At 38.0% G+C, this 69,603-nt stretch overlaps 1 protein-coding gene across 2 annotated transcripts; it reads right to left on the reverse strand.

Annotated features, from left to right (window-relative positions):
* Positions 1 to 23,420: 23,420 nt before the first annotated feature.
* Positions 23,421 to 59,717, reverse strand: ALKAL1 (ALK and LTK ligand 1). Of its 2 annotated transcripts, XM_053989709.1 has the most exons (6): positions 59,655 to 59,717; positions 58,440 to 58,750; positions 33,345 to 33,398; positions 29,212 to 29,292; positions 26,905 to 26,981; positions 23,421 to 24,071 (listed from the first exon to the last, which is right to left on the reverse strand). In XM_053989709.1, exons 2-5 carry the CDS (start codon positions 58,738 to 58,740, stop codon positions 26,917 to 26,919), a joined length of 501 nt encoding a protein of 166 aa, XP_053845684.1. In that variant the 5' UTR covers positions 58,741 to 58,750; positions 59,655 to 59,717; the 3' UTR covers positions 23,421 to 24,071; positions 26,905 to 26,916. The 2 variants fall into 2 exon arrangements, with proteins under 2 accessions (XP_053845684.1, XP_053845690.1); XM_053989715.1 differs by lacking the exon at positions 26,905 to 26,981.
* Between the last annotated feature and the right edge of the window lie 9,886 nt (positions 59,718 to 69,603).

Here is a 69,603-nt window from a genome sequence, read left to right on the forward strand (position 1 = left end):
GAATGGCCACTGGTATCTCTACCACAGCTGGCCTCAGAAGTTTGACTAAAGCTGTGTTGGTGTGCACCACTTTCATAATGAGCCTGGTGTGGAGGAAAGATCAGACTTGTGCAATTGCTTTGCACACTGAGATGTGCTTTCAGTTTGCTCTGGAATTTACCATATTGCATTGGTCTGTAGGAATACAGGCAAATGCCTTAAAATAGGTTGATTTATGAATTTCAGCTTCAACTTTCTGTATTATGTTACAATCTGGAGATTATCACATAGCTGTGTTTCAAAGAAATTATGAAAAAGAGTGATAAAGTGATTTTGTGAATACTTGGTAGAAACTGGAGAACAGGAGAGGAAGATAAAGCGTGCCGCTAAGAATTAGTGATACTGGAAAGCAGTCCACTACTTTGAAGTGCAAATCAAAGGACTGTCATTTGAATACATCACCATGTGGTGATTTCCAAAGGCAATTGACACAATCAAGGGTTGTGTGACCCCACCACTCAGAGATATTCTCTCCATGCTGGTCTTTTTTCAGCCATCTTCCAACCACAGGACTTCTAAAGCTGCTGGTTGAATGTAAGAGCAGGATCTTGCTCTCCTGTTCCCAGTCCATGACAAACCATCATCCATATCTGTAGTATTAATAATATACAGAAAATTGATTAAAGGTACTATAATTTCTGGTTTATAAGGCTTAAATGTCAAACATTAAATATAAAAAATCCTGTACAATAATCAGAATGTTGCTGGAATAAATTAAAACATGGCATTTATAATATGGAGAACAATTGAAGCCAAAGGTGACAGTAATCTCTGCCGAGGAAACTGTTACTTCAGAGATATGTTCTGCTGAATTTGCAGTGTTCTTGGCAAGAATATTTACAGTTTGAAAATAAAAATCTGCTTATTCTTAATTCTAATCTTTTCTCATTCTCGCTAGCCTTATCACTGCTGTTCACTGATCCAAAGTTTTTTATTCTATCAACTTTAACGCAAATGTAAATCCATTTATCCATAGTATTTTCACCTATGTGAGCTGTACTGATTCCACCTTGCAATTACTTACAGAAATGCTGTAGGCCATCAAGTACCAAATACGACTTTCACATCAGGTTTTACTGGGAAGTGCCAAACACCTTCAGAATTTTTCAAAAATTTCTCAGTACTACAGAACTTCTTCTAAGGCCTACAGGTGCTAGAATGCATGCACAAGTTTGATACTGTTCTTTTGGTTTATTCATATACAAATATCTCAAAAAACTTAGAATTGGCATCAACAAATAAACCTTCCTGTAATTAATTCTTTCTCATTTCAGTGATTACTTTGTCTGGAGAATGAGTCATTATTGGTCTTTACTGATGGCCGTAGAGAGTCTGACTTTTGATTTCCTCCACTTTCCATTAGTGATTAAGATCTAATTCTCTTTTAAGGAGACCAGCTGTGGCTGGAAATTCCATTTCATGAAGCATGAAGGGGATGTGATGAAAACAGGCCCACCAAGTGAACATTATGGTACCCCTTGTGATACATAGCTTATTTTTCAGACAGAACATAAACTGAACATGCAAAAATTTCTCATTGGCAGATACATAGAGTTTCACCAGGCACTGGATTTTGCAGCTTGAATTAAAGTACTTTTCTTGCTTCACAGACTAAATTAGGAACAACCTGCTTTTATTTTAAAAAGGGGAAGAGTCATGGAATGGTCTTCAGAATTTAACTGCAGCCCCTATAACATCTGCAAAAACATGGAAGCAAATCCACTACTCTTTTATGTGTTCCACGTAAAACAGCTGCTGGCCATGAGGGTTTGGGGTGGTCCATTTAGGCTGTCTTTATCTGCCTAATCTTTCCATTGTACAAGCAAGCTAACAAAAACATATCTGGTCAGCAAGCAGTCTGCATGGAGAGGCAGCAAGTGGCACTCAACCGTGGCTTAGTTCTGACTCCCTCCAAGAATGTATCAAAATTCTCTAAAGAAAATTCTAGAAAAATATTGTGCATTTGAAGGGTCAATAGTTGGTGGATTAGCACTTAATTCCCTGGAATAGGGATATAGGAATGAGCTCATTAACAACAATATTTATTCCTGGAACAGGGTATAGAGACAGCTACTCTCCTGCTGCTTAGTTTTGCTTCCCTCCTGCAGTAATTGCTCAAGCCCATACATTCAATTTCCTTTGGCCATGGTGTCATCTGGCAGTAGCTGCACCTTTAGCAGCTGTTGCTGGATGTGCCACACACGGCTCCAGCCAGCACACTGGAGCCTTGTGCCCTCTCTGAGGTCCAGTTGTGCTGCTGGGATAATTCATATTCCCCAGATGTTTGTTGCTCCTCTCCTCTTCATCCATCTCCCAACCCTCCTCTGCTGCATGCAGTGTACCGCAGGAAGGAATTTTGTGAGCTCTTTGTAATCTCTTCACGTAAAATCTTCCAGATTAATCTTACTTTCCTCATCAAATTGAGCTGACTGTAGTGATTTTCTCAGCATTACTCCTTAGAAGTTCTTTAAAAAATGGGAGCACAATGTATTCCACCTAGCAAATAGATTGGAAAAATGAACACTTTTAAGATTAAAATTTATTAAAACTTCTAGTATTAGCATTTCTTATATTGGATCTTCAGAATTTCATCTTTATTTCATTGTAAGATCAATTATGAGACAATTTGTTTTCTAACAATAAAAAATATAATTCCCCAGTTTTTAATTTAAGAACCCCTAGCATTCAGTTTTTTTCAAATGAAAACTGTATTTCAGCAGTTGATGTAAAATTAAAACCTTTTATTCTTTGAGCAGCTACATTTTTTTCTGTAAATTGTTCTAAAGATTTGGCAAATACAGGCTAGGAGGGGCATTGCCACCAAGAGCTCATGCAATTACAAAACCTTATGACTAAGTTTCTTTAGGTGTCATTTGAAGTCTCAATATAACATCTTCTTACACACAAGCACCATTTATAAACCAAATTCCTGCATCCTCTACCTTGAAAAATCAATATTTTTTTTTTGGTAATAACTTCATAAATGTGAGAGAAATGCTGACACAGACCAGTTATACAATGAAGAAAAAGGTCCCAAGCTTAAATTTCCTTGGTTCTGTGTATAGATGAGGAAAATGACCTGTTGAGAAAAGTAGTTTTGATCCCTCAGAAGTCACATGGAGGCAGTTGATTGCAACACATTTCAGATATGTACGTTAAAGACCTTGTTTTGTGATATAACTTGATATTCTACTACCAGGTGGAAAGGTTGAATAAATGAGTAAGGTTTGAACTCTGGGAAACATTGAATTCAACTCAATGGAGATCAAAATGTAGATAAAAGGTAGCTCTGGTTTTAAACAATCAGTGACCCTAAAATCAGATAAGTATATGGCCTATATAAAAAAAGAATTGTGACTCCAATGAAAAATTAGGTTAGAGAGAAGAAATCTTTCCCATTTGGGAATTACATATATTTAAATAGTAAAAAATGGTATGTGTTTAGAAAATACATCAAGACACAAAATTCAAGAGCTATTAAAACCTTAAAAAGAACATAAGACCCAATTGAGGAGGCAATTTCAGTGGAATTAACAGTATTGGGTACAGAGTTAGATATGACTGAGAAACAAAAATGCTTGTCAAGTAGATCTGATGAGCCTAAACATCTATTATATCTACCAGGGATATATAAATAAGTACAGGAAAGTTTATACCCTAACAGTCAAATTGAAAGAAGGCATATTTGTAATACAATTAAAATATAGAAAATCTCTAAACTACACAATATATCATAGTACATCAGAAAACTCTTCAAATACCAGCAACAATTTCCCAGTTTCAAGCAAATGTGACAGAAAATGATTCTTTTGGAGGTGCTCCTCACAGGAACAGGAAAAAGATTTCTCCTCCCATCCTAAACTTCAAAAAATCACTGTGCTTTCCTCTAAATTAACAGTCCATTTGATTAAGGGAGATTCTTCCCTATATAACACTGGCACAGTCAATTCAAGAGCTGAAAGGCAGATTTTAACAACTTGGTGGAGAATGGGATTGTGGGTTGTTTGGTCTCCCAGATCTGAGTTGCCTGTCATTCAGGAGTAATCAAAGCCCCCTACCTATGTTTGGACTGCTGCTGTGGGAATGGAACTCTGTGTTGTCAGGTTACCAAAATGACTTTAGTATTCAGTGATATGTAGGATAAGAGAGCTGAGATCTGCTGAATATTGGACTGTAATGTGTTCCTTGTAATGGAAATAATTACAAAAGAAAAAAACAAGATAAGAAAACAAAATTGCAGACTAAACTTATCAGTTCTTAGCCATTTTAAGATCATCATCATTTTGGCTAAAAGTGAGGCTGGCCATCTAACCTTTCCTCTCTTCTCTCATTACACAAAAAGCTCTGAGAGTTGCCTGTTTCCTCTGCCTGATATTAAGAGATGGATTTTCCTATCCTTAGTGTGCAACCCATATAAGGGACAGACCATTGTGCTTTTCTGGCCTTCAAACTCTGCTTCCAGTCCCCACTGTGCCTAATATTCCTACCGTGCTTGCTGAACATAGATTATTTCTTCCTGCTTGCCTTCTGCCTCCATAACCAGTTAATGGAGAACCACAAGTTGGACTATGTGACCCCCCCAAAGGTCCCTTACAACTTCAGGTACTCTAAAGACATTATTAAATTTCACATTTTGGAAAAAAAAAGTGCTTATAGTCATTTTATTAAATTCTAAAAGATGGAAAAATGACATAGTTCATGAGTCATTATATTCTGTAACACAGAAGTAGTTGAAGCTAAAATTCTGAATATAAAAAGTCTGGTAACATTTTGTTTGAATGGTAGAATACCCACCAAGGGCTGGCTTATTTCATTCATGCATTCATAGATTGTCCAAAATTTCACCTATATCTTCTCTCCAGATAATTTGCCCAAGGAAACAGAAATTCAAAGGTTGATCATAACTGAGTCAAACCAATTTACTCTTCCATCCTGTCATGGTTGGACACTGGCGCAATGCCAGCATCCCCATGAAAATGCACCTTCCCTAAATAAATGTAACTACACATTTCTTTTTCAGATGGAATTTGCAACCAAACTACATTTGACCCTCTGACAAAGATTTTTCACAGTATGAAGCATGGTACTCTTTTCCTCCTAGAGCATAGTACTCCCATCTTTTCTGTGTAACAATTATGCAGCCAAATTGTAGGCTCATAATGAGAGGTTGGCCAAAATTACATGTAGCTTCATGCTTTGAGAAAATAATAGAAAAGAAAAGTTTTCATCTCTCTAAATATTCTGAACATTTTCCTGTCATTAAAAATACATTTATTAACTATCTATTCTTTCTAAATCTGAGTATCCATCTAAATTTTTATTTCATAATATGATTGTACTATCTGGGACTACTGAGCCAATTTCACCTGTATGCACATCCATTTTCCCTGGACCATATCCTGAACTTTTTACAAGAGCCAGCTATAAGCTGCAGCACTGAAACATGGGATGCTCATATCCCAGGTCAAGGATACACAGCTCAAGACTATATAAATAAACATGAAGTCTCTATTTCTATGGGTGACTTAGTACCAGTTGTGTTACTGAGGGCTGCAAACATCAAGCTTGAACCAGATAGTTTTCATTTTTCCTCTGCCATCAACTTGCTAGACGAGAGTTCATTACAGCTCTTCCCTTACAAGAAGTTTAAAATGTTTTGGGGCTTCCAGGAACTAAAAAGTTTAAAAAAAAACCCATGTCATTGGAATGCGTTGGCTGGATCTATGATCCTTCAAGAGCAGACAGCCACCAGGCACTATAAAAGAAAATAAAAACTCACTTTCTTCTAAGCAGGACTCTTCAAGTTCTTACTTGAGCAGATATCCTGCTTAAACAGATGCTTAACTCCCAATACATTACATAAACTTTGTAGGGTGGTTTTGCAGAGTCATTTCTGTTTAGCATAAATAGATGACTGTCTCATGTCTAAAAAGTTGTAAATGCAGGTCACAGGAGAAAAGGACTGCATGGATTTATGACAGTGACAAAAGAATTTTGAGTCAAGCAGCATAACAGGAAACTATATATTTTTTTGTTTTAATAACATTTCCCCTTCCTTCAGATGCTAAGTGTGTAGCTAGAGAGAGATAAATCATTTTGCCTGAGATACTACATCACTTTGCAATAGTACCTTACGTCTGTGATCAAACAGAACTTGAGAGCATTTCTGCATGTAAAACTATTGTTCATTTTTTTTCTTTTTTAACGCTAAAACAAATGGATATATTTCTTTTCCTCCCTTCAATGTTCACTGTTCTATTTAGGTCCGATCTGCTGTGTGTTTCAAAGCTGCTATTGAAACTTGTGAATTAGCCACACTACCATGTGAAGGACAGTTTCCTGATGGTGGGAAAGAGTTTAAAAGAATGGCAGCTCCCAAGATTTAAGTGGTGCTGCAGGGTGTTAAGCTCCATAGGAGATTTTGAACATGTCAGAAGTGTCAGGTACTTTATATTCATGGACAATTTCACAAAGGAGTTGATGGTGCTGTCTTTACATTATTAAAAGCAAAAGGAATGACGAGGTTACCAAGTTTAATGACTTCAAAGAACTGGGCCTGTCACATGGGCTGCTACAGAGCTACTTGTATTGAACTACTTTAAGGCAAACATTCTTGTCAGTATTTGCTATTAAATTGTTTAAGAAAGGCCACATTGAGCTTTTAGTCAAACCCTGTAATGTTCTCAAAACACTGAAAATTTGCATGAAAGCCTTGGGGCAATGTGCTAAGTTGATATAAGTTAAAACATCTGTTGCAGGATTTATCCCTGGGTAATTAGACTTGGCACAATGGAAAGGAACAGATTTACCACTCAGCTATAGAAACCTATTTCAGGGAAATAACTGCTAAACTTCTCTTCTTCCTAATTCTTTTCCTAATATCATAGACTATTCTTTTGTTTCATTAAAATGAAAAGAATGCTGGGTATCCTGTATATGAACAAAGAAAATTACAGGTGTGTTTCTAGCACTCTTTCATTTTTTTTTAATTTCCTGTTTGCAGCTCTGCCATATCATATGAAGAAACGTACAGTCTATTAAAACCACAAGGTGTTCCAGGTTGGGGCTTATTCATAATCTCTAAGTGAAGCTCTCCCACTTGATGAAACACCTAACACCCCCCACCAGCAACCCTCGGTGTTACATCACTGAATGAGCTTGGTTTTTCTCTGTGCAATCAGCCCACCTCCAAATGGACCTGGTTCAAACAAAAGAGCTGGGAAACTCTGTACACATTACAACTTTGCCCTCTAATTTGGCAACAAGGAGTATGAATTTGGCAATGACTATGAAACATCCCAAGAAATTGAAGGATTTCAGACTGGACATTAGAGTAACCAAGACTGACTTAAGAGGCTGGCTTTTTCACCCCTGCTGTGCTTTATTGGGGGATAGCATTATATGCTTATGTAACAGAATGCCTCTCTTCTCCATGGGGTCCAGAGAAACATAAATCTATCCAATACATTTCCCAAAGACATCTGAGAGTTCCTCTGCCAGCATTCTGAGCTCACAGACACAGGCCAGCTGTGGCCTGGAAGCTATAGATCCAATTCAGCATGGCTTTGTGCCCAAACTAAACTAAAACATCTTGCCTCAGCAGAACTGTGTTAATGCCTAGACGACTTCTGGACTGCAAGGGGCAAGCATGGCCTGTTGCAGGATGGTCAGGACAAGAGCACTTGCCTGTGTGAGACAAATGTCTGCTTGCAAGTTCCCTGGCTATTCAGGCTAATGGAGTCACCAGCTCTGTCAAGAGCGCTGTACATGCCAAGAAAAGGCAGCCCTAGGAATTTTCTGCTGCAAACTCTAACACATTGAGAAATTTAGTCTTTCCCAGGCAAAGGAAAGGATTTGGGTGCCAGGTAAGTGTTTAGGAACAAGAGGATATTTGTCCGTCTCATCCATAGTCTTGTGAAGCAGCTGAATAACCTTATATTAAAGGCATATTAATTCATTATAACCTTGAATAGGATTTAGACTGAATGTTCTATTTCTGCAGTGTATAAGCTAGCTTGTTCTGCTTAGCCTAATTAGGATATTAATGATGCAAATTGAGAGAACATGTCAAATCTTTAGACAAAACATAATCTATTTTATTTCCACCCAGTATGTACAGTTGCTGCGTATACTTCCAAGACTGTGTATGGTAGAAATTATTTCGGTTTTCAGAATCTTCCCAGAAAAGACAAACTGATATTACCTGCACTCTCTAAATGATTCTGAGTGCAAAGTCAGTTGTAGAAGTGTGAAGGGTGAGTTTTATTTGCCTTTAATTAAAAAAAAAAATAAAATCATTAAGCCAAACACTCACATGACCTACAAGAATTTTGGTATTTTTCTTTTTTTTATTTATATATATTTTTTTTTTTCTGGGACTGTTTGGGATTTTAATTTAACAAATTTCAGGTTCAAATTTGTCAGTGAACAGATCAAGCTGCTGCTTCAGGTCACAATTTAGGTGGATGAACGAAAATGAAGAACAAGGACTACAGAAATTTGAATGAAGGTTTAATTGCGTAGTACCGTAGAAACATAGAATATGCTGAGTCAGAAGGGATCCATCAGGACCATTAAGTCCAACTTCTGGCCCTGCACAGGACACCTCAAGAATCACACCACAAGTATTTCATACAGGATTTAGATTACTGTCAGAATTTTGTTTGCCTGTATGGAGGTGCTCCATCCTTGACATATATTCTATGAATGATCAAAGACCCTCGCTTGTTAAATTATATTAAATAGATAGGAATGAAATAAATTACAGAAGTTTATTATTTCATTAGGGGCAACACAGTAGTTTGATTAAAATTTAGAGGGGTATAATGAAACGTCACGTCTGAGTAGACAGAATTAGTTTTCTAAACTGTGCACATGCCCTTCTAAACGGCGTACTTGAGAAAAAAAAAGATCAGTTGGTAATACACAATGATTGATATATTAGCTGTTGCTGTCATTATCAACTTGCTATTTTGAATAATCTTTAAGGATGCAAAGAACTGCAAAGAATTCACACATTTGATAATTCATATGAATGCATTCTACTTTCTGATGCTCCAGTCAGGTTTGTAAGAAGAATCATGCTTACATGCAACTATAGAAATCACTATATCTCAATATTTAAGAGACTGCTCCAAATGCATGAATAAAAAAAGCTAGTTAGAACTTGCCAGTTTCTTTTAAGTTGCAACTGTAAGTTTGGTAAAATATCATTTTAAAAACAGGATCCATAGGAATTCTTCTATGTGTCAGTGGAAACAAAAAAAGTCACATAATCCATATGAAAGATCTTTTTAAACATTGCTGCTTTCTTTTTACCTCATACATGGAAGTACATGAACACTTTGCTACTCCAATCATAGGCTTGAAAACACACTACAGTCAGGAAACTTCAGATGAGTGTGTAATCGCTTTAACTAAAACTTTATCAATGCTTTTTTGAGTCTCTGTCTCAAAAAAATCTCAGTTGAGGTATTAATACTTATTTAATTTTAATAGTCCTTAGCTATAGGTGTGCTGAAATGATACAAACACATTATTCTGTGACTTTAACTGCTACCAGCCTTCTAACCAACTGGTGGCCTTACAGCAGTATATACCCAAACACAGTATAATAGCTTAATTTCCACTGGTATTTTGCCATGGCTACACTACTGTCATATTTCTCTCAACCCAGTGGTTAAATGCTTGCAGCACAGGTTGTTTTATTTTAGCCAGTAAGCTTAATAAAATATAAATATTTATGGATGCAAATACAATTCCAACATCTTATCAAGTTGGCCAAAATCTACTCACATATCTGGTTCCAGGGATTTGACTACTGAACTTGACAACAGGAAAATGATTGAGTTGATCAGCATTCTAAGGTAAATATGATGGTGAGTTTGCAGGAGATCAGTAGTAGTGACCTGCAAGTGAAAATGCACTGCTGCTCTGATTCAGTAACATAACACTACACAAGGTGACTTGGAGAATAAAACAGATTACAGAACACTTTCCTACCAAACCACAGAAAGCATGGCTTTCTTACTGTTCCATATAGTTTCACACTATCATGAGCTTAAATAGATATATATTGCAAGATACAAATACAGAGATATTTTAAGTGTTTCTTCTATTACTGACCATCTTAGAGATGAGGGTTGCTAGCTTAAAACAAAAGTAGTGATTACAACTCTGGGCGAAGAGTGGGCTGTATTACAGAATAAATACTAAACAAATTATTCCAAGGAGTGAAGCAAAATTGCGGAGCACCAACAGCAGTTTTTTCTTCAGGCCATTGTTCCCTGAATGCCCTCATGGGTTTACATTCCAGGCAGGGAAGAAAGCATGGCCAGGAAATCTTAGGAAAGCCCTGTGATCCCATCATCTTGCCCTTAGGCAAGGGAATTCAAGTGCAATCACTCTTTAGCTCCAGTTTCTGATGTAGATTGGGAAAAGGAACTGGGGGACTGGATTAGGACAAGAACTTGAGCCAGGGAAGAGAGCAGGGCATCTATCTCCAGGCATCTATCTCCAGGCTTCTGTGGAGAAGCTGAGGAATCAGTCCAGTAGGTGGAAAAGCTTAACCTTCTCAGTCTTCTACATTTCTTATGTAATCAAAGAGACCTCTGCCATAGCATGTGCAGTCTTAAAATGTCTTATTAACCAAAATAAAGTGAGACATTGCTTGCCAACTGTGTTTTCCCAATGTCCCTTGGCTCAGCTGTGCACCATCTGTCTTTAAATCATAAATATACTAATAGCATTTACCCTTTAAGATCCTAATCACCTAGGCTTGAATAACCCTCAGATCACAGGCTCATATTCAGCTCAAGTCCACTACCCACACCAGGTGCAGCAAACAGAGATAAGCTCTGTAAGATTTTGTTGATGAAAACAGATTCTTCTGAGAGCAGAATCTAATTCAGATGGACTGGCTTTTAAGACATGGTATACATTTTTTGATAGCAGGAGTGTTCCCTACAATATATTTTCCCTAAATATTTGTTCCATTAGCATTTAAATATTCAAGCAGTAAAGCTTCCACTGTATTAATTGGGAAATAATTCTACAGAAATCACTACAAAATGAAAACAAAGCTGGATCACGATATTCCTTTAGTTTTATGTTTTACCTCATTTGTTATTTTGAAAAAAAAAAAAAAAAAAAGATGCTCATAGAAATGTTAAAAATTTAGGAGACAGCTGAATAACTTAATGGTTTTAATAATATTTTCTTTTTACAGAACTTCACCATCTACTGCAGCTCCAAGACATCTTCTGAAGAAAGCAATAAAGAAAGAAAAATATGAGGTTGAAAAATGTCAAACAGAGAAAACCTCCTTGGTCTTTTATACCTCCCTGTCAACAATTCTAGGACCTGTTTTAGCACAGCTCAACTTCTGACATGATAACACTTCCTGTGCAATACACTCGTAGGGATATATACATCTGCATAAGAGAGGAGAAACAAAGTAAATATCCTAAGAAAGGATACAGAACAAGCAGAAAAGCAGGAAAGCTGAAAAAAAACTGAAATAAAAGGCCAGAAGAAAGATTTGCCCTAGCAGAATGTACTCAAATATTTATATTCACTCCCTTTGGAAAAGCTCATTGCATCCTCTTTATTGACAGCAAAGCAAGTCTTTTTCAGCATATGTGCCCACATATCCTCTCCATGATAGTGTAAGCAAAAAGACACAAAAACAGAAAAAGAGAAGCAAACTCAGGTCAATTATCTCCCAACTTTTCAAGCAATACTTCTTTTACCTGGTACAGTTGCAATTTCAACTGTCTTTCACAGTCCCTAACTTTGTTTTTAGTACAAACAGAGCATATTCTGCAAAGAGCACTACCATAGCTGTTGGACTGTATTATTTTAGTGTTCTTAATAGTTGGTATGGTATTTCAAAGACAACAAATGAAGAAAATTACTGATTGATAAACATTCATAGAAGAGATGCAAAATTAAAGATTGTCTTGTACCTGTGATGGTTTGTTCAGATTTACTGTATTCATTTTGAATGCTATTTTCTGCCCTTAGGGTGAGAATTTCTGTTTATTGTACAAATTTCCTAAAATTCCTTACAATTTTAAAACTAGACTCTAATCTTTCCACCTCTACAAAGATACAGCAGAAAAGTACTCTGAACTCTCCAGATACATCCAAACTACTTTGAAAGACAAGTGGTGCCTGACAACAGAATTTCATTTGGGAACAGCAATTAGAATATTTAGCATTGCCTAGTCACACCAAAAGGAAGAAAATAAGGGATAATAAATGAGCAAACCCAAAACTTAAATTAAGATATTACATATTCTTTCTAGAGGCTCACTAGCATTTCATTGATCTATTCTGAGGAAGTTAAGAATTTGCATCACATGAACCGTGGGTAGCAAAAAGCCAGTTGTGATTCTTACATGAGATTGTCACTCTGGTGTGCTCAGAGAGTTCTGCTTAAGAGTAGCACACAACAGGACATGAGTACAGCAGAGAAACAGAAGTTCCAAACACATTACCAAAAGAGATGTGTGGAACTATTCATATATTGCCCATGAGGCTGCTAAATGATGTGCTAAGAACCACTCTATGCTATTGTTTTTGACTGTTTACCTGTTCTTGCAGTGTTCTGACATGGTCTTCATACGACAATGAAGTCAACCCTGATGATCCAGACCACTGGAATAATTTGTGTAATGAAAGTAAATGGTTTTCAAATCACATCTGTGCTGCAGAGTAAAACATTTTCCTAAGTGAGGATCTATGTAATCATCCATAAGGTCAAAGGGTCACAATACATGTGTTACTACCTCAGAGCAGGTCTGTCTGAACACTGTGGACAAGTGCTGCTGAGTGCCAGATGGCACAGACATAATGCTGATGTGATGTTCTTCTCCGGCACACAACCGGAGCTGAGCTCTTTGAAGACACACACCACTGATGTGAGTTAGTGCAAATCTGCCCCCTGCAGTCACCAGCCTCTTGCAAACACGGCCTTCATGTCTTTCCTCATGTTTTATATCAGCTGATCCTTGTCATCATTCAGATATACAAAGGACATATGGTGTGGATCTCTGGCATGCAGGGACTCAGATTTGGCCAAATGGGAAGCAAGCCATGAAGGACACAGAGAGAGAATGTTACTTTCATCACAAGCCAAGACTGTGGGAACTGTTCTAGACATTAGCAGACCTTTATGTAGAGGTTTTTCAGCATGGAAGAAGATGCATAGCCTATTTCATGACAGCCAAAGTAAATAGTGCTAGCAGGACTCCCTTATTTCTCTATTTTTGCACTGACATCAGAAACATTTGCCAATGTGATGGTGACTGATATAAACTCGGTGCATGAAATACCATCTTCATTGCTATTCATTGGCAATATTTTAATTCTGCTGCTGACCCTCTTCTGTAGTGACCAGTCAAGCCAAAGACTGCTGTACATTTCTTTTTTTTTAGGTAAATCACATGAGGGGAAGTCAGGCCAGTAAAAAACAAATACCAGAAAACTCTTTTAACATTATTGAATAGGAATTTTTAGTCATAGCCTGGTTTTCATCCTCAGAAAATTTAATGACACAAGTGCAGCAAGAATTCCTAGGTGGTTTGCAGTTTGTATCACCCTGGAGAGACATTGTCTTTTCCATTTCTCTGTCCAGCAGTTATCCAGGACTCACATAACTACTCACAGTTAGTGAGTACAGCATTAGAGTGATGCTGGGAAAGTATGCAAGTGTCTTAAATATTTTTAAATGAAAAAGAAACATTCACTGTGTTCTGTCAATTTCAGAAAAAGTTAAGTTACAAAAAACAGTTCTCTCTGTCTGATCTCCTGTCCCATACAAAGCCACTTAGAGGGAAAGCCAAAACTATGGGATGTCTCATTAGTTATGAACTCAGCCATATAGCAGGGATAGTTGGCTTGTTCATGTCTGTCCTGTGTGTAGAAAAAAGCTGTCAAGAAAGAAACTTAATTTTAATAGTTTAGGGAATGAGGGAGGAGAACTGTCATTCAAAATAGTTTTTATAATTTACCCTGGAAGTACAAAAAAGTTTCTGACAGACAAAACTTCACATCTGAAATTTCAGATACATCAAGGTTATCTCTATTCTATCAGTACAGCATAAAAAAAAAATCTTCATTTTCTTGCAGGAAAAAGTAGGCCCAAAATGTTTTACAGGACTTCCTAATTATAGAGTACAGCCATTGCCAGTCTCCTGAAGTCTTATTTAGAAAGAAACAAGCAGTGTAAAAGCACAGGCTTTAAGGCCAGAAAGGATCATTAAATTATCCAAATTTTTATGCGTTTCAGGCCAACACATCTTAATATGTTTAGCTACTTACTCAGCCTAATAATTTATGAATTATCCTAGCACATTTATTTTAAAACCTTCCATTTTGAATTCTTTCCTAATGCTCCCAGAGAATTGAACATACCTTAATAGGTTAACTTTTTTTTCAAATATCATTAGTGATTTAGGGCCATTCTATACTTAAATCTGCATAACACCAGCTTCCAGCTTTCAGTCTTTATTGTACCTCTCCATACAAATTTATGAAGTCCCTTTGTGCCTTACTCTTGGGAAAGTAATTAAACATGGAAATCTACTCATTACTTGGTAGCCTTTAAAAATCAACTAGGCAGACTGAGCCCTTTAATTCTGTCATTCTAACGTATACTTCCCAGCTCCCAGACATTTGTATTCTGTCCCTGTTCTCCCCACTTATGCAACAAATCTTGAAGCTGTACAGATAAACTACAGATATGGAGGTAAAAATATAAGTTAAACACTTTGATGCAACATATCACAAAGGTAGCACCACTTTTTTTCTCTCAGGAAAAAACTTCTTAGCACACCTAATATGAACCTAGAATTCTTCCCAGGGTTTTCAGGAAGTAATTCTTCATCCTGTATTTATGGTCTGTATTCCATATTTCTACATGTATAGCCTTAGTTTTGCTAATATTAATGCAATATTAAAGCAGACCTGTCTTATAAATCAGTCTGGGAATCAAATAATCCATATGATTATATTTTTTTGTGATTACTTAATATGACTGTTACCAGCAATAACTTCATGGTTCCAAATCATAAATCAAAAATATTTAATTAGCTTTAAAAGCATTAGTTGATGTGGATCCCCTTTTCAACAGCTCTCCCAATTAATAATGAGTTGTCATTGGCAGTCCATTTCAGATCAGCCTGTCAGCTGTTTGCAATCTGTCTACAAAGACAAAATGCAGATTATATAGAGCCTAGAAAACAAAAGAAAAGTGAGATAGAGGAAATTATAAAGTTTATTAATATAAGAAAAGAGCTCATACTGCCTTCTTAAAAATGAGCTGAATTGAATTCACCCAATAAAGCACATAAAACTCAGATGGATAAATGAGTCTACAGTTTGGGGGAACAAATCTGAACAGTCTTGATTTAATGTTGGGCTCCTAATATAGTCATTGTCAGTTAGTATCTCATAGACTGCAAGGCAGTGAAGTGAATAGACATGCTCTCCTCCCACTTCTAATCTGTTTCTCCAGACTCTCAGCCTGTTAAAACAAACTGCACTTCTCTGATTATTTACATACTCAAGTTTGCTCTGGGAGGTGGTAAAAAGGTAGAGACTATATAATTCTTAGCAAAGGCTACAGCCATGGAAGCACTGTGATGCTTAAAACCAGAACACACTTTCCAAGACACGTGGGATCAGAATATCTTAGTTAAAACCTGGGCTGTCACTGGTTTTGCTATGCCCATGCAAGTCTCAACATTTTCTTCCTATTCTCCAGTTCCCCTCTTCCATATGACTAGATGTCAAAACATAAACCAAATTAATCTCACTCTTATCAGTGGAGTGCTAAATCTTATAGAGTGTGAGTCAAGTCTCAAGGTCAACTCCAGGACTTTTTCTTACCATTGCATTACTTTAGTTAACAAGTGACAGAAATTCTATTTAGGAATGACAGATTTACTATACAGACAGCTTCTTCTAGTGGAAGTTTTCACCAGATTTCATCTTCTTTGAGAAATTTTGCAAATATCATGTTGCCAGTTATTATTAGACCTTATGTTAATTTAGAAATAAAAATTCCATTTGACAAAAATATTATAGTACTTGTGCCTCCTTTGGCTCAAAGGTATCAGTCATCATGATGAAGCAGACATAAGTTATGAGATTTCCATGGAGGAAAGAGTACTGGACCAGTGAGAGAATGTTATAACCCAGCTGTAGCAATAATTCCAAGCAGCTTTTAGGCAGTGAAGTCTTAATAAACTTAAACACTTGTTTAAGCCAGATTTATTGAAGCAGCTTCACATAATGTGGTTCTGGTTTAGGGTTTTCTATTCTGGGCAGAGCACCAACTGGAAAGAAGCCTTGGAATATGCACTTCCTAGTCCACTAGAGAGTCCTCTGAAAATATCATATACCTTTTTCTCTGCTCTTCCCTGTCCTCCCATCACATGTATTGCTAATATTAAATAATAAGATAGTTCACTATTCTAGGATGAAAAGGTAAAATTAAAGTAAACCAAAAGGATTGTGTTTTATTCACCAAAACAGGATGCATGTTACTAAGCCCACACCTGAGACATCAGGTTTTTGACAGTTCCCATGTGAGAATTTGCTATTGCCTTGGATATCTCTGAAAGCTCTTTGTGTTGTTTATTTCACTTTTTTTTTTTTTAATAAGAAAAAAGATAAGTACACTCTAAATTTTCTATTTGCATACTTCATGATACATTGTGTCACTCTTTCATGTTATCTTAAACTCTGTCTTTTCTGAAGCATAATTTGCCCAACATTTCTCCCTCCAGAATGGCTTCTATTTAGATTTTGTAGTTTAGTCGTTTCCAGGAGTTATTTTCATTTGCATGACCACTTTTTCATAGGTTTCTTTCCTCCTCTCTGACTTACTCAGAGGAGTTTTTCCATTGGTATCTATTTCATTTCTGTTTACAAATTTAAAAGCATATAATAATAATTTTTGGCATTCTAACAATCATTCCTTCCTTTCAAACATGTGCCAGTCTGGAATTCATCTCTATTCTTTCCAATAATATTTTATGCACATGAAAACAAAGATTACTCCTCTTGCAAAGCACATTAGTCTTCACCATGCTGTGGGGTCTTCAGGATCTCTTTGAGTCTAACAAGATTCTAGTTCAGTTCTAGTCTAATAAACTAAAAACAATGCTTGAAATATCCTGCTTTGTATTGTGCTACTAAGACTCCAAGTTTTTTAGTTGCTTCTCCAAAAATTAGTATTGTGATGAAAAGACACAGTGTGAGCTGATCAGTGTTTCTTGTTAGTATATGATGTGGGTGAAAACTAAAACTGGAAAGAGAATTCTCTCAAACTGTCTCTATTATTGATGCCATCAAGTCTTAATGAAAAATGACTGAAAAAACGTCTTAGTCCAAAGCCTTCTCTAAGCAAAGCAGTGACAATGACTTTAACACTCTCCATTTGATTTGCATTGGGCTTGAGGAACAGTTATCCATCCTGGCCTGAGGATATCAGACAGTGGAGAATGAGGCAGTTTTCTCAGAACTCTGATACTCAGTTTGGTGTCAGCCTTCAGCCATGAGACTGTACGGAATAACTGCAAGAATTCAAACAGTATCAAGGATACACTTATTTCATTTGGGAAAATGAAATATAACTCCATAAACTGACAACATCCAGTCTCACCAAGAGCAATTCAGCCCCAGAACAACTTAAAAACACATTCCTGTTGTTCAAGTGAGAACAAAATATAAGCTGGTGGTTTATGTGCTGCGTCAGTCTGCTGTTAACCCTGGGTCTGTGTGTGACTGGGCATGTTCAAACCTCTAGGGTTCAGAAGCAGCCTTTCTATATTTTGTCTCTGGTTATCACCTGCAAATAAACCATGAGCCTGGTTAACGTGCCCTGAAAGCTGTACAATTCATGTAACAGAGGTACAAGTTATTCTCAGGGTATGGGAAAGATGAAGGAACTCTTCAGGAGCAGGTAACATTTAAGACCCTTTTACCCCATCTTGCAAGCTTCAGTTTCTGATGTCATCAGTGTCATTTATTGCTTTTCTTTGGGGTATATGAATGGGAGAGACCTCTTAAGACGCAGAATTAACCTATTAGATGAAGGCAACTTTTAATTACCGTAATTTAATAAACATAATTCAGTCCTCTAATAAAAAAATGCTATAAATTGACATTAAAAGACTCTCTCAGAATACGACAGTGAAATTATTCAGGGTTTTATAATTTCAAAACACCATCCTGACATTTGTCCCTAGTCAGCTCCTATGGAGTACATCCTCATATAGACTTTTGAGACAGAGAATTACACCAAGGAGTTAGTCACAGACACTGTATGAGTAAGGCAGTAAGGATGTGGAGATCATATGAGGAGAAATTATTCCCATTGAAAGCCCTAAATAGCTCAAGTTCACAGAAGTTTAGAGACACAAAAACTTTAAGGGGCATTTCCGTATAGCACTACCTAAGCACTCAAAGTGGCATTCAGGAATGTGTGAGTTATACAGATCCTCATCTCTTCCATACCTCCCTCCAGAAGCAGGGAGAACATGGTAAGGCAGGGGCATATTTATTGGGAGAAGCAGGGTTCAAAATGGAAAAGAAAGGAAAGGAAAGGCTGCAGTTTGTTTGCTTTCTTAGACCTCTCTTATGACCAAATGGAAAATATTCCCTCTATTTTGTAGAATTCCTCTCTAATGAAGCACAATCAAAAATTGATCAATTTTAAGTACTTTTCTTGATGATAACAAGTCACTTTGACTTTCATCAAGATGAAAGCTTACCTGTAAAATATTCCTACCAGAACTTAACGTACTGAGTGACAGGGAAACAATGAAACAATGAAAACAATAAACTTTACCTGGATAATCATGAAGCAATGCATATGAGAAAAGGCATGTTACACTTTATGTACAGATATAATGATGGGCTTCAAGCTAACATTTTCTGAGATATGGAAGTTAAATATTTCCATGAAAACATAAATTCATTGTTCAGCTCTAACTAAAGTGAATATTACTAGAAAATAAATATCAGTTACGCAAATTGGAAATATTTAATTTATGTACTGTTTAGACAGTGAGTTCTAAGGGAGGCAAATGGCATAAATGGAGTTCATATTGCAGAGAACAGAAGACTACTGCAAAATGTGCTCCATAAGTAGAAGTGCATGACCATCAGTGAATATTTCAAAGATAGCAATTTTGTCTGTAGTAAATGAGTAATTATTCCTTGAACTTGTTGCTTCATACATAAAATGCAAAATTTACCATATTCAATGTAAAAATGGACAGCAATTCTAATGGCAGGACTATTCCTTTTTAGAAGAAATATCTTTAATAGGAGGGAACAAACGTTTTCTGATACTGCAAGTAAGCAAATGAATCAACTGCTAAAGCAAGGGGCAGAATTACTGCACTTCCATAGAATTACAGGAGTGATAAGGACAAATGAGCACCAAAGATAAATTAATTACACTCATTATATTGTGCAGTGTAATTACATTAATAATACTCTACATGGATAGTAAAGATATGCTGGTATGGTTGAAAAAAATACTCATCTTTGGGTCTAAAATCAAAAACCATGATATAAAATGGTATAAATTTATCTGTCAAAATATTTAAGAATTATCATCTTAGTGAAGCTACATGAAAGCTTCACAAATTATTTTCACTGTGTTCTTTCTTTGGTGGACTTTTAATGATAATGGTTTATATTTGATTTTTTTTTTTAACCTGTCTGTGAGCAGAGGATAAGGCTTTCATGTTTGTAGAGACAGTGAGGATGTAAGACTGGGTGGAAAGTTCAGCTATTGTATGGTTGATGGAGGAGGAAAGAAATTAAATGTAGACCAGCAGAAAATATTAGCCTGGGGAATTCAAACTCATACTCCAGAGTATTAAGTGCTGCCTACCCTCACTTTTTTTATTTGTACCTTTCCTTTGCTTCTCCATAGCTATCTTTCCCAGCTCAGGTCCAGTGCAGGTAGCCCCTGATACTGGGATGGTGAGAGCAGAGGGACGTATTTCAGGCAGATACTTTCTTTCCCAGCATGGCAGCTATCTATCCTGATCTTCTGCACTGACCAGTTGTCGCAGCTCAGAGTGTCATGCCAAACCATCTTGTGCAGGGTAACTGACAGGTCTATAAGCAGCATCTCTATTTCTGCTGACCAGTGCAAACTACTGACCCAGGTGAATTAGAGATCCCATGGTGGACAAGGAGGATCAGATGCGATGAAAAGAATATCTGTGAGGTGCTGGTTTCATTGGCCATGTTGAAATAATTAGGATTTCTACATCTCCTATGCCTAATGTATTTATCTATCTAATGTCTCAACTTTACCCATTTCCTCCTGCAGCTGAAAACCAACATAGCCATTAATAAAATCTTTTATATATGATCTGAACGTATATTAATTTTGTTGTTTTACATCTCAGTTACTGTCCCAACACTTTTGCTGGTCTTCACAATAGGTGTCCAAGGTGAATCTTGCAGTTAATCTTTCCCACATTTTTGCTTATTCTCATTTTTGGTGTCTTCCATGGTATAATTTTCTTTTTAAAACTAATATCTCATATCATGCTAAAATTTCAGTTTCTGACACAATATGTTCATGCCATCACTTATTTCCTATGTGGGAAATATTGGGTTCCTATGTGCAGTGCTGGGTTCTTCTAATTTTTTTAGAAAAGCCCCTCTACAATGAGAGACCTCATAACAGGAAGGGTTCCTTATAAAACTCTTCTTGGCTGTCTTGCTCTCTGCTGTCAAATCTCCAAGTGATGCATTTAGACAGCTGACAATGGAGTAATTTTCCACCTCACCGGTCAACAAAAGTTCATTGTTTTCATGTGCACTTCCCTCACACTGTTTTACTCTGTGGTTTTAACCTCTCTGAGACGAGAATAGGGTCTCGTGCATTTGAGTGCATTTGAATAGCACTCAAAGCAAAGACTACAAAACTTTTACACTGTTGTGATAAAAAATTAAGGTGGTCTCAGCAATAAAGACAAAAAAATTGAACTTTGGGTTGTAGTCTCCATTTACACAGACCCAGGTTAAATTGTTGTTGGTCTTATGCTGTTGGCCTTCTCTCTGCAATATGCCAGACCAAAAACAGTATTTGCTGACAGTGGTTTTCTTTAGTAATTCAGAAGTCTGGAGCAATGAAGTTTTTTGAAAAAGGTGAACAGTTTAGCAGAGTGAAAAATTGGGATGACACTATTGTAGATTCTGGCTCTGTCCCTATCCAATATTCTCCACCAGGATAGAAATTAGACAAAAATTTTGAGGATGCAAGGACAACACAGTAATGGGAAAAGCCATAATCAGAAGTATTTCTGAAGCCAAAATATATTTTGATTCAATTGCATGAGAAAAAAATGAAAGAAAATCTAGAAGAGAAAACAGTCATGTGAAAACGTGACAAAACTACAGCTTATTTGAGCGTATCATCTCCTCTCAGCTTCTGTGGCATTTGGTTCTTTACTGTGTTTCCAAAAACCATCCTCTAGACTTGATTCCTTGATTCCTAGGACCATTAACAGATCTTACAACTTATGTGTCAGGTTAACAAGAAAGTGACTGTGTTATGCTACTTCATGATTTTTCTGCTACTAACTTTAGCATCCCTGCATCTAAAAATCATGATGGAGTACAGTGACAAACACATGTGTAGAGGAGTGGTTCAAAAACGTTGGGTGTATTTCCAGCTACTTAGAGCATGGAAATCAAAAAGGGGCCAAACAGAAAGAAGGGATCCATGCCACAAATGTCTCAAAGAATAATTTGTTTCCGGAAAAAAAAAATAAAATCTAAGCCATTTGATTTCTGGGGAAGAAGAACTATGTGGTTTATCCCTTTAATAATTTCATTATTTCTTTTTTTCCCTCATAAATATTTTAACTTGTCATACTAATCTCTGTTTTGCATCTTTGTAACATCTGTGGATCTTCTCTAAGATAGGGACTGGATCACTTTTCAACTCAGTAGAAATAAGATTTCTTTATTTTTTTCAAAGGTAAAGCTATTGATTTAGCACATTAGATTTGAGCTCAAAAATTTTATTAAATATCCCAAATTAGGTCTTCTCATTGGAATTTAGATAGTGCAAAAAGTAATTTTCAGGAAAAAAAATCACAAATACTTGAATTTTTTTCAGTCCCTTGAGGAAAGAAATGAGAAATTTTTTTTAGACTGAGAAGCTAGCAAACCAGAGTGGAAAAATCAAACTGAGACTAATGACAAATGCTTTTCTTGGAGACTGATTGCCTGCTCTGAGCCTCATCCTCTCTCCTCTGCTGAATTGTTTTGGCCAATAAAACTTCTGTGAAGTATGTTACTCACAGAGATCCAAAGGTATCCTTCTCTCCATTCCAACCACTGGGATTTTCAGAATAAATATTGCTTTCAACATGGATTAGGAGGAGACTTGAAAACTTTGCGCTTACCAAAAGAACATGATTGCAGAAAGTTAGAAGACCAATCCACAAATACAAAGAGTACAGGACAACCTCCTAGCTGGGACTATAGATGGAGTAAGTACTTCTAAAAGCTGTGGGTTGGACTGCTTAGAGCATCAGAGGACACTGCACATCTTTGGTGCAGTAATACACTGAATGTATCGAAAGAAGGAAGAAAATCCCTTTAGATACCCCTTTGCTATTTGATGAGGAATCCCAGGGCAAAGTTTTCCTGCTATTCTGTAGTGGGAAAAGTGCTGGGCATAGAAGCTAAGGGGCTCATGAAGCCCACATTGAGGGAAAGGGTAGAGATAGTATTTAATCTGAAGGGATCATCTCGAATGGGCAATTATCTCAAGAATTTTGATTTGAGAATTGTAATCAATGTGTGTTGTCAATTACTCTGTATCTGACTGTAAAACCCCCACTGGATACTAGGTTCTTTTTAAAGCAATCACATGAGCTTTCAATAAAAGAGATAAGAGCAAATGTGACCAATGTAATTTGATTTTAAATAAAAAATATATAGCAGTTGTGCCCTGGAGTCTTCCAAAATATTTAAGGCTGATGTATCACCAGCCAAATTTATTCATTATACCCTTTCAATTTATGGAATTATGCTTTAAAGCATTTTTTTCTCCTGTTAGACTTTTTTATTACCCTCTTTGCATACTTGATGTTTTCTGTTGTTCACACTAGGTACATGACGCATTTTTGTTCACACCTTATTCAGCTGAAGAATAAATGGCTGAATAAAATTTACCTCATGAAAATGAAATGCTGTAAAATACTAAACCCACAAGTTTGAAATTCTCAGTGGAAGATTATTTCAAGTTCACCAGTAGATTAAATATACATATTAAATAAGTGACCTCTTAATAAACTTAAATAACTCCTCCTGTAAAATAGTTTATTTTTATGTTCTTTATTCCACCAAAACTGCATTGCAGTTTTCCAGTCTTTATATTTACATTATTTGCAACTCTTTCCATAAGTGCCGGTACAAATGTAACTGATGAAAATCCAGAATAGTCATACAAATGTTCCTGAAAGCAAGGTGCATTTCTGAGCAAATTTTTTCTGATGCACAATAATACATATGTATATATTAACAAAGCTTCATAATATAAAATATCTTCCATGGCAAGTAAAACTTCCCCACTTACAGCTTATTCAGATTTCAGTTACACAGACTTCTGCATTTCAAGTTAGTGCAAATAATGAGAGTAAGAGCCTGAGCAGAACGATGTAAATACAACGTAACAAGAGAAACAGCAAAATTTTACCAACTCCCTGCATACGGTTATAACACTTAATCAGTATATCATTAGTATTCTTCATACACAATGTATTTAAATAATTGGCTTGTCTGAACTATAGGCAACAAATTTACAAAATAAAATAATGTTTCACACAAATATGGAATGTCGGACAAATATATGAAAATAAAACGCATCTAGTAACAAAACATTATAAATCAAAAAGATAAAAGATGTCTTCTCCATTTGTGAAGATTTCAAGGCACTTTCTTGGCAAATCAGAATTCTCTCCTTGGTAGAAAGTCTGCAAGAGAAAAGGACATGCCATTTTATAACTAGTTCCAAACCAGAGAAGCAGACTGCTTGGCAAAATTCTGTTCATAAACCACAGCTTCCTGCAGATTGCATAAATCATAAGATTAACTTCAAATGCCAGTGGGTCTTGCCCTCCTGTGAACACTAATGAGTTTTGCCGCGGCAAATCCTCAGCATCAGTGCCAAGAGGTTTAACACATAGAGGTCTGCACTGCTGCACCTTGCAGGGAAGTTCCCCATGCACATAGCCACGTGCAGTTCTACATTCTGGGTTTCATCAAATCCTTTACTTCCATTTGCAGGGATCTGACTCAGGAAATGAAAATAAACCCACCCAAACCTCTAAGAGCTGTATGCATGTGCTCGGCATCCCTGCCAGGAGCCACCCCAGCGGCTGCCCGGGGTGCGGCGTCTCTCCATGGTGCTGAAACATCCCGCCACGGCTTGCGTGACCGGATCCCGCGTGCAGACGGCTGACTTTCCCCAAAAAAAGTTCATTTCGAGGAGGAAAAGACCACGTCTTCTTTGTATAGCCGGATATTTACGGATGAGGAAGGAAAATATTTGCATAATAGCACTGCAGCACTTTTTTTTAATGAGGAAAAGGCAGCCTATTTTAGTACTGGCAGAAAAAGGCTTAAAAATAGCTGTCAGTTCTTCAAGTGAGAGAGCCTCCTTCTTTAAGGTAACCAAGAATCTCCAAGACTCTGTCAGATGTTAAAATGAAGGAAAATTTTCTTACAGGCAACAGGATCTATGGCCATGTCCTCTCTACACTAGTGTGAGGGTGGTGAGGAGAACAGATCCCTTGTGCCAAAAGATGAAGTAGAAGCAATCAGAGAATCATGTTAGAAATGCAATGTTATTGAGGGATGAATGTATGTAACTCCTTTGTTGCACTCCCAACTAACAGGAAAGAGGGAGAAACTCCTGCCACTCTTCACCCTTCTCAAGAAAATGTTTCTATTCCAAGAATCAGTGGATATGAGTAAACATGAAAATGTGAGGATGTCTTATTTATGATGGAAACTGTCCGCTGTACTTAGTAGAGGAATGGAGTGAGGGAGCACAGAGACAGATGGGAAACTCTCAGATCATGGATCTACTTTTTCCTATGATGTTTTCTCTATTCTTAACAAAGTAGAGAGAAAGCCAGCCTAGATACAACTTTAAGTGAATGCAGTGCACACGAGCTGCTAGCAATGCTTACCATTTAAAACCTTTCTTCCATATTTTTCATGTCTTTGAATGTATTTTTGGCAGGCAAATTAAAATACCTGGCTTTGCAAATCATAACAACTTTTGATCCTTTTGTGTTTTAAAGATGGAAATAGGATGAGATAGATGCTTCTGTACTGTGGATATGTAGGCAGATCTTTGACTCATTCTCTTAAAAGAAAAACATTTGGAACACCAGAAATCTCTCTGAAAGCCCTGATACATGAATCCAGAGATGTAAATGGATACAGATAAAGGAAAAACAGAGACAAAAAAAGGTAAAACTGCAGAAAGTAAGAGAGTGGGATGTTTGAGAAAGCTGAGATTTAAAAGAAAATACTAAAAAACAAACAGGAATTTAAGAACCCCCGCCCCTTTTTTTTTTTTTTTTTTTTTTTTTTTTTTTTTTTTTTTTTTTTTTTTTTAAATAGGGCATTCAGAAAAGCGTTCCTGCCTTGAGTCATGAAAAGGAGATACAGGCAAAGTAATGAGATGCCTAGTCAGTCTCTGGTTTGCTGTCCTTGGTATATTCAAAACCATCTGCAACACCTGGAAATCGAGAGGCTAAAGAGACTGAAAATTGTTAAGAATAAAGGAAGAGAAAGAAATTATGTCATTTCTTCTCATAACTGAAATATTGCCATATTTAAAGCACAGCCACCAAAATGAATCCCACCTCCACTGAGAAATCAAATCAGCTAACTGACTCATATCCTACTCTTTTCTTATTCTTGATTAGTATGAATTGAAGTCTTGATGCAGGAAGAAGTGACATACACAACTCCCCCAAGCTCCAAGCTTGCAGTATTTGTCAGGAGGAGGTGGTGAAAGGAAACCATCTTTAAAGAAATTTAAATAAATAAAATTCACTGAACTTATACATTTTAGTGATTAACAATAACAATCGGTGTGTGTATTTACAATTAATCTTTGAAAGTATAACCATCTTATTGTTATCCAAATAACAGAAGAAAACAGCTCACTTGGAGATGTTACTTTCATCAGTGACAATGCTGTGTAATTAACATTTGACATGCTACTCATAAACAAGAATGGACTGGTTTCTTCCTCAGACTACTTAGTGAAACCTTTAGCTTTCCACATCTTTATGTTCAGTTTCCTTCCATCATCATGATGTGGTTATTAACTTTTCAGAAATTCTCAGAAGACAATATGGGAATGAAAAGGAGTCTCAGAAATTAATTAAGTGATAGGTGATCTATGAAGAGTGCATTGGTAGACCTGAGACCAAGACATTTTGTTTCTTCTATGGATTAACAACAAAGTCCTTGGGCATTTTTCTTTCACCAAGCAGACTCCTTCATGAAATTTTGAACAGCAAGAGGCCACCCAGTGCACAATTATGGACTGCAGTGCCACAAGTGACTTGTAGGAAATTACAGTGGGGCTTGTCAGAGGTAATTGTACTTCTGTGTATCTCCAGGAGGAGACAGTCAGTTCTGAAATGCCAAAGATGCATGTTGATACACTCTGATAATACCATCTTTTTGTATGCACACCTGATAACAAGGTACAAGTGTGTGTGAAGTAAACCACTAGATCATTCAACAAATAAGAAAATGAGTGGGGAAAATTATACTTACATAGCAAACATCCTAGGACTGTGTACACAAAGGGCTCATTGCTAATCTCGTTAGCAATCTTGCACACCTTTTGTAATCTATAAAACAGAATTATCCACAGCAATAATGAATTTCAGTTGCCAGATATCCTTTAAAAAACTGCATAAAATTAAATGCAAAGTTTGTACTTGAATTTCAGGCACTCTACACAGTGAAACTGTTATCTGATGGAAATTCGCAAAATTATGTGTGCAAGATGCAATATTAGATTGTACCTTAGGATAATCAGTGCTCTAGAGGAAAAGTGCCAGTGATGGAAGGAACTAAATTTCTACCAGGAGGTTTCCTACTGGGATGTGGAAGACCAGGAATTTAACTCATTAACTGGGAGGCTATTCTAACTATCACTATAACATAATCAGAAGTCAGGCTGTTTCAAACATTTTATTGTTCCATTTAGTATTAATATTGATTTAATTTCATAATTTTCACATTTAAGTACATCTCCTAATCATCAGACCAAAGATATTAACCTCCCACTTCCAATCCCCCTGTTGTGTGCCCTTGGTTCACATGACCACTTGGTTCAAGTGGACACCTGAATCATTGCTATCCTTTCTGATATTTGCTAACAAGAAATTCATAGGTGCTAATTTCTTCTCTTGCTTGATAAGTATGTTAATAAAACTTAATATAAATTGTGCCAAACAGTAAGAAAGTGATTGCTATCTGGGTTTCAGTTCCTCAGAAAATATTTGTACAGTGTATAACCATGTCAGAAGGAGAGGAAATAACTCATCTCATGATGACTAAGGTGTCCCTGACAGAAAATATCAAGCCCTGCTAAAGACACAGGGAAAGATCTTGGCTATGATCAGCCTGAGTGATAGATAAGGTGGAGACAAACCTGAAGATTTAGCTCTCCCTTTTAGAACAGAACATTCAGGTGAATGCAACTCATTGTCTGCTTTGGGTTTGCTTAATTCAAGGGGGAACAAAACTCTGCTGTGGTTTAAATCACCCTCTTTATTTTACAATTTGCTTTGATAGTTGAACTAAAAAATAAGTTCTTCACACCATTCAAATTCACAGTCTTCTTTTTAACTTTAAGAAAAGCTATTTAATTAGAAGGAAAATAATATTACCGTGTCTCTTCAGAAATAAAGTGAAACATTCGGCCAATACATAAAGTCAAATAATATTCACATGCTCTGGATCCATGTGTCAAGGCACACAACATGCCACATGGTATTTTTGTTGCACAGCATGTAATAGAAATATGTCTTGCCTGCTCCTGTGTCTACTTAGAAAGCTGTATGTATATCTTTTGAGGATCAGCTATTGATTCCTACATTCCAGCTTCTGATAAGTGTAAAGCCAAATGGAGATGAGGGCTGTTCCATCCCCTTTCAAACACTAAATCCTCTGAAGTGCTGAGCTATAGTGAGAGAGCATCTCAGCTGCTCACAAACAATGTTTCTAAGTGATGCAGTCAGAAAGTGCCATTGTTTTTTCACGTTAAATCCTGAAAAGCTTCCAAAGCACCAAACTTTGCCCACATTTTGTGCTTACACATCTGTAATGAGATTCATCTTCTCTAATTAAAACACACTGATTATTTTCCACTGACTTTAATTGAATTGTCCATTGCACTAGGGAATTCTGAAGTAACTTCTATTTAAAGAATTTCCATTTTGGTTTGGGGTTTTTGTTTGCTTTTTTATCCATTTTATCCAAGAAAACTTCTATTTTTCAGTGTCTCTGACAAAATTATATTTAGGCTGTGTTAAAGCAAATCTTCCTCAGTCTCAGAGAAGAAGGTTGTTTGATGAGAACTGAAAGTATCAATAACAGAATGATGAATCAAATCATTTTATGTTGCTTAACAATGGGCATATAATAGAAAATTATACTCACAAGCTGAAATATACTAAACCCCAAAGATACAACTAAGCATTAACAAAGATACAATTAAGCATTAAGAGAAGGTAAAGAATGGTTCAGATTTTATCTTGCACAAGGAAAGCTAAGGAGAGCAAGAAGGAGAATATCTGCCCTCTGCATAAGCATGCCCTACTGATTTTTTTCAGTGTAGTTTTCATTTCATTTATTTCAGCATCACTTTTAAGGAACTCCATGATGTTCAGCTGAGAGCAACTGCATTAACAGAAAATCTTTATATATTAGAAGACTTTGGGTATGTTGTTTAATGTAGTGCTAAAGAGCAACTGTTTAAAAAAGGATCAGGACACCAAACACTTAACAAAAAAAGTGTGCTGCTTTCAAGCAAGTATCACAGCTAGCGTTAGAAGGTACTTTGCTACTTACAGGTTGGCGTTGAGCAGTCCCTTGTGTTGTGATACAGTCGATGAAAGTGCTTGCTACACTCTGAGGAAAATGTGACTGGCCCTGTTTGAAAGTAAGGAGGAGTTAACAACAGTGTCACTGCTCTGCAGCTTCAATGACTGACAACAACACATAGCACTAAGATAATTTTTTTCTCAGCTAAAATTGCATTTAGTCTTTTACTATACCTTAAACAACTATGATGAAACACAAGTATAATAATGCTAGTGAAATAACAGAAAGAAATTCTGTTGCTGTGCCTTTACACTCATGATATAAAAAAAAGAAAAATGACACATTAAAATGATGGGTTGGTTTGGGCTTGAAATTCCAGTACTTCAAAATTAGCAGTAAAATTTCTTATATGGTGAAAAATAGAATGGCAATTACAATAGAATTTTGTTTGTTCAATAGTTGTCTAATGTCTGTAGTCTAATGTAGAAGGAGTAATGCATCTGGACTGAGGATACTATTTGTAAAGACAAATAAAAGCAACATTTTAAGAAAATACGAGTTTCTAACCCCTGGAAAGATCAAGTACTTCAATGTACTAATGATTTTAATTTGCACGTAGATGGCTTATAAAATTCTTAATATACAGTGTGGGTGTTGAGGGAAAAAAGAAATGACAGCTGAATAACATCTAGGAACCTGATCTCCTGATAAAATAATCCTAGTAAAAAAGCATACGATGTGCAGAACGCAGGGTGTGTTTCATCTTTGGCAAAGCAAATCCCTGCATGTCCAGGGTACAGTGTGCTGCTCTCTTTGGATATACAGTGCCATTGGTTTACACTAATATTTGATAAAAAGGTGTCCCTGCTTATGGCCAGAGGTTGGAACTAAATGATCTTTAAGGTTCCTTACAACCCAAATCATTCTATGGTCCTATTTTTCTATAAAACATGGCTCAGCTGTAAGAAGTTGCCAAAGACCCCTTCCAATATCACTGATGGCCTCAGGAAAGTATTACTGGTGACATTCAAGTTGAAAAGGAGAGCAAAAATACAGTATTTGCATCCCATAACCTGCTTAGCAAGACTGTCACTGACAGCTGGGGATGAGTATCCTGTGGTTTGGACAGAAAACATTGACATAAACTGACGTTAAGTGAATAAGACTAAATTCAAATCTAAATTTAGTACAAGTAGGAACCCTGAATAAGAATAGCTTGCTTCAAGAAATGTTACAAAATTATTCACATGAAGCAGACTTTGTTGGCCAACTTTCCTTTCAGAGGAAGCTAGGAAGCATTTCTGGGGGAAAAAAAATACTTGTTTCGTAACTTGAAAGATGGTTCATGGGCCTGGTAAAATATATCAAGCTAATTCTCTCTGGATAGTGAAGCCAACCTGCCATGAGCTCCAGAGAAGAGATTCCTCTCTATGACAGTGAACATACTTGAAGATTAGATTTATTTTACAGTAGTACATGGATTTAAGCAGATTTTTTCAAACACAAATAAGCTTTTCAACAAACTGGAAGAGCAACCTTTGCAAGTCTGAACTAGAATTGTTGTCATTTTTTTTTTCTGAGTGAGTAATTAAGCTCAAGGAAAAGTATGTAATTTGAAATTATCCAGCATATATGAAGACAACACTGGCTTTTGTCACTAAATAAATTCCATGTCCCTTCAGATAATATATGATTTTTAGCTCTCTTCCCTGTCATCAAAAATAGGCTGCTAATTTTATTGTGCCTTACAAAACACTGTGTCAGTTGGCTTTCCAAGCTAAATTGATAGATTACTTTATGACTCACAAGATTATTTATGATTTTTCCTATAGTCAAGGACTGTTACATATGGTTTTTATTTGGCTTTAAAATGTGTCTATTATTCCTGGCATATGATAAGTGTGTAATAATTTTCGTAACCCTGAAACAGTAAAGATAATGTACTATAAAGATAATGTTGATTTCAGCTTCTCTCTTTTCTTTTTTTTTTTCACAACTTCATTAGTTTAGGATGTCCTAATTCTGAACTAGTGAGAACTGTAATCAAACACTTTAATTAATGAAGGCTGCTAGAAGATTATGATTGGAACAGAATGACAAAACCCAAAGTTCCACTGTATTTTAAGAAAATGCTGATGGATTACAGGATCTAGTAAAACGATGAAAAATACAATCAAATATAAGACAACAAAAGGCAGAAAGCCCCATCACTGAAGATCTTAAGACATATATAAAAAAATAGTGAAAGAAAGAGAGAAAGAGGGAGAGAAAAGGAGAAAGGGAAGGGAAAGGAAAAGGAAGGCAGTTCGGAAGGAAGGAAGGCAGGAAGGCAGGAAGGCAGGAAGGCAGGAAGGAAGGAAGGAAGGAAGGAAGGAAGGAAGGAAGGAAGGAAGGAAGGAAGGAAGGAAGGAAGGAAGGAAGGAAGGAAGGAAGGAAGGAAGGAAGGAAGGAAGGAAGGAAGGAAGGAAGGAAGGAAGGAAGGAAGGAAGGAAGGAAGGAAGGAAGGAAGGAAGGAAGGAAGGAAGGAAGGAAGGAAGGAAGGAAGGAAGGAAGGAAGGAAGGAAGGAAGGAAGGAAGGAAGGAAGGAAGGAAGGAAGGAAGGAAGGAAGGAAGGAAGGAAAGCTTACTGTTTTGCTGTTGGCAGAAATTCTCAGCCATTAAACAGACTTTTGTATTTTGGAATGATCCTGCTTTCCTCATTCATTCCAGCTAATCTTACTCAAGTAATTTCAGCAATTTTGATGGCAACTACTCATGCAGAAAAGGACTATTAATTTAATGAATGGGTCCAGAGACAGGTCTTCAAGTATTTTTTTTCCCCTCTTTCTTTTCTATGATTTACCACTCTCACAATAACTTCTGTAAAACTCATGGTTGTTTTTTCCTGGTTTTGAGTAATGAAACTCATTCTGTATTCATTACTCAGCTTCCCCAGATTCTTATGTTGAGTTTTTTATGGTAGCTGAGATTTTCCAAAGCTAAAAATGAAAAGGAAATTGATTAAGTACTAGAATAAACAAATCTCTCTTGTCTGTCCTTCCCAGAAGAGGACTATTCAGTGTTGCACTGTCACATAGCATAGTTTGAAGCTCTATATTTTCTTTCTCATATGGACTGAAAATGATGAGGTTCACAATTACTCTTGTTTACTGCAAGGGTGAAGGGCCAGCTGGCTCTGGCACATTTCCTGTAGATTCCATTGGGCTTCAGTGAGCGATTGGCAGAAAGATCCTTAAATTGTGCTTATCCCTAGGACTGGAATACACTTCCCCCATGCAAAAGAGACAACAAATACCTTCCTTTCTTTTCAAGCACTGCCTGAAATTTCCAGCAAAGAGGAAATGCATAATTATTTCCAATTATCTTTGTCTTGCTCTGATGTCCAATCATTTTTCTAGCTTTAAGTTTCAAGACTTCAAATAACCCTGAAAATAAACCATGTTATTTGCAGTGTCATACTTTGAGACCTTCACTTTTCTGAGTTACAGAAAGCTGGAACTGGAGAGTAAAGAATCAGTGCAAACACCTCGTCATTAGCAACTCTTATTGCATATATTCAGAGGGTACAATATTTTTTCTCAGTAGTTACAATGCAGTTCCAAAGTTAAGTGCATTATACAGCTCCTCAGTTTTCAAGTACTTGCTTGTAATCATCATAAACTTTCATACTTGAAACAGCAAGTTGTTTTTATTTTTCATTTACACTAATTTAATTCTTCCTTGTTCTATCTGTTTTCACTATTAAAATAAGTATCCACACATAGACATCATGAGACAGATGCAAAAAATCTTCCCTGATTTGGTGAAAACTTGCTTGGCCACAAAGGTCTGTTTCTTAAAAATATGTGCAGTCCAATGAAAAGTTCCAAAATTAGTGAATGTGAAAATAAATATGGAAAGCACAATAGGAGGATAAAAGTTAAACAATGACTTTTAAATAATGTTTTAACTTACCACATTTTGAAAGTTATTTTAGACCAGATAGTTCAGTTGATTATTCAATGAAACTAGAATTCTTCAAAGATTTCTACTTCTAAAATATGCACATTTAACCTCAGAAATGTTAGCCTCAGAAATGTTAAGCCTCAAAATATTAGTGGTATGACATTTGCAGCTACTTAGAGTGTGCACATGTGGGAAAACACAAGCAGCTGCCTTACCTGTAAAATGTTTTATGAACTTGTCTTTTAGACTGGAATCTCTTGGAAAAATTTCTGAGGAGAGAAGAAAAAAAATTATATTTATGTAGCCTAGGAATTACAGTAAAAGCTCTGAAAGCATAATATGCCAAGATGTCTGATGTACAGAGACCAAATAGATTCCCAAATTAACTAGTATTAATTTTCATAGGTGTGGCTATGTAAACAACATTGTGAAGTATTTCAGGTAGTTCCCAGATGAATACTAACTAAATGGTCATCCTACAACGCACAATCATTTTCTGACACTAATTTCTGCACATCTTAGGTCTGAGTGGGGCTGTAAGCATAGAAAGACTGCAAATAATATTTATTATCATACTTACAAGTATATAAGTACCTGAAGAAATTATGTAAAATACTTAGATAAATACAAACTAAATATTACTTTTTGGATTTTGAAATAACAAGTACCTGAAGAGAAAATTCTCCTACAATTCACCTAAAATAGACATGGGCCATGCACATTTTCATTGCAATATTAGTAAAAAAATGGTCCTTCTCTCCTGTGAAAACTGCTGTGAATTTTAAAATATTCCCTTTCCATTTATGGCATTTTTTTCCCCAGAAAGCACAAGAGAGTAGAAGCCTCAGAACACACAAAAGAATCACAAAGAACAGAAAATGCAACTAACACAAAAAGATAAAGTTCCATTTTCTTTTTTTCATCTTTTTTTTTTTTTTTTTTCAATGGGAGGCTGCCTCTGGCTGACAGCAGAAACTTTTGATGCAAGTAAATATCCTCAGAACCAGTACACCTCCCCAGAGCCTCATGAATCTTCCACTGAAAAAACTATTTCAAAATTTTGGGGTACCTGCAGTTATTACTGGAGACAGCAATAAGCTGCCTGTTATGTCAAATTCAAAGAACCTTCTCTGGCAGTTAGGCAAGGAACATGACTAACTTGCAGCATTAGGACTTGCAGTTATATATATTTATCCACTAAAAATATTTCCTTACATCTAAAATAATTTTAAATCTTTGCATTCTCCTATGTTTCTTTCAATTCCCAATCTGAGTTAACATTCAGCTCAGGAGAGAGCTAGTTTCCTTTCATACTATAGGAAGATGTTGGTTATCTGTCAAGATAAATTCTTACCACTGGCTTTAGGCAGTTTCTCAGAGGTCACATGGGTGCATTTTTAGGCTGGGATTTTAAGATAAAATGCCCGAGTCTTACTGCAACTCATCAAGTTTAGGAAACCTACTTTACTTAAGATTCCTTAAATATATCAGTTTTAAGTGATTTATTTTCTCATTGCAGAAGAAATGCTATCCTTTCTCCAATAAACTTAGAATTGTACTGATAAGAAATGTCGGGTACTTTAAAATTATACAGTGAAGAAGATAAAAAGGCAAAATAGGGAAACAATTGTTGTGAGGTTTGAATGAGATGCCTCAAGTGGACAAGTACTGATGAATAATCACTGTCTGGTGAAGGATAGGCTAGGAGCTGACCGTTCTTGCTCAGACAAAGAACATTTAGATACAGACACTTGCGAAGTACATAGAATTTCCTGTGGGAACAGTAGCTGCTTTTTGCCCCATAAAAATCTCTATTTGCCCCATAAAATTCTTTAGGAAAAGTCAGTTTACAGCCAAAATCCCATCCCTTAATGGCCAGAAGGTGAAACAGGAGGACAGATTGATGCTCTGTCAAGGAGCTGTGCACTGCAAATATAAAATTGCAGCTGTAGCTGAGTTGGTAGGCCTGAGAAGGAACACTGCAGAGTCTGCTTTCCACGAGTAAGCAACATTGGCCCAGAGTCCACAGCAGCCCAGCCTCGCCTGCCCCAGCAGGGAAATCTAGGTCAGTTGTGTGTTGAAAAGCAGTCGAGTGACACTGCCTGCGTGCCTGCTGCTCCCCCGCTGGGGCTGCTGTCCCTCCGGGCAGCAATCAGCTTTTCAGCATGTGCCCATGCTTCAGCTTCCTTCAAGTGCTCCTTTGCTTAATAGTACAGTGCATGTGCTGGATAAAACACAATCAGTGAGCCCCCAGCTCGGCACAAAAAACGACCTAAAGCTCATTTGTATGAGAATCACAGGCAGCACAGGTTACTGGAACGCTTCTGGCTCCAATGGCAGAGGCAACTCCCCCTGAACTATGAATTGCCCAACACAAGCACAGTAATTTTCTCTCCTCTTCCAGCAGCGTAGCCAAGCCCTTCTGTCTGTACACAACTGCGAGTCTGAGGTCTCAAAAGACTTAGCATTTCAATCAAACTAATGAACATCTTCTTTGAAAAGAATATGTGTCACTGACTCCTGATCACACTGAGGCCAGAAGCAGGATATCAAGTCCATACATACTTCTGACAAGCTCTTCTATACATCAGCAAAAATCATCATGAAAAAGACCCTGAGCTAGCTTTTTCTGGCTTCTAACAAGTTCTTAGTTGCTCCAGTCATATTTTATGTGTTCTCTATCACCTATTAAGGTGTCCATTTTCACAACAAAGGCTCATATCCTCACAATGCAACTTAAATCCTTTGACATACTAATTTCACAAAATAAAAGCAGAAAAGAAAAGCAGAAGCATTAACATAATAAGATAGATTGGCAACGTATTACTAAAATCAAAACACTTCAAAGTCACACTGTGAAAAACTAAAAAAGAAACAGGAAAATGAAAAAATAAAATGTTTTAAGTGTGAAACCCACATAAATGGGAAATATTGAGTGGAGAGAGCTTACTCAATCCACTCTTGCCTCAAGACCATATTACACAAATTATTAAAATACAGCCAGTATATATCCTATGGTACATAGTAACATTGGTTTAATCAGCTGGGAGAATATTTAGACTGTGGCATTCTTGTGCCCAGGCTTACAAAGTCTGCACTGCTCACCACAGAGTACATCTGGGTTAAAAGGCACTTGAGCTATTGACTCTGTGTTCATTCTGGGCATAATCTCAGTTTATAATCATAAATAACATTAGTTCTAGGATTTATTTCTTATTTACATTAGGACTTCTATGCATATCCTTAGATATTTACTCATCCAGGGCAAAATATTGCCTGCCCTTGCCCACGGCACTGGCCATGGGCAACTATTAAATGGTGCTAAGATGGATTTGCTTTTGGCCCTTCGGTCCAAAATAGCAGAAATATTTATGGTAAACTCTAGGGACAAGACAAATTTAGAGGGTTTTCCAGCTCTGCTTCACAGACAAAATGGTTACGTTTATAATGCAAAGTTGGTTCTAAACCAATCCATACTGTTAGTTCTATCAAGCTATGACATTTCAGAGATCTCATAGCTTTAGATAAGAGGTGAATAGATCTGCCTGAGTTTTATCCCAGCTGGGATAAATGTGATGATGGGGAGAGCTAGCCAGGTCTGAGCTAGGAATCAGTAAGCAACACCTGATCCAGCTCCCCTCTCTCAAATTTTGTCATAAACTTTCCAAAGTTGATTTAACCACTGTTGTAAAGCTAATTCCCCAGAAGATTATTCTTTCAGTTGTTATTCAGCACACAGCAAGTGATAGGAATGTTTAATTTTTCACTAATTTGGGTGAAATTACAAAAAGCTAGGAGATTAAATAAACTACAGTCTGGTCTCAGGTTTGTCCTCAGCTTGCAACTTAAGAGATAGTTGCTCCACCTTCAATGGGTCTTTTCACCTTTCTGTGCCTTCAGTTTCTCTGTGTTTTGTCTGTTCAGACTGCAAAGTTGTGACAGCACATGCTGATTTTTACCCTGTGTTTGCACTGTCTCCTGTATCATGTCACCATAGTTATGCCAGGAACATTCATGTCCTAACGGAGTATAAATAAAAAGAACTGCGATCACAGCCCTGAAATAAGCCAACTCCACACAATAGTTTGTTGACTTGGAACATAAAACCTCCACATTCTCAGGCAGAAAAAAAAATCAAGATCTGTATTTGTTTATGCTCCCAACAGACAACTTTTGTACATTTTTAGTATATTCAGAGAATTAGTGTTAATTGGACAGCAAAAGTGCCCTACTGGTCAAGGCTGGGCCAATCAGAAATGGTGGTAACACCTTTGTGATAACATATTTAAGAAGAAAATAAAACTAAGTTATTGTCCAGATGCAACTACAGCCAGAGAAGAGCAGATTGAGAACACTGAGAGGAACAACTCTGCAGATGCCAAGGTCAGTGGAGAAGGAGGAGGAAGGGGAGAAAGTGCTCCATTGTGCTGAGCAATGCTGAGATTTCTCTGCAGATGGTGGTGCAGATCATGGTGAGGCAGCTGTGCCCTGCAGCCCGTGGAAGTCCAGGTGGATGCAGAGATCCACCTGCAGCTCCTGGAAGAACCCCACACCAGAGTAGGTGGATGCCTGAAAGGAAGCTGTGAACCTGTAGTAGGCCTATGACAGAGCAGAGTCCTGGCAAAGATCTTCAGACCCATGGAGAGAGAAGCCCACGCTAGAGCAAGTTTCCTGGTAGGATTTGTGACCCCATGGGAATCCACACTGGAGCAGCCTGTCCTTGAAGGACTGCACCCCATGAAAGAGTGGCCCATATAGTAGCAGTTTGTGGTTGATTGTTCCCCGTGGGATGGGCTCCAGTTGGAGAAGTTCATGAAGAATTGTCTCCCGTGGGCGGGATACTGTGCTGGAACAGCAGCAGAAACGGCATGCAATGAACTGACCCTGATCCTTTCCCTGTCCCCCTCTGCCACATCTACAACAACTGAGGGGGAGGAGCTAGAGCTGAGAAGAAATGAGGGGTGGGGGAAGGTGTTTATCAGGTCTTACATTACTTCTCATTATACTGCTCTGATTTTGTAAATAGTAAATTCAGTTAGTGCCTCTAATTCCAGCCTATTTTGCCCATAATGGTATTTGGTGACTGATCTCTCCAGGTCCTTATTTCAACTCATGAACCTTCATTATATTTTCTCTCCCCTGTCCAGTTGCAGAGGGGAGTGAGAGAGTGGCATTACTGGGTGTTTGGCATCCAGCCAGAGTTGTGCACAGTTGTGCATTTTCTTGTTTTTTATCTGTGAAATGGCAGAAGAAAACCATCAGCAGTAAGATGCAGCTGACTCCTCTATTATAAACCCAGATGCAGGCTTCCAAAACATTTTGGCATGAAAATAGCATGTGGGTTTTGGTTTTTTGTTTTGTTTTGTTTTTTAGGGAAGAACATTTCATGTCATGAAGCTGCTTACAACACAGTATATTTTAGCAGAGTTTTAAATAAAAGTGACATTTTAAAGGACAAGACTCTCCAAAGTTGGAACTTATACAAAGGCTATATTGGTTCATAGTATACAATTAAATCTTGCAATGGTTGAAATTTCATGCTCCCAAAAATATTGGAACACTGTCAGCAAAACTGTCTCAAGTACTTACACAGACAAGTCACATTTATTTGGATGGAGCTTTTCTTTTCTACAAATTCTCCACCTTGCCTAAAGATGGCAACTCTTGCCTACTGCAACAGTACAAGGTGAAATACTACTAGGAGGAGGTTTGCATACTTTCAACAATGTCAAGATGGTTTACTTAACACAGAAAATAATAATTTGGTAATTTGGTAATAATAGTTTGGTAATAAAAATTATAATAAAATCTTTCAAATGTAAATTCGTAAAGAATTTTATAAGTTCACAGAAGAATTGAAGCAACAGAGATGGAATTCAACCAGAACAAGATAATAATACCCAAGTAAAGTGATATGCTAGGAAGATGAGTGACTAGAATGACATTGCAGTGCCAAGATGAAAGTATCCTCAGTATAATTGTCCCAAATATAAGTGAAACCCTAGAAAAACAGTGCTTAAAATATATATATATATATATATTCAAAAACTTAATGTCCCAAAACATCCTTTCTCTGTATTTAATCTACACACAAAACTATTCCTACAACTTTTAGATATAGATATACTGCCTCAGTTTAATAAAAGATTAAAAAGAGTTTTGCTCAAAATAGAAAACAGTTCAAAGAGCAAAGACAAGGCATCCTAGTAGAGAAAAAATTGTTCATGTTCATTTGATAAGAATTCAGTGAGGTGTGGAGTAAAACATAGGTGTTATTCGTGAGAATCACAGATAAAATACCCTGTGAATAAATTGAGCATGAAGTGTGTGCTTAGAGCTCTCACCTGGGTATAACTGCTAGAGGTAGACAGAAACATGTGGTCACTAACTGAGGGCAGCTGTGACAGGGAGTGGATCCCAATCCCTGGCTGGGGCGCTTTCCACACTGAGGTTTCACAGTGTTCGGGAGAGCAGCTCCCAGCACAGCCCTCAGCAGCACATGATGTTAAGCATGCTTGAATCAATTAGCATATCCTTCTTTCTTCAGTAGCCCAACTAATTAAAAGGTCTTAATTCCCTCCTTTCATTATTACACTTCAACTGTGACCAGATTACACAAAACTCTTACTTCTGGGCTCAGGGCTGGACAAAGTCCCTACCTGAAAACCTGAGGACTTCCAGCAGCTTTGGCTAGGCTGAAAATGCTATATTTTCTATGCTGCTATGCCATTGTTACCAGAATGATATTACTTTTTTGTTCTGTACACAATAGACATATCAGTATAGATTGAAATGTTTTACTGGTTCCTCATGTGGTGTTGGAAACAGCAGAGAAACAGAGTATGCACTTTGTTGAAAATATGTGACGTTTTTATTCCCTACTAAAGGAACACCAATTGATTCTGAGGTCCTTAAGAGCTCTCAAAATCCTTAGGATGAATTTGTGGCTGTATTACAACTCAGTTCACAGACTAACAGATTTAATGTTTTTCCTATTACAGTCTCCCATAGAGAGGGAAAAAAACCTTTGTGCAAAAAGGAGCAACTCCTTCCATCATTATCAATCATAAGTCATTAAACACTTTATATTATTTGTGTTAGAAATAACTTCCATGTGGGAAAATATTTTCTTAAATTATGTATATTAATTCTCTTAGACTACTCATCTGCAATTTCTGCTACATAAACTGCATTTCTGTTTTTGTTTTGTTCTTTTTCTTCCAGTTTTCCGCAATTAAAAGTTTTACAATAATTTCTAATTATCTTAGTAATTTGTTTGTTTATATACCCCCACCCCAACTCATATACCCTGCTTTCCCGCACTAGATCTGCAATTCATTCCTTTAGACAAGGGAAAATATCTATTTCTGTGTGCAGTATTCCGAGAAGTCTGTGTTACTACTCCTGTTAAGTAAAACACACAGTTCCCACTTACTGAATACTTTTGTTTTGAGACTTTGATGTGTACATACTGAGCATAGATGGAAAATGAGTCAATGCTCCAGACAGACACATTCTTTTTTGGAAGTAATATTGCTGTTGAAATTCAAAACTTACCAGATTCCTCCAATGATGTGTAATGATTACAATAACTTAGCTTTTCTTTTTTTTTTTTCATTTTCTGTCACTTTCTACTCTAGCAAGTGAAGAATTATCTAGTATCTCAGTATTTTCTGGGGAAGAAAAAGCCTCAGATAAATCCCCAAATCAACACGGCTTGGATTCACAGAGGTAAGAGTGACTGCTAAAGAGAAAACCCGGAATTAATATATTACTACATATCACTGCCATCTACTGAATGTAGAATATGCTGAAAGTAGTCATGCATACCTTCCTGCTCTGCGAGCAGACTTTACCAGGCTTCCCATTACCCTGCCTAATGGGAGCCCTTTCAGTTCCCACAACACAAAGTATACTCCAGAGTGCAATTAAGAATTCATAATTAATGACTTGGTCAATTTATCCTCTCAAAGAGTAGATATAAACACTATTCCAATCTCTTTGGACTTATTTACTGTCTATAAAATTTTTGTTTGGCATTACAATTTTATTTATACAGAAAATTGGAAGGCACATTGTGATATATTATAATACCTCATTAGACAAGTCCTAAAATGTTAGTTCTGCTCCTGTGTCTAATAGATGCTTCCATGTTTAATTACTTGTCCAGGCCTGAAGAAGTGCTTCTAAGGATACTTAAACCAATGACTTAACATATACTTGCCCCAGTATACATTCCAGTAATATTTTTCTGATGTGAAAATGGCAAATAATACTCCTCTTAAATGCAGATTAATTGATATATCTTCAAATTCTCCCAACTTTAGTTACAAAACAATATCTGGCCTTGTATATATAAAATTTTAAGGTTTTATTCTGGAACATTCACCAGAAACTTGAGTAATGAAGTGGGCTGTGACATCAGGCACTTTAGAGGTACAATGGAATGACCCCAAAGAAAAAGCCTACCAGGGTCTGCTTTCATAATGGTTGATGAAGTTTACTATGTCAGCCACATTGTCAAGAGTATTACATTAAAAAAATCAGTGTTGTTATTAACTCTGCTAAAGATGGGTATAAAAGGAAGCACTAGCTTCCAAAATCACAGTCTGGCATTTAGTCATGATTTCTATTTTTGTCCTCTCTTCACTCTAGAGTCAACCATTCACTCTTATCCCAGAACGTCTACTCACATATGTCCCATCTCTCTTACTCACCCCTGTAAGTCTTATCTACATCAGCTGCTCCCTTAAAACCAGGGGGATTAATATCCACAGGGCATTCAGGAGCATAACTGCAATCAATTTTGGTTCTACCAAAACTGCAGTACTGCAAATACCGGGCATTTAAAAAAATGTGCAAATTATTGTACAACGGGATTCCTAAAACTGATGAAAAACCCCAAAACAGATAAGGACACTTACAAAGGGCAATAAAATGTGAAAATAAGCCCATTAAAAACATACAAAGAGCAAAGGCATACAGCTTTCCTAGTTCTGCATGCTTAGTTTTTTGTCTATAGGTCTATGTTTATATGTCCTCATAAAATTCATTTGATGGATTGACACCTACACACTACAGATGCAAATAGATTTGAAGTATTTCAAATTTCTCATTATTCACCTTTTGCTTGGAATGGAATATTCATTATTGCTTTTAAGATTTCTAAAAACAGGCTTGAAATTTAATTTGAAGTGCTGCCTTTTTACAGTGACCAGAGTCAAATTCTACTCTCACTGATGGTCGTATACTCCCTCTCACTCATGAACATCTCATTCATGTAATTGCAAGAGAATTATGGAAGGCATTTTTTACTCAAGTAGTTTTCAGCTTTATTGTTATTGCAGAGATTTCAGGTGGATCTCAAGAAAACACATGACAAATGTGGGACACAATTTCAGTTGGATTTATAGAATGTATTTGAGCAATGGGGCAGTAAACTTTAGGAACACTGTTAAAAATAGTATGGAAAATTCTGTACATACTATAATATAAATAGTAACACAAAAGACATGATTTGGATCTTTCTTCAAGGATAAAGGGGTACTTATTTATCTCAAATAACTGATAAACAGGAAAGAGAAGTCTTACATTAGCTAGGCACATTCTATTTATTTGAAAAAGTTTATGAACAAGATTCTTGGATGTGCTTCCCAAAATAGCTGATAGCTAGATTCAATAAATCCAATAGGCTTCAGCCAAATTATTCTAAATGCAAAATACCAATTTTAGTTTATTTAACAATTTATGTTCTGTCATCCCCATTGGATCATGACCTATGAACACCTAAGATGAATAATTTCCCCTTAAATCCCTACTACTACCTCTCTCCTGGAATCCTTCTGATTACACCCTACATCTCACCTAAAAATGATGCAAGCTTGCAAACCATGAACCAAAACATGTTCTTAAACCTTGAGAAGAAGTGCATTTTTTTGCCACAGTGTTTTATCCCTAAATCCTCCATTCTTTGTTTACTGCAAGTCACTAAATGGAGTCAGTTTCTGAATTAATTCAGTTTACTTACTACTATATGCTAAGGAGTACCTGGGATTAGAAATTAAATATCTCAAGCTCCTTGCCACATTTCTGGCAAATCTGTAAGTAACATCCTACTGATTCAGTGCTAGTTTTTATGAAAAAACTACCCATTATCCGTGCCCTTTTTGTATGTTTCAAACTGTAAAACATCGCTGTTTTTAGGAAAAGCAAATGAACCTTGGTGTACATCATGAGACAGATAACTTTTAAAGCAATTCTTTTTTTTCAAGTTTCTCTTTCTGAAGCACCAGAGCCATAATTGTGCTGCTGTCTCAGAAGGCGTTATGTGCTCATTTCTATTCTAAATTTATATTCTAAATTTGAGCTCATTTGTATTCTAAATTTTCTTCACTGCTGCAGTTTTTTCTCCATTCATCTGTGGTAGAAAATGAATGAAGCCTTTTTTGAGAAAGCAAGACCTTCAGTCCTGTAATCCTTGTACTTCTCTATTAAACACCACAGGAAATACTGAGAGCAGATTACCCTGGCCAGGGATGCTGTGCTATTGCAGCTAGGATCATGGCAGTCTTGCAAGCACAGTCCATCCCCAGCACAATGTAGGATGGACTGTGGGAAACCTGCCTTCTTTCATGTGAGTGCAGGAAGGCGAAGTGACATAAAGTCTTCTGAGACAAACTTTGTCTCCAGGTTTTCCTATGTTTCAGGTGAAGTCAATTTTTCAATAAAAGCTTTCACAAAATCAGATCAGTAAGAGTAAACAAAGCAAACACATACTGATTTTACTTGACTTTGCTTTTTCATCAGATTATGCTGCTAACTGGAAAGAATACAGAAGTCCTATCCTTTCCCAGCTTTCTGACTTGAACTCCTAGGACCATCTTTGAGATACCACAACTGTTCATGTGGTCTCAGTTTCCCACTCTCTGTGATCCACATCACCCTATCATTCAAGAGTAAAAGCACCTGTGACAGTGCAAGGGCAGAGACTGGAAAATTCATCCAGATGTAAGAGAACAAAAGTAGGAGAAACAAGCATAGGAATATTTGGTGTTCATCTTGTATCACTTGGAGCACTTTCGATGGATACAAAACACCTTCCTACCTTTACTCATACGAGGTCAATCCTTCAGAAGCTATGGTGGACAATTGTATTTAACCAAGGCTCTTCAGTGGCCTTAGAAGCAGAAAAGATTGACTTGCAATCAGGAGAGGATGATACAGATCTGTTCAAATCCATGCAAAGGACCCAGACAGATACTTCCCCCACTCTTCCCTGTCCTTGCCATTGCCCTTTGCCTTCTCCCCTCCCTTACGTTCTGCTTGGCCTCCACACCTTGTCTGGACTCTGCTAGCTGTGAGTGGGAGCAGAGAGTGACAGGAACAGTTAGCAATCGCTGCTATGAAGACAACTAATGGCATGAACAGTAAATCCAGGGAGGCCTTCCCACCTCAGCAGAGCAATGACTATTTACGGCCTGAAAGGGCTTGCCAGCCACCAGTTCAACATCCTCTTAAGGGCAACAGATTATCCCTAGACTTGGCTCCTCCAAGACTGGGCACTGAACTGTGGGAAGGACATAACCTGAAGCTGGAGGGAGCTAACCCACTCAAGCTACAAAATAAACATTGAATTGTGTCTGAAGTGTCAGGATAGGTGGACTTGGAATAGGGAGGATAGTTTCTCCTGCTGTGAACTATTCACGTTTTTCAACACTGGGAATATTATGTTCCTCCTCTTCCCCTCAAACTTAGATTTTTCTTTGATTAATTCACTATTTTTGAAGGAAACATAATTGCTCGCTAAGTGCTTAGACACCGAACTTCCATTTCTCAGAAAAAGGAATCACAGCTCAGTTCTGGTTAAAAGACTGCTGTAATGGTATTATCATCATCACGAACTTGAAGAAGCTGAGCCCTAGCTGCAGTATGAATGCAGAAACCAGCACATAAGAACTGCCCTATCTAAATCAGAATATTTCTCACAGCATCTTACAAGTATGACCAGAAATATGATACTAAATAGTTTCTCTGTGCTCTGTTCCTTTAGAATGTATCAGTTACATGCTGTACCAAGTCATTCATCATCCAGACAGAATTTGTACAAATACACATCAGTCTATAAATTGGCTGTAGAAGTTTCCAAATATTTTTTTTTCTGTCACACGTCTACCAGTATTTCACCTCGTCACTAGTATTATGTGAAGGATCTTAGCCAGATAATGGAAATGTGTTTCATTTGTTCACATGAAGCCTTCTCCCAAAACAATCCTGCTCTTCCTGAATGTAAGATTGTCAGTCAGCTCCAGGTAATTTAATTTTGGTTGTAACTAAAAATTCCTTTCAAGTTTTCATGTGCTACTGTCCTTCTTTGGATACTTTCCTCACTCCTATAAAGCCTTCATGATTAAATATGGGGTTTTTTTTTAAATTTTAATAGAGAATTTAAAAATACTAAAGGAAGCATTCATTAGGGTAAGATTAAAAGTGGTGTGATTAAAAAAAAAATTCTCCTTTCATTCATAAAAGTAACAAACATCTCTTAGATGTTCATTACAACAAAAAAAAATCTCTATGAAGTTATAAGTCTTTCAAAACTACAGTTCCTCAAGGGGATATTTCTAAGGTAATGTCCCTGAGCTGGGGCACAGGTCTAATTCCAATACTGGAAGAGTTGTAATGCAAGACTACAATAAAGGGAGGAAAATAAATGTACATTTCAATGTATCTCTTTGAGACTGGCAACTGTCAAAAAACACTGTCTAAACCAGGAGTTCTATTTGCCATGCTTAGTGACAGAATCCATTGTTTGAATGTCAAATTTTGGAATAAAAACCAAGAGCAACTAAGGAAATGGGTTCTGTTTAGAGTCTTAGCTTATGTTTACAGTAATAAACCACAAAGCAGTTGTGTAGAAGCAGCTCTCTGGATTCCCGGCTAGTACAATTAATCTAGAGCTGGTGTATTCTCAAAGAACACATTTTTGCGGACTGAAAAATGCTGGAAGGAGAGTATGCCCTGATTCTGTTCTCCTTGATTTTCACAGGAGCAAAACCAGGTCCTCAATCTGTGTGTAATTCACATGATCTACTTAGCTAAACAATTAAGTCACAGCTCTGACATCTGATATTTATTTTAAGTTCTTTGAACCAGATTCTCTTTTCTGAGCCAACACTTTTTTCTGTTCTGGTGGCACAGAGGCTATAACAACCATGGAGTTTCCCAGCTGAAGATCCTATCAACATGAATAAGTCTTTACCTGTCTGGCAAAATCAGCTTTCATGTTATTTCCTCCTCTATTTCACCCTCTGCATCTTTACCATACTCTTGTGAGAAGGAGTAAATTACTAGGCCTGGGCTACATTCCTCATTACCATGCTTCAGATATTCTTATTCTGTATACTTGCCTCTTCAAATTAAACCTACATGGTTAATTTGAAATAATCCTTAGGCTATTGTAAGTGAGGTAAAAGCATAGTCTACTCTGGTGCTTCTTCTGCAGTATTTCAGAAGATATACAACTGAGGATCCTTCCAAGGTGTGTTACCAGTGAGATACCTCAGAAACTCTAAAACCATGTACTGTGGGTCACTTCCATCTGTGCAGGCCATGCTTATTAATTTAATCATAGTGCAAGGTCATCCCTAAAGAGCCTCAGTCCAAGCATGCCAACCTCTTAACCCCCATCTCTACTCTTAGAGAGCACAGGCTGTATGAAAGGATAATCTGAAGGCAGGTTCAACTGAAAAATTCCACACAATCTGAATAGAGTCTTTGTCAACCATTGCCTGAGTGGGGAACCTTATGGCTCCTTCTACATTATTGAAGGGGATGCATGCAGTGAGAAGAACTTTAGGTGAGATGACAAAATCAGGATGCAGTTTAACCTTGTGCTTATTTGAGACTACTTTAACCAACAATGCAGTGTGGAACTGATCTGCTGGGAAATGTGAATGCTCACAGTGGGACTGCCTCCTATGTGTGCTGCAGGAAGTAATGGAGCAATGCTAAGACATTGTGAAGGGGCCACCAATTATTCAAACTTCATCCATACCTTTGAAATGGTCCAATCTCAAGAGGCACTCACAGCCTAATCCCTTATACCTGTGCTCTTTTTTGATTAACTGAAATCTGGAGCTCTCCACAAGTATATGCTGGTAGATAGTGTAGGCCATAGCTCTTCCCCAGTGCCTCACAGTGATTTCAGTGTCATAAACAGATATTTTCACATTATAGACTCTGCCTTGGGCAGCTGAAGAGTCAATTTTGGAGGGAACTGGAAACTGGTAGCAAACAGGTTACCAAACAGAAGTAAAATAAAGGAATAAGTATAGAAAGTGTGGTTTCTAAGAAGAAATTAAAGGTCTGCTTGGGCATGTCACTTATTTTGCTTTATCCCCTTTAGCTACCATATAGCTGTGCCCCACTTCTGGGGAGAATTCTATTCTAAGGTGTGAATTCCAATGAACACTTACAATGTTCACCAAACAGCTACCTACCACATTTATCTTCCAAACACAATATAATGGTCCAAAAAAGTAGGCTCAGAGCTTCATGTGAAGAGATTTTTGGCGAAGGAAACGAGTCAACTTGGGAGGTAAACAACATCAAAGAGAGCAACATTTAGAATGCAGCAGCCTCTTCTGATTCAATGCTTTTTAATCAGCCACTTTCCAATAATTCATTAAGACTTGAACAAAGAGATTGAAGCATTGGCTTCTTCTAGGGCTTCAGCCGAGCATAATGAAATTATACCAGGATATATTTACAAGGTTGGATATCTTGAACTCAGCTGTAATTATGTTTATTAGTAATTCTTCAATGGCTGCTCAGAAAGCATATTTGTATTAGTTAATCCTTGCCTGTGGAGACCCTTATATTAGCTTGGCAAAAGAACATTAAGAAGGATGGATTTCTTATTTTTCCCCTCTCAGCAAATCCCTGTTTCCATCGGAAAATGCTGTGGGATCAAGAAATAAGCCAATTGTAGTGAATATGGTTACTTTTCTGCTATTACTATTAGTAATCACTTTAGAAAACAGTTAAAACTAGACTGGTTAAAGATCTAGATTAACATATTCTGTTAAGTTTTCATTTGAAATATGAAAAGTTATTTAACAACTATACTTTGCAATATGAGATTCTGGAACAGCACCACATACACACCACATAGATACTGTACACAATACAGATAAGCACTATGTGCATACTTCATCTTTTTTCTTTTCTCCTCTGCCAGAGATGTGAACATGTAAAACATAAAATACATATTTATTTTGAAAAGTAAACAAAATCTCAAAACTATTACAGATCTGATGTATAAGTTTAAGCAAAAGATCCCTCTTTTTAAAAGAAAATCTAATAAACAGGATGGCATATCCGTCAAACAATTGAAATGAGAAAATGTAGGGTATTATGAAACCCTTGCTATTTTGAATACTAAGCTGTGAATATGTACTTCCCCCTTTCCAAGAGGAAAGATGTATTACAATGCTAATTGTTCATTATATTTACAAAAGGATAATTCACTGAAAATAACAAGGCACATAGAAAGGACTGGTCAAACTATTCAAGGCATTATTTACTGAAGCAATCTTTCCCTATTCAAAGGGGTTTTCTTCTATAACAGAAAACAAGTTTCATTAATTCGTCTATTAGAATCACTAAACTATCAAGATATTTCAGATGATATTTCAGATTAATCCAGAGACTCCAAATTATGCCTGGAAAGTTATTGGAAGGCTCCTGGCTGAAGGCAAAACCACTCTTAGAATAAGATACAGACACTACACATCTGTAAGTATTAAGAGGAAATTCACTTTGTGCAATTCTGCAGGACTCTATGCAAAGCACTCTGTTTTAGCTATCATGGCTGCTAATAAATGTAGATTCTGGAATATTTGCATAAATTAAACACAAGAACAGCTGCAATACATCAAAAGGAATATATGAACTAGTTGAATCGACTGAATGAAAACTGATGACATGTGCTTAACTGCATACAAGCCAAACTCAGCACTGACAAACATAGGCAAACTCTGTTGGTGTGAAAGGAAATAGAATTGAGTTTGCTAGAGCTTAATTAGACCCTGCTCTTTTTTCTAAATATGAATAGGCTCCAGGTTGATTGCTGTGCAAATGGTAATGTTTAAATGTACTTTACATTTCCTGTGCTTATTTTAGAAATGTTTCTATTTCTTTCTGAATTAGAACAGATACAGAACTGTCACATATGAGTTAACAATACACCATTTCTGCATTATAGATACTTCATTCTAAAATACTACTTTAAAGATGTTCCAGTGGTCATATGTCAGGTTTATGCTCAGGTTAAGGTCATTTTACCCTATCATAGTTACATAAGGAGACCACTTATAAAGCATAACTAAGATCATAATATTTTATGTGAGTGTTACATATAAATGAATCAAAGACAGCAAGTTACTTAGACATACTAATATTGGAGGTTTGATCTTCATAAACAGGTGCAATATACATTCAAACATACATTTCAGTGGGCCAAAAGGTGCTGAGCAGAAAAGAGCAAACCTGAAATAAAAAAGCAGAAAACACTTTCCATAGTTTGTGACTGAGCAACTTTAACATTTCCCTGATTTTTTAATACCAGTGTCACTGTTATAATATTCTGGCATTCTGAGATAGAGTGTAACTGAAGAGAAAGTGCTACCCTTAATACTTGAGAAGTTTTCTATTTATTCTAAGATAACACTTAACATATTTGTAATACTTAATCTCCAGATTTTCTCCTTCTCTCACTTCTTATTCTGACAGGAAAGAAACAGCTATCCCAGCCAAAAGTAAAGATGGCTTTTCTGTAGGTGCTGCTCAGGTCTGGGACAGTGGACTTCAGTATAAATGTGTAGTTTGGATTTATTTCAAGGATTTCAAATGCCCTGACTGCATCTTACATAAGTGATCCTCCATATTCCTATGCAGCTGAATCACACATCCACACATGGGGTGACACCACCATGTAGGTAATGTAGAGCCATCCTGTTCATGAGAAATAGATCTGAGTGTAAATTTGCTGTACCTTTGCCAGTCTTATCCATACAAGTTATTTATTTGGTAGTAATCCCTTTTCTGAAAGAATGAAAGTTGCCTGATAGCTAGAAAAGTGACTTGGTACTGAATAAAGGGGGAAATCTGTATACGTTATCTTCATATACCTGGCATATGATCAAACCTGGCATTTGATCATATAATAATGGGAAGCCCAAATTGTGGTACTTTGCTAATTTACTACTGACCAAGAGGTCCATTCAAACTTTAGGTGCATCGTATCAAATGCAAGCAATTAGCCTGCTCTAGATTGCCTTCTGACCCAGAAGATTTTGTGGCCCAGAAGACCACAAGAAACCCTCTTATTAGCATGTCTCAGTCATAACTCTTTGTTTACTGTGTAAAAGACAAGTTCTGAAAATCTTTTTCCTAAATTTCCTAAATTGAAATTTCCGCGACGGCAATCTCTCATGTGTTAGGCATGCTATGTCATTAACAGACTAAGAAGTAATTACTCTATCATGATTAGAGTAATAACATCACAACTATCTCCTTACTTATTTTAATCCAATGGGATTTAAGGGTTTTATTAATCCAGGGCATACATCCACTACTGCCACATATACTGACAAGCATGCAGTTTCTAACACTTCATTTCAAAGTCATCATAAACAGCACAGGTTAAGGAAGAAAAATTATCTGACTGTTTTCCAGTAGGGTTTTATTTTGCTTTTCACTTTATTTTACAGGCTTGAGTAAGAAAGGAGAAAATAATTTGAGTGGCAAAGCCTTAATTAGATTTGTGCTATGTCACTCAGGATGCTGTCTAAAATCTGCAAGGAACATGACAATAATTGCTTTTGCTGATGTAACTTTAAATGTTTTTCTTTAAGCCAAAGACACAGATTTCAAACCATGTAGTAAGATAACACGTACTAAAATGCAATTGAACCAACTCACTGTAATTGAGAAAGAAAAACTTAATAGACTTTAAAAAACAACAACAAGAAACTTACAAAATAAAAAGTTTAAATATTCTTAGCATTCAAAATTGTGCCTTTACCATGACTGTTTTTTTCTTGGCTACATACATTTTAACTGTGTCTTTAAAAACAAAGTATTAGGATCAAAAAGTCACAATTTGTGACTCCAAACAGTATTTTTCACCAGTGTTAAAGCCTATATTAAACAAACACATTTTTAAGCGCTGTTTTGGTAAAATCAGTGAAGCACTGCACATCAATGATTTTTTGCAAAAGCGGGCATAATAAAACTGAGGATAATATCAAAATGGCCACTAATAAATCAAATGCTTGGATCCTTCATGTGTTAAATCTTGTTTATGACCTAAAGAATTGTGCCCTCAGTATGTAATCAATAGTCAATTAAACCCCTCACTAGAGCAACTGTTTTCCAATTGGCTGACATTAAAAACCCACAAAACTTGAGTAAATAGCCTCTAGGACTTGCACAAAAGTAGTAACCTCTAATTCACAAGTAACAAAATGAAGCACTCATCCTTAAATTGAATAGAAAAGCCTAACCATCAACCACTAAAACCAAACATAAGCAAACAACTGAGCTTTTTTTTTTTTTCAGTACAATGTCATGTGAATGCATGCAATGAAAAAGAACATATTTACTATGACCATCAAAGTGTACTTATTTGGTATGTTTTAAAACAATCCTCAAAATCATTAATATTGGATAAAGTTCCATTTCAGTTTTGGAGTATTTTTACTTCCGTGAAATGTACTAGATAAACCTCTGAAAATTTTATTTTTCTAGAAAAAAAGTGTTAATAAGGGGGATATTTTCCTCTTCCAAAAACTACTTTTAGGTCACTCGGAGAGATCTTCTTTAAGAGTAAAATTATCTCAACACAGACAGTGGCCTTACATATACTTTAGGCATGAAACCAGTCACCCTTTTCTCTCTGCACCCTTTCAGTGGCTCTTTTGGTAGATGGTGCATCCTTCTCACATATATTATTGATTATGAAGTTTTGCTTATGGCTTTTCACAGTGACGACTACTTTGAAATTATTTTTATTCTGTGTTAAGCACTTTGGAAAACATAAGCCTTTATAATTCTCAGTGGTAACTTAAATCACATATGGGTCTAAAACATCACATCATTCTCATGCACACTGCCCTCAAACCTTATTAATTAAAAGAGGAGTCTGTGTGCCTAGATGTATGGATGTATGTATAATTATCTTTTTATATCTTTTTCCCTGTATACATACTTACTTTAAAAGCAATATCATCTCCACACTTGAAGCAGTGTACTTTCAAGACTAGAGGCTATCTATCAAACAATAAATGTATTACAAAGCCTTATACCTGTGTACTGCATTCTCCCACCTCTCAGAGGCTTTCCCTGGCAGACTAACACCTGAAATAACACAAAAACACAGAGTCCTGCCATTCTTTCTTGATAGAAAAATCAAAATGTGCATAATGTAAAGGAAAAAAACACTCAATATCTCAGCTCTTCAGTTTGTTCACAGGCTCAAGGCCAAGTTAGACTAATACAATATTCAGGCTGCTCCTCAATTACAAATGGTAATGCATGCAGATCTACTTTGAAACAAAACTTCTGTTTTCTTTGCTATTCACTTTGTTGCATATTGGAGAAGTCCTGGTGTACTTCAGAGCCAGTCCTGGCATAATACAGTGAAAATTGTGACATTCACTTTTTTGAGGCCAGAGCTGCACAAACTAGTAATTGGGTGTCTTGTCGTGCTAAATACAAGTTTTATAAAAATATTAAATAGGACTAATACAAAACCCAGAAGATCTCCTCATATTGATCAAAGCAATAGTTCAACGAAAAAGCTTTTCTATATGCTGACATCCTGTCTTGCTCCTGGGACAGCACAGTGCACTCTGAAATGTTTGCTGCTCAGGGTACTGCAGTTCAACAAGGCTTCTCCCTTTTTGTGCCAGGACAGCACAAGGTCTCAGATATCGAGTGCCCTTCATCGGGATTAATGGGAATGAGAGCAAAGCCCCTTGGAGACCACTTCATTTGAAGGACTACTCTGGTACTTCACTATTTTTTGTCTCCTATTATGCAACAACTATGTCTTATCTTTGCTCACTCCCTCATCAGCTCTCAGGGTTGTCCCATATATTCTCCAACACGATGTGGAAGACTTCTATCTCATCCTAGTTTTCAGATGACTTTTGTTCACTGGCCTGGCTCTATTGTCTGGCAGTTATGTTTGCCAAACACAGAGTATTGCTGTTAAAAGTCATATTGCACAATACACCTAAAAACCCAAGCAGGCAGGGACAGGAATGTAGCAGCGGTGTGACAGATGGCAAAGCCATTGTAACCATGACTAGTCCAAGCACTGTGCAGAACTGAAGGAATCTCTGCAGTGTTTGGGACTTCCTTTCATCAAAGGAAATGAAAATCTATCCCGCCCACTTGTATTCTTTGGGTGGAACTGACACCTAACCATGGTCAAAGCAGAGGTAATGGTTCTTCCCACTGAACCCTCTGTAATTTTTATTAACGCTCATCTTCTTCTAAGTCTCCTGAATGCCCAGCAATTCCTATCAACACAATAAAGTAAAAAAAAAAAAAAAAAAAAAAAAAAAAAGCTAGCTTTTTTTCAGGAATAATAATTGGACGAGACTTAAGGATTACAAACACTGTGTTATGTCATACCATACATTTTAATTTCTTAGAGACAAAGTTTACATTCCTCAATGGTCTCCTTTTCTTATTCCAGACCTGCAATTACATTCACTGAAGTAGTTTAGTATTAGCCACAGCAGGTCTTTCAGGATTAGGGACTTCCAGCTGTAATTATCAATACAATTACAGAAGATTTTTTTTTAAGTGAGGAAAAAGAACAGAACTTTTCTTATGCCTTACTTAGGATACATGGGTTTGATTTAACCATAAACTAAAATAAACCTCAAACATATTTTTCAAATCTAACTCATGATGAATAATGGTTAAACTAGCACTATGTCACAGCACAACTTACAGTTTTCTGCTGCTGATGTGTAAGAAATTTTGGCATAAAACTGAACTTGTAAGTGCAACCTCAAAGTTTAAATATTTTGAGGGTCAAATTCTCTTCTCTGATATGTTATTCTAAATCTGAAGTAGATATGCTCAGGAGGCTAATTTGAATGTACTCATAAACTCAGAGCAATATTTATCTTCATTCCTTCATGCTTGAAAAATGACTACTCAAAATGTTTTAAAATGTCTTGTTGGTCTCTCAGGAAAAAAGGGAAATTTCAGCCTGCTAATGCTTGTAAGTTCAGATAGCTCCTTTCTTCACTGTGGTGGGCAATATGTAGGGAAAGAATAGTCAAAGCATCTTTTTTTATTTCTCAAGATTCTTTAAATCTAATTACATGGAAGCTATTCTGGTTTTGAGGAAAGTGTTTGGATAAATGTAACAAAAAGAATCGAAGAAGAATGACAAACTATTCTAGTTCCCCTGACGTGACATCCAAAAATAACCTGACGCTGAATCTTCTCTTTGTGAAAATACAGGTTTTCTTCATAAAAAAAGCTGACCACAGTTAAGCATCAGAAGCAGGGGATAGTTATAAAAAAGATTACCCATTGAAGAACTTTCATCACTAAGATTAGAAAACTTTAAAACACTTCTTAGTGAAAAATATAAAATCACACCCAAGCATAAAAACTTCATGGAAATCAGGCAAGTAAAGGATGTTATGACAGAAATTTTAATCCCACTGGATATAATAACTCTGAGGAACAACTTGTATTTTTAGTGACATCCTACCAGGAATCCTAGAAAATATGAAGATTGCTTTTTGGTTAGTTGGAATTTCTTCTAAAGGTACTGTTCAGAGTAAGTGCTCATTCTCATTAATCAGGTCACCAAGAAAAACAGGGACAGATCTGTGTGAGATAAGACTTTTGAACATGTAGGGACAAAAGAGATAAGAAGTTAAGACAGCTAAAGTGTTGGTGAAACTGGTATTTCTATTGCATATGTAAGTGTCCTGGGTCATACAAGAACCATGATTCAAATTTTCTAATGGTTAAGAAGCACATGACATGGAATATAACTCTGGTTATTAAGGGGCAAGAAAGACCTAAAGAGTCCTTTGTAGGCAGGTCACAGCATCACACTGTCCCACACAGCTGAGCAGGTTTGAGTGTCCACTCTATTCCAGGCATGCCCCTTTGCTCTGTGACAAAATCACATGAAGTAAGATCACAAGTCTTATTCCCATGGCATAGCTCTGGCCCAGGAGCTGTCCACGAACCACCTGCAAGCCACATCCAGATAGGGTATCACAGAACAAAACCTCTCTTGCTTTCATATCCCCTTTATGCATCTGAACTGAGTGGCACATGTACAATGTCTGACAGGTAAGTGTTTCACTCTTCTTTTTCCTGCCTCATCAAAGACGCCCTGTGGGTGCTTGCGCTTTTCAACTACGGCCTGAGCTAAATGGGCAGGACCCCATCAATCTAAGGAGGAGGTCCCATCCTCTCTCAAACCCCACCCCTGGACGTGTGCTGTAGCCACTTGCCCTGTGCTGCCCCTAGAATTCACCCAGTGGTACTCCAGGTCAGCTTTCTCACTCTACAGATAGTTAACCAAGCCCCTAAATGAAATAAAAGAAAGGTGAGTGTGGGGGTACGATTCAGTGAGTGGCTAGACTAAAGCTGGAGAGAGTCCTGAGCGTGAGGGAATGAGAGAACAGGAGGGAAGTACATTTCAGTCCTCCTGCTATTCAACTTATTGATAATACAGAGTAATATCCTCAGAAAAGAAAAAAAGGCAAAGAGAAAACACACAGAAATTGTCTTGCATTCTCTGTTCTATATACAGCACTATTCCAGATGATTTTTGTTTCAAACAAAAGAAGTAATTAGCTGCTCAATTGTCTTTTAAATCAGACACTTGGGTTTGATTTTCAGCAGCTACAGACAATCAAAATACATAACTCCAGTTTCAGATGCTTGGCTTAGTACTCAACTGAATGCAATAATTTTCCTGTCTGAGGGGAAGATAAGCCGTTCTGTTCAGCTGATGATCAGGTACTACCAGCTGGAGTAAAAAGCTGCCATTAATGTGTTAATTACTTGTAAGAAAAAAAATTACTTGTAAGAAAAGCCTTGTCACAGTCCTCTATCCCAAAAAACAAGTACACACCCTCATGACAGGTACTAACTTGTATCCTTGGTATTGGTAACAAAAATGAGATGAATATAAAATGTGACTATTATTTACACTTTAGATTTGCTCTTTCTGTGCTGGAGAGACAGCTACCTTTGTGGCTGCCCCTACCTATGCCATGGATGACTGGAGAATTTCTCTAAGGATGTTCAGCTGTTCCTTTTGTGTACAACATAGTTACTAAAAGTAACAACTAACAGAAAACACAATCTTGCTGTGTATAATACTGATGGGTTTAAGAAAATTCCCTTTCAAAGTTATATAAATATTATGAAATATGTATACTTTCTATAGTTAAATAGAATTATTTAGTTAAGAGCAAACATCTCCAGTGGGAGAGACTGTTGTCCAAACCAGATTTTTTTCCTCAAGCCACCTGATAATAGTAATTCCTGCAATAATTATTGCAAAGTATAAACCTAAGACTAATTCTCAGGTTTATACTACTCTATCTTTTATTCTCTTGAAAAGAAGAATGTAAGACTTCATGTACTGTGCCTTGAAAAACCATTTTACATCTTTTCTTGAGCTGTGGTCTTGTCCACAGCACATAAAGAATTCAAGCCACAATAATTCAAGCAAATAAACAGTTATGATCAGTTATGTTGATAACCTGCAGCATCTTTTCCAGTCAACACACAAATCTGTGGCAATCTGGTTGGGGCTGGTTTTCCATAACTACCAGAGACTTTACAGTCTGTAAAAGTAATATCTGGAAGCTCACTAGGGCAATACAACCCCTTATGGATGTACAGTTCAATACCTGGAGCAGATCAGGCTGAGAAGTTTCCATGGTCAGAGCATTGTTTACTTTTTGATGGATAAATTTTAGCCCAGTTTCCTTAGAATGTGCAGCAATCTCCCTGCGCAAGTGCCACCCTACCAATCTGTTATTCACCTATTAACTTTTCAATTTGTCACCCAACTTCAAGTTTTTCGAAAATGGAGCTTAATTTCATTTAAAACAGGCTACTGAACAGAAAAGAGTAAGTCTACCAGTGAGACTTGAGGAGGGCTGCATCTCAGCTTCACCCATTACCAGCCACCAGCCACAAGGGCGCTCTCCAGGGACACAAATCCCTAAGAAACCAAACTTTCTTGGGTTTCCTCAGTTGGGTTTCTCTCCAGCAAGGTCTGTGGCAGGCAACAAGAGAAAAATATTAGTGGGCCACAGCCAGGGATAGTCACTAGATTCTCCTTTTTTGCAGGAGGTTTTTGCACCTAACCCACACAAACCTCTCAGGCAGCTCTACTCCAGGAGGAAATGCTTTTGCACGGCTCTGCATCAAGCCTAGCAGTGTCAGTCTCCAGGCCAAGGACAGTGTGACTATCACCAGGCAGCTGTGCTTGGCCCTGAACTGTGTGAACATCACCAGGCAGCTGTGCTTGGTCCTGAACTGTCCCTGCTGTCACTGCCAGGCCTGGCCCGTGCCAGTGCTGCAGTGCTCCCTGCCCCAGTCTGAGCATCCACCAAAAGGCGAAATAAGCCCCATGCCCATCTCGGTCTGGATCTTCTGCACCTGCCCTGCAAAACTAGAGAAGTGCATCACATGGGAACCAGCAAAGGTGGAGAGGAAGTTTAAAAGAGTACATCCAGAGAGCTGTCGCTCAGATTGGTCATTTATCCTCTGTGCAGATCAGAGCAGCAGTCCTAAGACTAGGGAGAAATGGGGCTCCCTCAGTTCTGCGCTGCAGTATAGGGAAGTTGGAAGGCTTGCTCTGAGGGGCTTGCTCTGAGATTGCTCTGCAATCAGTGGTGGTCGCAGCTGACCTCCCGGCCGAAGGTCCCGAAGCCTCAGTGACCCTCTCCTCCTTTCCGTCTCGGATACCCCCACAGCTCCAGCCGGGGAGCGGGGCTGGGCTCTGCTGCCCTCAGCGGGGCTCGAACTCAGCAAAGGCAAAGCCCCCGCCGTGGCAGCCCCGAGGCGACGGGAGGGCATCCCCGACCCGCTTTCCGCTCGCCCGCTCCCTCCCGCAGCGGGATGCGCCGGCAAAGGAGCCGTCGGGCTCGGCCGCCGGAGGAAGCGACAGGGACGGGATCCGGAGGGGGCTGCACCCCCGGGCTCCCTGCGCGGGGCAGCGCGGCGTCTCTTACCTCCGTGCCGGGCGGCGGCGAAGAGCCGCGGCGGCGGCGGGGCGGCGGCGGCGCGGGGCTCTGTCGGAGGGGCACTGCCGCCGCTGTACCGCCGGGAGATCACCCGGTCCCTCCGCGGCGGGCGAGGCGGCAGCGGGCGGCCGTCGTCGCCCAGGGCTTGGAGGAGGATGTCGAGGAGCGCCCCCCGCTCGGCTCCGGCGGCGGGCACGTCCCTGCCCTCGGCGCCCGGCGGCGGCGGGGCCGAGGCCAGCAGCAGGAGCACGATGGCGGGCAGCGCCTGGCGCTTCTTCGCCCCTCGCATCTCTGCGGCGCTGGGAGGAGGCAGAGAGCGAAGGCGGTCAGCGCCGGGCCCGGCCCGCACCCCACCCGCCCGCCCCCCATGCCGCGCCCGGGGGCACTCCCGCCCGCCGCTCCCGCACGCCGGGGCGGGCGCGGCCCGCGGAGCGCCGGCGGAGGGGGCGCGGAGCGGGGACCCGACGGGCCGCCACCCGCCGGCCCCGCCAGCCCCCGGGGGTGCGGTGCCGCCGCGCTCGTCCGGCTCCACGGAGGCTGCGTTTAATAGACACGGATTAGGGGAAGGTTTTTAACCGCGCCGCACATGTTCGCGGTACAGGGTTTTGCAGTGGATTTGGTCGGCTCCCTTTGCCCCTGGAGTCCCCGCGCCCGCGGGTGCCTCCGGTTTCTGCCGGTGGAACGGGGCGGCGCGGGAGCCCCCGCGATGGGTCAGCCTCGTCCAGCCCGGGCGGTGCCACACCGGGGGTTCGGGGAGTGAGCACGGACGGCAGTCGGATGGAGTTCAGTGAGGGGCAGGTTACATTGGAAGTGCCGCAAATCAGGGTAGAAAGGGCGAAAACAATTACCACAGGCTGGGGCTTCGAGAGCAGCACTTAATGCCCTAAGTAAGCTATTCTAATTATAGAGAACGGGTAGGATTAAGAGGGAGGGAGGGAGGGAGGGAGGGAAATTCTGTTATTTACAAACTGTTTTCTAGCTGGCCTGCCTTGCAAATCCTCTTGGGCGAAGGAGTTAATCGGAGCCTCAAGGGAGCCGGCTTTCCCCGACGGCTCCGGGCTCTCCCGCTGTCCCTGCCGTGCCGGGGCGCACGGCAAACCCGGGCAGTAACCGGGGAGCGACCCGCGGTTCGCTGCCTGGGCAGGGACACCTCCTCGTTGCACGCCAAGATCACCTCCGGAGAGCCGGCTGGCAGCCGCTTACCTTCAGGCAGAGGCGAGTCCGGCTGGGTTCGTGCGGGCTGGGGAGCGAGGTCCTGTGCCGCCGCCGCAGAGTCCGTGTCCCCGCGGAGGTTCCGCCGGGCGCGGAGTGGGGCGCTCGGTGCTGCGCCCGGAGATGGGGGGTGCGCCCTTCAGGGCCATGCGCTTCTCTTATATAGTCCACACCGGCGTACTCATTTGAGTACTATCGACTTTAGGTGGGTGGCAGTCGATGGAGACACCTCTGGTAATCACTCTTGGGCTCAGAGAGGGTCTTTTCTGACAAACTTCCTCCTCCCCGTTTGTCCCCCGGTGGATGGCAACTGAAAGCTGAGTTTGAAGTGACTCTGATCTATTTGTGAAATTAGATTTCCCTGAAGATTGGGGAACGCTTACTAATAAAGCTGCCGGCTCAAGAGATTAAAATGTGCTTTAACTTAGCGGGATTCCCTTGGGAGTACAAGGAAACTATTTAATTCCCCCATTTTTTTTTATTGAACCAAGAAGCCGTGAGCAAAGTCTGAAGTGCGTATAAATTTGGTTCTGTTTTGATGTCAAGGGAAAGTGGTAGTCTGTCTTTGGCAGGTGAATTCACAAACTATGAACCTCATAAAAGTTTGCTTCTTCAAAACAGCTTTTTTAATTTTTGACAATGACAGTAAATGAAAACCTCACAAAAAAGGTAGTGACCTAACAAAACCATTAAACATGCAGCTTAAAAAACTTGCCTCCTAAAGCCCTAAATAGATCAGCCAAAAATTAGCAAATAAAATCTCAGCTTTCAGAGAGCAGTTGTATGCAGGTGGTCCTGACAGAATGAAAAGCAATATGCATTTTTCAAATTATACCAGACAATATTTTATGTTGGTATTTTTGTTGCAAGTATAACTCTTTGTCATAAGTTACCACTTAGATATTTACTTAATAAGAGTGGGACAAAAAGAAAAAAAAAATTGAGATATCCTGTAAGATGTGAAAATGGGGAGTTTAGATTTGAAGGAGATTTAAACTATTCTGAATCTATCTGGCACACAACATTTCCCTACAAACTTTGTCTATTTTCCCAAACTCTTTCATTCATACCCTTCTCTGGTTGTCTCAGGCAGCACACACTTTTGGCTGTATCTCACAGGGACTGTCATTGCTGGTGATGGGAATCAGCTTCTTCCCCACATCATCCTCTGCTTGGGCCATCCTCACTCACCTTTGGGGGTGTAATCCCACAAAAATCAGAAATCAAACCAAGTTTAACTAATAAAGGTTTACAAAGGGTTTTATCACACTAAATTTTTTTAGAGGTTGGTGTACTGCACAAGATACACAGGTCTGACCTGTGGATTCCCAGGATAACTGAAGCAAGATGCCATTCTCTTTCTTGCTAGGTGATTTCCTGCTTTTGCATCTTTATTGGGTGCATATAGGAGTTTACTTTTGTCAAGCTGATGGCTAAGTTCAGTGAAGAGGGAAAGGGGAGCACTAATCAACTGAGAAATAAAGCAGCATATTAATTAACCGGCTGCAAAATAAATCCAAAATTTTCTCTCCATTTGCTCATTTGTTTCTATTATTTTATTATTCTTTTCTTTTGCCCTCAGAGACATATACTGACACCACAGAATGGGACTGAATTTTTCTATGGAACCTACCAAAGTATTGCATTGACTGGAGCTCCTCTGCCCCAACTTCATTACTAGAAGATTTACATCTTCTAGCCCTATAAGCAGGTCACAAGGGAAGGAAATCCATGCGGTGCTGTTAAGAAAGAATAATTTTGCTGCTCATAAAAACACCAAAGTCTTTATTGGATATTTGTTTGAAGCAGATGGCAGAATACTCATAAGGATTAAAAGCAGTATTGCAAAAGGCAAGCAAATTGTCCCTCTTTTCTCACCCACATCCCCAGAGAAGATCTAGGGAGTCTGCAGACTAGCATGGCTGACTATGTTATCTTGATGGACAACATCCTAGGGATGCCAGCTTGGAAATTTCTAACCCTTTCAGCAAAGACTCTCAAATATGTCACCCCCATGCAGTGGGTTCCTAAGATAAAAATGCTGCTACAAATACTAAGGCCATTAAATTTTGTTCTTTAATTTAAATGTTGATTATTTAGAGTTTTGAAGCTTTGTATTGGAACCCAGCTAGGCCCTTTACTGTTATAAGCCACCCACTTTTACCCTTGTCCTTTAGGTCTGTTGTAACTCGTTTCTCTCCTTTGGAAGAGCTGTATCCTTCTTTCTTTGGATGGATATTATACCCACCCAGAGGGCAATGAACTGTTTTATAATTAGTTTTAAGTTAGACAAAATAAGCAGGTAGGTTACTTAACTTCTTATCCTTTTTTATGTTATCTTTTGGTATTTTCAAAAGAATAATCAAGAAGTCAAGAAAACAAGAGAATGGGTGTCCCTGCTGAGCAGCTTGAGAGGCAGATTTATCAGCTCTTTAAGTTATTGCAAAGATTTTCATTCCCTTCTGTAGGAGTTGGGACAAGCCTTAAAAGAACCAGTTAGAACCATAGCACATCTTAATCACAATTTTTAAGTAGCTTTTTAAGATTCTTTCTATGTTCAAGAACCTTAAAGTCTTGTGTAAAAAACAAAATGAACAAAAAGATTTGGTTTCTATTATTGTGCAAAGCCTTGTCTCCTTTTAAGTTGTTTTGATATTTGAATTCATCAGAGAGCAGTTGAAAGAAGGAAGACCAGACTGCATCCAGAGGATGAAGTTTTACTAATCCTAGGCAATTCTGGCAGGATGAAACCCCATTCTCATTGGCCCTTTTGTTAGTAGCTCTAGTGTTTCTCCTCATCATTATATGGAGAAAGAATCTCAGCATGAGATTTACATCAAAGAGTCCCTCTTAATGCTTCACACAGCATCTTATTTAGGAACAGAAAACCTGTTAGTAGTGAGCCTAAATAAGTCTGGCTATTTGCTTCCTGTAGCTAACAGATTTAAACAGGTACATCACATTATTTTTCCTGCGACATGTTCTTTTTATTTTCTGCTGTGCCTTAGCCACAAGTATGTCTGTTTGAAGTTAAAAGCAAACTAGTTATGTTGAATATCATAGGGCTGACAGAGACTCAGAGAGATGATCTAGTGCTTTCCCTTGCTCAAGGCAGAGACAACTGTATCTATGTCATCAGGGCTCAGCAAAAACTTTTAATTTCTCCCATTAAGCTCAACACTTCATCACAAATCCATTAAATGAAAAATTGGTAAATGTGGGTTTAGAAGTGACATTTTACCTAGGGATTTACACTGAAATATAAAAATTATCTAAATGTATTCCCAAAGCACACACTCAAATAAAAGACAGGCTAAAGTGATTTAAAATTTAGTGTCTTACTGTCTCTACATAAATCTGTCAGCCAAAGATTTCCATGGCCACTCATCTAAATCAAGAAGAAAAACAGAGAAAACCTGTTTCTGTTGAAGTTCATGAGAATTTTCCTGTTGACTTTGTTGAGCAGGGATTTAATGCAGGATTGTTACTAAAGGAGAGGTAAAGAAGTGAGAAATCACCTCAAAAATATGAATGCATTAGCCAAGGCAGTAAACTATAGATGGCTGTTGTAATTTCTGATAAGTAACAGAGGATTCCAGCTGTTTTCAGATCACAGCATTTCCTCAAAGTCAGAGTTTTTACACAGCCATATACATATGGGCCTATTGAGGCTCAGTGCAGAGGACTTGATTAGATGGCCTTTTGAATACTTTTTGCAGTCCTTTGTTTCTATGAAACTTTAGGGGTTTTGTGAGTGGCTTTTAAGGCACAGGTCATGCTAATGAACTGTCTGATGGGAAGGCCATACAGCTAAAGAAGCAAAACAGCGTCACTAAAAGAAATGTGAGAATCAATGTGCTGTATTTGTATCTTAAATGAAAACTTAGTGCATCTCATAACTTGATATTATTTTTTGAACATTTTTGGTAGAAGTAGCACAGCAGAGAATTGTGGCGTGTTCTTAATTGAATTTTAGATAGCGGCTTCCAGTGGTTATTCCGTACAATGAAGATTTAATTTTTTTTTTTTTATGATGATCATATAAAGATCATCATCTTTCTCATTAAAGAATAAGTTTTATAATTACAAACATATCTAAGCATTTTTAGCTACAAAGCTGAAATGATCTTTATTGGCCTTATCGTTAGGAAATTCTACAATGAAGTCACCTTTAAGGTTTGGAGGGTATTTTGCACCTTCAATTACAATATAATGAATCAGTTTTTTCAGGCCCTTTGTCTCCCTTGTGCTCTGGAAGGCCCGGCTGGAAACATGAAGAAGTTTCTGACATACAGACTTCAAATAGTAACCTGAAAACTAATCAACAAGCTGTTTAGCAGGAAGCAAAGAGGATCTAGGGAGAATACTGAGGAGCCAAGTTTTGTAGGACTATGAAATAAGTTCTTCTATATTCTTTTATTTCTCCTGAGACAGTTTCCGTGGTGAAGGTTTTGTTCCTGCACTGACTGACTGTCTGCAGCTGGGACTGTTCAGCTGAAGGTGGCACATGGCATAAACTACAAAATCTGAGTCTATATGTGTTATTTCACAAGAATCTGACCCAAATAGTTTTTCTCTTAGCCTAACTGATATTGAGAACTTAATAGCAAGAAATGAACACGGCTTGCCTTTTAAATTGTTCCCTGGACAAAATCTTCTACAAGATTTTCAAAGAAAAATAAAAAGACTTTAAAACCTGGAAAGATTTTCCAGGACCTGAGAGTTGTGTGCTGAGGACAACTGGTCTCAAGGGCTGAGAAATAATTTGTCTGGTTAAAGGACCCTTTGAGTTGCTTGCAGTTCTTCACAAATGCTGGAACATGGAAGGTATGAAGGCAATTACTTGTATTACCATGACTCTGAAGAGTGACAGTTTAGAAAATATCCAACAGTGGCTTGGTTGGTTGTCACCTTTTGATTTTGACCATAACTACATTTAAGAAGGACAAACAGACCCTCCACCACAAGAATCCTGCTGCAGGCACCTGCTGTTATCTGACCTCAGAATACCAAAAATAGATACCAAATTGTCCCACTGGTTTATTATAGATACCAAATTGTCCCCTTTTTCTTTTGAACCGAGATCCTCAGCTCTGTCAGATGCACTGCAAAAGACAAAAGTTCTTTTTCTGAGGTAATGACAGCTTATTACACCTGTCATTATAGCAGCTAAAAGAGTTTATTTGGAGATGCAGCAGGTTTAAATTAAATCTCTTGCCTGGCACAGAAGACATCTTCACCATTATGCCCCTTGTGACAGCAAATTCATGACAGCAAATTCCTGACAGCACCAAAAAGCTGACTGGTGACCAGAATAATTGTGCAGGTGACGTGGCTTCCATGAAGAGATCCATCTGACCAACATGAGGACCGTTACCCAGACTTTTCCTTCCAACAATATCAAAGACTGAGTGACATTTTCAGGGCTTGGCAACAAAGGCAGTATCAAGACTTTACATTCAAATCATGGAGTCACTGAGTCAGGAAAAAAAATGTGTAATTTCATCTTGCAGTGAGATTCTTCATCAGGGGAACCTGAACCTAGGGATTTTTGTGGATGGAAAAGTTCAAGGGCAACCTTCAATGCAGATAGAGAATCACTCCAGGTGTGCTGCAGCAGAGTGGTCAGAGTTTAGAGCTCACTGACCTCCACTGCTGAAGTAATCAACTTTTAAAAAAGAACAAGAAAATTTGGAGGTAAGTGTTGTGTCAGTGATGAAAGAGGAGGCTTGAAAAGTTTTAGAAAAAATGAACTCTAGGGACCACCCCAAACGAAAAAGTCCTCCAGCTTAGGTTCATGTTACTTCCAAAGCAGAAGTTAAGACATTTGATGCCATTCCCTACAGTAAATATATTTTCTGATTATCTATTACATTAAGGATAGATTTCCACAGTGGTCTCCTGTGAATCCTTGCTGATTTTTTGTCTGATTTCTCATCAGACTGGCAAACTTTCCAGACCTTCTGCATATTGATGGTTTCAATGCAAAAAATTTCTAAGAAGCATTTGTCATTGTGCCACTTGACAGTTTAGACAAGAACTTTGAAAGTTAACGTGGTCTGAATTCAGTGGATTAACTGGTTCTCGGAGGAGCCTCATACAAAAAATATTAGCAGGGTAATGTTTATTTGAGTAAAACACACATCAGTGTTGATTTGGTAAGAGATTTTCAGCAGGAATTGATTTTTAGACTGGAAAGAGGTAAAGAAAATTGATCTCAGTTTTGTAGGCCAATATGGGCACTGAGACTGAAGGGACACAATCAATCAGAACACAGCCAAATGCAGAGAGAGAAGCTCTCTGAGGGTGGATTCCTGCCTGAAAAAGAGTTGGCCAAGCAATGCTTCTGATGTCCAGAAAGAAGAATCTCAGATAATACTGTTTCTTACTGGTGAGACTGCTGATCAAATTTTGTACTTGAATCACCAATTCAGACCTTAGGAAGAATAACAAAAACTGAAGAAAAATAAGGAATATGCTTTTAAGTTTGGAAAAAAAGATACTTTAAAGCAAAAGATTCAAGTTTATCAGAAAGAACTTTGAGCTTGTTCTAAAAATACCTACTCGGAAAACAGAAATTTGATGTTAGGAATCTCTTTAATGTATGAATTTGTAAAAGACCATCGTGGTCATTCGGTCCACATACCTGAAGCTGTAAAAGTGCAGTAAAGACCTACTTCAGATAGAGTATAAAAGATGCCCTCCACATGCCCCTATAGGCTTCAGATGACACAGTATTATTAAATAGTCTGGAGCAAATTTAAAATGCCTGTGACAGGCCAAAAGTTTGTAATGTCTGAAGGCACTCCAGGAAGAATATCCAGAACAATGCCAGAGCCTTGGGGCCTTGAAGGAGTAGGGTTTTTTAAAAATAAACCAACCTGAGGAAGCAGATCATCCCCTTGCTATGAATGTCAGAATTCTTCTGCCTACCTGACCTAGAGGAAAAAATTCATTATGACTCCAGCCCTGGTGACTGACTTAAAGCTGAACCTGTGATTATGATACACAGCCAAGCAGCTGAGAATTTTATAAATTACTAATGGATCTTTTTGACATAAGCTGCGAAAATCTCCAGTGACTCAAAGGGAAGGGAAAAAGTACCAATCTGTTCCTCCTCTCTGCCTCCTGAGGCAAAGAAGGCATCTAAGGGACACCTAAGAATAATTCCTGTTTCATCAGGTGACAACATGGGATTAAAGCTGTGGGAATGAAATAGGTGAAGAGTGTTCTCATAACTTCTAAATTCACTTGGATATAGTAATTGTTATTTTTCAGAGACTACTTCTAGGTCTGGCACTCTTCTGGTAGTAGGGGCAGTGGGACCAATGGCTTCCTACCTCCCCCTTCCTACCCCCCAGATTTCTTATTAATCTAAATAATGGTTCAAAGGAATAATTGATCATAGATTTTCCTTATTCCTTAAGATGCCCATTCTTTGATAAAATGCATTTTGTAAAAACCTCTACAAGTGGCAGAGAAAAATCACCTTATGATAAATTATGTAAAAGTGTCTTTAGATCATATAAATTAAAAATAAACTGTTGTCTGAAATAAATGTTTATTATGAAAATAAACTGTTTATTCTGAAATAAACTATTAATTTGTTAGCATCACATTTGAAATGCTTTTAAGGACCTTGCCATATCCCTGATCCCAACTAAAGCTTTTGATAATCATAAGAGGAACTAATAAATTACACATTATGTAATTATATGTGTTTTTTTTTTTTTTTTTCTGGTAAGTTTAAAAAGAACAAATATTTAATTTTGCTTCCTTTCTAATGTGTTGCAAGACTGGACTGTTGAAGAGTTCTTCAGCTCCAAAATCATATAAAAAAAAGAAAAAATAACTAGATCTTCCTAACTCTCTTCAATTTGTCCTTTTTTGTCCTTTTTTCTATTGCACTTCCTGTCATGCTACTCCTAAATCTTAAAACATCACTTAACCTGTTCCTTCAATTGCTTTAGCTTCTCCTTGGCATACATTTTTTGATTCTGCCTTCCTCTTTTCAGCCATCCATCCCCCACGTTATTTTTTTTCTTTTCATTTAAAATGACACATGACACTACAGCTGAAATACCAAGTGTGTTCACTCATACAGTTTTTTACAGGTCCCTCATATTTCTAACAAACAGAAAGCCATTTGCTAAGTTCTTTGTTACCAAGGAAAGAAAGAAGAAACCATACTAAACACATCCAAAATCTCTGCTAAACATTAATTTTTGTCCTGATCTACGACAGCTTAATAAAGAAGCTCAGTAACACTTTTAATATTTTTTAATTATTTCATTTTAATAATAATTTTAATTTTGGTGGTGGTTGTGTATTTCTTTTTTTCTGTGGAGCTCTTTTTCCAAATTGACTTGAACATTTTTAAAAGAATAAAGATTGACTGACAGAAAGTCAAGCTGTGTTAATTACACGGTGTATTGTTGTTGGAGATTATTTTCAGTCTAGTTGAAACTAATATTAAAAATGGAAGTTGTGCTGAGGTTGTACATTCCTTATTCTGAATTACTGCATCTTTTGATATAAGTCCTGGCAGTGAGACCCTATGGAAGTGAAGCTGTGCCTACCTAATAGCTTCCACTGGATCCCTTTCTGTTCACCACTGAAGGGCCTCCACAATTCAGATAACACACTTGACACCAGTGTCATCTCTCTGTCATAATGGGACCGCTTCTGGTATAGAAAGGACCAAATGGAGCAGAAAATAAAGAAAAAAAACCCAAGTATCTATTAATCCTTTCCAGTCATGGACAGGATTAATACGAAGCACACCATGATCATAGAGTCATAGAATAACCTGAGTTATTAAAAAAAGAAGCTGAAATGGTTCAAGTAACCATTTTGAGATGAAATTAGTTCCTAATGGCTCACTGTATAGCTCAGAATTCCTCTTGGAAAGAATTTGAAGAAGTGGATGCCATGGAGATGTCAGTGAATTGCTGGTAGCAAAGGAGAGCAGGAGTGCCTCTTTCAGAAACCTTACTCTCTTATAGTGCTCATAAATTTGTGGGTCCAGATGAGACTGTGGTGCCCTCTGCCCATCTCAACAACATTTGAGTGCACTGGACATTTCAACCATTTTGAAAAATGTATAACAGTTAAAGATAGCCTCATCTTTTTCTAAATATAAAAGACCGAGTCAGAGGAATTCATTAGTGCATGGAGAGCAAAAGGAACTATAGACTTCTCTGAGGGATGCCATGCTCTTCTGTTCTCCTTCCCTGGTCAAGATAGAATTGACTCAGCAGGAGATGGTCCCAGGACTGCATTCACTACTGCTCCATCTCTACTGTCTCATCTCCTGTTTTCCTTGCACCACAATTCTCATCTCATTATCGCTGCAAGAATTTGAATATGCTGCTGAGCAAACTGCACTGGGCTCCTCACATGCAGCCTACTCACCTGGTAGGCAACACCAAGATGTGCAAAACCCAACAGAAAGCTAGGCAAAGACTACATTTCCAAAGCCCTTTCTTCCTTACACTTCTAAATTAAAAAAAAACCCATTAAATAAATTTTTATCTGCCAGATGTGATGTTTAGACAGTTTATAAAACACTGTGAAAAATGTGTTATTAAAGCTAGTGGATCTAAGATAAGCAGATCTCTTTGACCCAGACAAAGACCCTTAGCTGCTTGAGAAGAAAGACTAAGATTAGGGGTAGCCTGCCACAGTGCCTGCCTGCAACATATGGGCCTTTACTAAATCTGATTTCAGTAAGTTTAACTTATTTGGATGTAAGCCCTAATAAATATTTGAAGAGCACTTTAGAATAAAAACAAATAAACAAACCAACCTTTTTTTGCTTTGTATGACAAAGTATCAGCTCTGTAAGGCAGAAGAATAAATACTGCAGACAATATTGGAAAAGAAAGAAGAATATGGATGTCTCTGTCAAATTGCTCCAGTGACACAGTCTAAGTAGTCC

This window comes from Vidua macroura, chromosome 1, assembly GCF_024509145.1.
Source record: "Vidua macroura isolate BioBank_ID:100142 chromosome 1, ASM2450914v1, whole genome shotgun sequence".
NCBI classification, from domain to species: domain Eukaryota; kingdom Metazoa; phylum Chordata; class Aves; order Passeriformes; family Viduidae; genus Vidua; species Vidua macroura.

Excerpts from the sequence above, each read along its gene's own strand:
- ALKAL1 (XM_053989709.1), bottom strand. The coding sequence starts at position 58,740 with ATGCGAGGGGCGAAGAAGCGCCAGGCGCTGCCCGCCATCGTGCTCCTG. Across the intron at positions 29,293-33,344 it reads GTTCATAAAACATTTTACAG|GGCCAGTCACATTTTCCTCA; the intron begins GTAAGGCAGCTG and ends ACTTTCAAACAG. Across the intron at positions 26,982-29,211 it reads GGACTGCTCAACGCCAACCT|ATTACAAAAGGTGTGCAAGA; the intron begins GTAAGTAGCAAA and ends TCTGTTTTATAG.